The 72,089-nt window shown below is 46.1% G+C and overlaps 1 protein-coding gene, 1 non-coding gene and 1 pseudogene across 3 annotated transcripts; 2 read left to right on the top strand and 1 right to left on the bottom strand.

Annotated features, from left to right (window-relative positions):
• The first annotated feature begins 46,988 nt into the window (after window positions 1-46,988).
• Window positions 46,989-53,570, top strand: LOC127335364 (receptor-like protein EIX2; annotated as a pseudogene).
• TRNAV-AAC (transfer RNA valine (anticodon AAC)) lies at window positions 53,360-53,433 on the top strand. The gene has a single exon. It is a non-coding gene; the product is annotated as a tRNA-Val (tRNA).
• Window positions 53,571-54,255: 685 nt separating the features above from the next.
• On the bottom strand, window positions 54,256-60,395 carry LOC127335365 (transcription factor bHLH153). Of its 2 annotated transcripts, none has more exons than XM_051362008.2 (6): window positions 60,089-60,395; window positions 55,296-55,519; window positions 55,142-55,207; window positions 54,945-55,010; window positions 54,803-54,856; window positions 54,256-54,643 (listed from the first exon to the last, which is right to left on the bottom strand). In XM_051362008.2, the coding sequence occupies exons 2-6, from the start codon at window positions 55,464-55,466 to the stop codon at window positions 54,518-54,520; spliced, it is 483 nt and encodes a 160-aa protein (XP_051217968.1). In that variant the 5' UTR covers window positions 55,467-55,519; window positions 60,089-60,395; the 3' UTR covers window positions 54,256-54,517. The 2 variants fall into 2 exon arrangements, with proteins under 2 accessions (XP_051217968.1, XP_051217967.1); XM_051362007.2 differs by having other exon boundaries at window positions 55,296-55,522; window positions 60,089-60,392.
• Between the last annotated feature and the right edge of the window lie 11,694 nt (window positions 60,396-72,089).

Raw genomic sequence — 72,089 nt, 5'->3', positions numbered from 1 at the left:
AGGTTTTCCGTATCGTGGCTCTCGGTACTGGGGGTTTTGCGACGGAGGCTTTAAGTAGGCGGAAGGGCAACGCAGGGGGCCACACGAGGGCCCCACACGCCAGGGCCGCGCGGCCAAGGGCCAGGCCGTGCCGCCCTGTTGTGTCGGCGCCTCGTGGCCCCACTTCCTTTCCCCCTCGGTCTTCTGGAAGCTTCGTGCAAAAATAGGACCCTGGGCGTTGATTTCGTCCAATTCCGAGAATATTTCTTTACTAGGATTTCTGAAACCAAAAACAGCAGAAAACAACAACTGGCTCTTCGGCATCTCGTTAATAGGTTAGTGCCGGAAAATGCATAAATATGACATATAATGTGTATAAAACATGTAAATATCATCAATAATGTGGCATGGAACATAAGAAATTATCGATACGTCGGAGACGTATCAGCATCCCCAAGCTTATTAGTTCCTGCTCGTCCCGAGCAGGTAAACGATAACAAAGATAATTTCTGGAGTGACATGCCATCATAACCTTGATCATACTATTGTAAGCATATGTAATGAATGCAGCGATCAAAACAATGGTAATGACATGAGTAAACAAATGAATCATAAAGCAAAGACTTTTCATGAATAGTACTTCAAGACAAGCATCAATAAGTCTTGCATAAGAGTTAACTCATAAAGCAATAAATCAAAGTAAAGGTATTGAAGCAACACAAAGGAAGATTAAGTTTCAGCGGTTGCTTTCAACTTATAACATGTATATCTCATGGATATTGTCAATGTAAAGTAATATAACAAGTGCAATATGCAAGTATGTAGGAATCAATGCACAGTTCACACAAGTGTTTGCTTCTTGAGGTGGAGAGAGATAGGTGAACTGACTCAACATAAAAGTAAAAGAAAGGTCCTTCAAAGAGGAAAGCATCGATTGCTATATTTGTGCTAGAGCTTTTATTTTGAAAACATGAAACAATTTTGTCAACGGTAGTAATAAAGCATATGTATTATGTAAGTTATATCTTACAAGTTGCAAGCCTCATGCATAGTATACTAATAGTGCCCGCACCTTGTCCTAATTAGCTTGGACTACCGGGATCATCGCAATACACATGTTTTAACCAAGTGTCACAAAGGGGTACCTCCATGCCGCCTGTACAAAGGTCTAAGGAGAAAGCTCGCATTTTGGATTTCTCGCTTTTGATTATTCTCAACTTAGACATCCATACCGGGACAACATGGACAACAGATAATGGACTCCTCTTTAATGCATAAGCATGTAGCAACAATTAGTGTTCTCATATGAGATTGATGATATATGTCCAAAACTGAAACTTCCACCATGATTCATGGCTTTAGTTAGCGGCCCAATGTTCTTCTCTAACAATATGCATGCTCTAACCATTAAAGTGGTAGATCTCTCTTACTTCAGACAAGGCGGACATGCATAGCAACTCACATGATATTCAACAAAGAGTTGATGGCGTCCCCAGAAGCATGGTTATCGCACAACAAGCAACTTAATAAGAGATAAAGTGCATAAGTACATATTCAATACCACAATAGTTTTTAAGGCTATTTTGTCCCATGAGCTATATATTGCAAAGGCGAATGATGGAAATTTAAAGGTAGCACTCAAGCAATTTACTTTGGAATGGCGTAGAAATACCATGTAGTAGGTAGGTATGGTGGACACAAATGGCATAGTGGTTGGCTCAAGGATTTGGATGCATGAGAAGTATTCCCTCTCGATACAAGGTTTAGGCTAGCAAGGTTATTTGAAACAAACACAAGGATGAACCGGTGCAGCAAAACTCACATAAAAGACATATTGTAAACATTATAAGACTCTACACCGTCTTCCTTGTTGTTCAAAACTCAATACTAGAAATTATCTAGACTTTAGAGAGACCAAATATGCAAACCAAATTTTAGCAAGCTCTATGTATTTCTTCATTAATGGGTGCAAAGTATATGATGCAAGAGCTTAAACATTAGCACAACAATTGCCAAGTATCAAATTATTTAAGACATTTTAGAATTACTACATGTAGCATTTCCCGATTCCAACCATATAACAATTTAACGAAGAAGATTCAACCTTCACCATGAATACTATGAGTAAAGCCTAAGGACATATTTGTCCATATGCAACAGCGGAGCGTGTCTCTCTCCCACACAATGAATGCTAGGATCCATTTTATTCAAACAAAAACAAAAAACAAAAACAAACAGACGCTCCAAGCAAAGCACATAAGATGTGACTGAATAAAAATATAGTTTCAGGGGAGGAACCTGATGATGTTGTCGATGAAGAAGGGGATGCCTTGGGCATCCCCAAGCTTAGACGCTTGAGTCTTCTTAGAATATGCAGGGGTGAACCACCGGGGCATCCCCAAGCTTAGAGCTTTCACTCTCCTTGATCATATTGCATCATTTCCCTCTCTTGATCCTTGAAAACTTCCTCCACACCAAACTCGAAACAACTCATTAGAGGGTTAGTGCATAATAAAAATTAACATGTTCAGAGGTGACATAATCATTCTTAACACTTCTGGACATTGCATAAAGCTACTGGACATTAATGGATCAAAGAAATTCATCCAACATAGCAAAAGAGGCAATGCGAAATAAAAGGCAGAATCTGTCAAAACAGAACAGTTCGTAAAGACGAATTTTAAAATGGCACCAGACTTGCTCAAATAAAAATGCTCAAATTTAATGAAAGTTGCGTACATATCTGAGGATCACGCACGTAAATTGGCATATTTTTCTGAGCTACGTACATAGAGGCAGGTCGAAATTCGTGACAGAAAAGAAATCTGTAACTGCGCAGTAATCCAAATCTAGTATGAATCTTACTATCAAAGACTTTACTTGGCACAACAAAACACAAAACTAAGATAAGGAGAGGTTGCTACAGTAGTAAACAACTTCCAAGATTCAAATATAAAACAAAGTACTGTAGTAAAAACATGGGTTGTCTCCCATAAGCTCTTTTCTTTAACGCCTTTCAGCTAGGCGCAGAAAGTGTATATCAAGTGTTATCAAGAGATGAAGCATCGACATTACCTTGGGCTTTACCCTTACCTTTCTTGTTCTTTTTCTTACTCTTTGATTTAGGGAATATATGTATACCCCCAGGTGTAGAGGTGAATTTTAGGGTTCCTTCTCCCATATCTATGACTACTCCCAATAGTTTCAGCAGGGATCTTCCGAGTGTGATTTGTCCTGTTCCTGCACATTCAATAACAAGATAATCAATGGATATTGTTCTCCCAAGAATGGTTGTATGCACACCTGCAGCTATTCCTTTAGGAATTATAACAGAGTTATCAATAAGAGTTATTCCTTCTCCCCCTTCAACAAATTCCCAAAGTTGCAAAGATTCATGAATACTCCTAGGCATTAAGTAAAATTCAGACATAATATCACAATTGGCATGAAGAGTTTGGTCACCGATAACAATTTTAATAGTAGGATCCCATAATGAAGGTTCAGAGTTCACTAAAACTTGATCAAGACGGTTACGAACATATCTATAATTTTCATTCAAGCGAGATGCTCTTGTCTCAAGAGTGTTTAATCTATTATAAATGCTAATAAGGGCTGAATCAAAGTTATTAGCTGAATCATGTGATGCAACCAACTTTTTTATGGCATTAAAAACTTGATCCCCATTGCAATGAAGGAAATCTCCTCCCACTACAGCATCCAAGGCATATCTATAGCAAATCATAAGGCCAAAATAAAAATTACTAAGGAGCAAACTTAGCGTCATTTGAGGTTCAGCTTTACGATAAGAAGTAAAAATTCTCGACCAAGCATCTTTAAAACTCTCCTCATCCCCTTGTTTAAAAGTAAAAACTAATTCCTCAGGTGAAGAAGTAACAGGTGCAGAGCTAGACATGATAACAAAAGTAAACTAGATGCAAGTAACTAATTTTTTTTTGTGTTTTTGATATAGAGAACAAGACAAGTAAATAAAGTAAAGCTAGCAACTAATTTTTGTGTGTTTTGTTTAAGTGCAGCAAACAAAAAAGTAAATAAAATAAAGCAAGACAAAAACAAAGTAAAGAGATTGGATTGTGGAGACTCCCCTTGCAGCGTGTCTTGATCTCCCCGGCAACGGCGCCAGAAAAAGTGCTTGATGGCGTGTAACTCACACGTTCGTTGGGAACCCCAAGAGGAAGGTATGATGCGCACAGCAGCAAGTTTTCCCTCAGAAAGAAACCAAGGTTTATCGAACCAGGAGGAGCCAAGAAGCACGTTGAAGGTTGATAGCGGCAGGATGTAGTGCGGCGCAACACCAGGGATTCCGGCGCCAACGTGAAACCTGCACAACACAACCAAAGTACTTTGCCCCAACGAAACAGTGAGGTTGTCAATCTCACCGGCTTGCTGTAACAAAGGATTAACCGTATTGTGTGGAAGATGATTGTTTGCAGAAAACAGTAGAACAAGTATTACAGTAGATTGTATGCGATGTAAAAGAATAGGACCGGGGTCCACAGTTCACTAGAGGTGTCTCTCCCATAAGATAAATAGCATGTTGGGTGAACAAATTACAGTTGGGCAATTGACAAATAGAGAGGGCATGACAATGCACATACATGATATGATGAGTATTGTGAGGATTAATTGGGCATTACGACAAAGTACATAGACCGCTATCCAGCATGCATCTATGCCTAAAAAGTCCACCTTCAGGTTATCATCCGAACCCCTTCCAGTATTAAGTTGCAAAACAACAGACAATTGCATTAAGTATGGTGCGTAATGTAATCAATAACTACATCCTCGGACATAGCATCAATGTTTTATCCCTAGTGGCAACAGCACATCCACAACCTTAGAACTTTCTGTCACTGTCCCAGATTTAATGGAGGCATGAACCCACTATCGAGCATAAATACTCCCTCTTGGAGTTAAGAGTAAAAACTTGGCCAGAGCCTCTACTAATAACAGAGAGCATGCAAGATCATAAACAACACATAGGTAATAGATTGATAATCAACATAACATAGTATTCTCTATCCATCGGATCACGACAAACACATCATATAGAATTACAGATAGATGATCTTGATCATGTTAGGCAGCTCACAAGATCCGACAATGAAGCACATAAGGAGAAGACGACCATCTAGCTACTGCTATGGACCCATAGTCCAGGGGTGAACTACTCACTCATCACTCCGGAGGCGATCATGGCGGTGAAGAGTCCTCCGGGAGATGATTCCCCTCTCCGGCAGGGTGCCGGAGGCGATCTCCAGAATCCCCCGAGATGGGATTGGCGGCGGCGGTGTCTCAGTAAGGTTTTCCGTATCGTGGCTCTCGGTACTGGGGGTTTCGCGACGGAGGCTTTAAGTAGGCGGAAGGGCAACGCAGGGGGCCACACGAGGGCCCCACACGCCAGGGCCGCGCGGCCAAGGGCCAGGCCGCGCCGCCCTGTTGTGTCGGTGCCTCGTGGCCCCACTTCCTTTCCCCCTCGGTCTTCTGGAAGCTTCGTGCAAAAATAGGACCCTGGGCGTTGATTTCGTCCAATTCCGAGAATATTTCTTTACTAGGATTTCTGAAACTAAAAACAGCAGAAAACAGCAACTAGCTCTTCGGCATCTCGTTAATAGGTTAGTGCCGGAAAATGCATAAATACGACATATAATGTGTATAAAACATGTAGATATCATCAATAATGTGGCATGGAACATAAGAAATTATCGATACGTCGGAGACGTATCAGAGATCGCCTCCGGCACCCTGCCGGAGAGGGGAATCATCTCCCGGAGGTCTCTTCATCGCCATGATCGCCTCCGGATCGATGTGTGAGTAGTTCACCCCTGGACTATGGGTCCATAGCAGTAGCTAGATGGTTGTCTTCTCCTCATTGTGCTATCATGTTAGATCTTGTGAGCTGCCTATCATGATCAAGATCATCTATTTTTAATGCTACATGTTGTGTTTGTTGGGATCCGATGAATATTGAATACTATGTCAAGTTGATTATCAATCTATCATATATGTTATTTATGTTCTTGCATGCTCTCCGTTGCTAGTAGAGGCTCTGGCCAAGTTGATACTTGTGACTCCAAGAGGGAGTATTTATGCTCGATAGTGGGTTCATGCCTCCATTAAATCTGGGACAGTGACAGAAAGTTCTAAGGTTGTGGATGTGCTGTTGCCACTAGGGATAAAACATCGATGCTTTGTCTAAGGATATTTGTGTTGATTACATTACGCACCATACTTAATGCAATTGTCTGTTGCTTGCAACTTAATACCGGAAGGGGTTCGGATGATAACCTGAAAGTGGACTTTTTAGGCATAGATGCATGCTGGATAGCGGTCTATGTACTTTGTCGTAATGCCCTGATTAAATCTCATAGTACTCATCATGATATATGTATGTGCATTGTTATGCCTTCTTTATTTGTCAATTGCCCAACTGTAATTTGTTCACCCAACATCTGTTTATCTTATGGGAGAGACACCGCTAGTGAACTGTGGACCCCGGTCCTATTCTTTACATCTGAAATACAATCTACTGCCATTGTTCTTTACTGTTCTTCGCAAACAAACATCATCTTCCACACTATACAACTAATCCTTTGTTACAGCAAGCCGGTGAGATTGATAACCTCACTGTTACGTTGGGGCAAAGTACTTTGATTGTGTTGTGCAGGTTCCGGCCACGTTGGCGCCGGAATCCTTGGTGTTGCGCCGCACTACACTTCGTCGCCATCAACCTTCAACGTGCTTCTTGGCTCCTACTGGTTCGATAAACCTTGGTTTCTTACTGAGGGAAAAATTGCTACTGTACGCATCACACCTTCCTCTTGGGGTTCCCAACGGACGTGTGTTAACTGCACGCATCAAGCTCTTTTTCTGGCGCCGTTGCCGGGGAGATCAAGACACGCTGCAAGGGGAGTCTCCACTTCCAATCTCTTTACTTTGTTTTTGTCTTGCTTTACTTTATTTTATTTACTAGTTTGTTTGCTGCACTAAAACAAAACACAAAAAATTAGTTGCTAGTTTTACTTTATTTATTATCTTGTTTGCGTTCTCTATATTAAAAATACAAAAAAATTAGTTACTTGCATTTACTTTATTTACCTATTGTTTATTTCATCATGTTTCCTCCTAAGTACACTCTGAAAGACATACCGGTAGGCCGAGGATCTATAATTGGAAGAGATAGTATAGAAGATTTTTTCACTCATGTTAGTATAGCTGAAGATTTTGAAGATAGACACTTGGTAGAACTTGCTCCTACTTATGAAATTGCTGTTTCTTCTTTAGTACACATGTTAGAAACTAAGTTTGTTAATCTCAATCCTATAATTCAACATATGTTTCTTACACTCGGTGATATGGAAGAAGGAGAAAAGAAAGATTTTGTTTTAGAAACCCTTCTTAAAGAATTTGGTGGTGTAGCAAGAGAGGCTAGAAAGGTCTTTATTAAATATAAGATGCTTGGCTCTTATACCAACTTTGCTAGTACCCTTGAAAAGATGGACATTGATAGAATAAAGTACACTAATAATGTTAATGATGGTGGGAAAATTAAGACAACAATACCTTGCAAGCTCGTAGGAATGTTCGAGGCACTATAAAAGAATTATGGTTGGCTTGTTCCTGAAAATTTGTTTGATGAGAATAGCAAGCCTAAGAGTAATGAAAAAGGAGCCTCTGAAACTTACATAGATAAGATAACATGTATAGTTGAGAAAACTCCAAACCCCCCTGTCAATGCTTCATCTCTTGACAACTCTTGATTCACACTTTCTGCGCCTAGCTGAAAGGCGTTAAAGAAAAGCGCTTATGGGAGACAACCCATGATTTTACTACAATACTTTGTTTTATATTTGAGTCTTGGAAGTTGTTACTACTGTAGCAACCTCTCCTTATCTTTATTTTATTGCATTGTTGTGCCAAGTAAAGTCTTTGATAGTAAAGTCAATACTAGATTTGGATTACTGCGCAGAAACAGATTTCTTACTGTCACGAATTTGGGTATGGTTCTCTGTAGGTAACTCAGAAAAATCTGCCAATTTACGTGCGTGATCCTCAGATATGTACGCAACTTTCATTCAATTTGGGCATTTTCATCTGAGCAAGTCTGGTGCCTCTAAAAAATTCGTCTTTACGGACTGTTCTGTTTTGACAGATTCTGCCTTTTATTTCGCATTGCCTGTTTTGCTATGTTTGATGGATTTCTTTGTTCCATTAACTTTCAGTAGCTTTGTGCAATGTCCAGAAGTGTTAAGAATGATTATGCCACCTCTGAATATATGAATTATGCACTGACCCTCTAATGAGTTTGTTTTAAGTCTGGTGTGGAGGAAGTTTTCAAGGGTCAAGAGAGGAGGATGATACAATATGATCAAGAAGAGTGAAGAGTTTAAGCTTGGGGATGCCCCCGTGGTTCATCCCTGCATATTTTAAGAAGACTCAAGCGTCTAAGCTTGGGGATGCCCAAGGCATCCCTTCTTCATCGACAACTTATCAGGTCACCTCTAGTGAAACTATATTTTTATTCCGTCACATCTTATGTGCTTTACTTGGAGCGTCTGTTTGTTTTTATTTTCGTTTTGTTTGAATAAGATCGGATCCTAGCATTCTTTGTTTGGGAGAGAGACACGCTCCGCTGTTTCGTATGAACACATGTGTTCTTAGCTTCATCTTTAATGTTCATTGCGAAAGTTGGACTATTTCATTCATTGTTATATGGTTGGAAACGGAAAATGCCGCATGTGGTAAATGGTATAATGTCTTGAATAATGTGATACTTGGCAATTGTTGTGCTCATATAGATCATGTTTAAGCTCTTGAATCGTGTACCTTGTACCCATTAATGAATAACTACATAGAGCTTGTTAAAATTTGGTTTGCATGATTGATCTCTAGAGTCTAGATATTTTCTGGTTAAGGTGTTTGAACAACAAGGAGACAATGTAAAGTCTTATAATACCTACAATATGTTCATATGTGAGCTTTTCTGCACCTTTTATACTTGAGTTTGCTTCAAACAACCTTGCTAGCCTAGCCTTGTATTGAGAGGAATTCTTCTCGTGCATCCCAATCCTTGAGCCAAAAACTACGCCATTTGTGTCCACCATACCTACCTACCACATGGTATTTCCCCGCCATTCCAAAGTACATTACTTGAGTGCTACCTTTAAATTTCTATTCTTTACCTTTACAATATATAGCTCATGGGATAAATAGCCTTAAAAACTATTGTGGTGAAGAATATGTACTTATGTGTCTTATTTCTTAATAAGTTGCTTGTTGAGCGGTAACCATGTTTCTGGGGACGCCATCAACTTTTACCTTTGTTGAATATCATGTGAGTTGCTATGCATGTTCGTCTTGTCTGAAGTAAGGGCGATTTTCATGATCAAATGGTTTGAGTATGCATACTGTTAGAGAAGAACATTGGGCCGCTAACTAAAGCCATGAATCATGGTGGAAGTTTCAGTTTGGACACAAAACCTCAATCTCTTGTGAGAATATTACCTGTTGTTGAATGCTTTAGCATTAAAAGAAGAGTCCATTATCTGTTGTCTATGTTGTCCCGGTATGGGTGTCTAAGTTGAGAATGATCAAAAGCGAGAAATCCAATGCGAACCTTCTCCTTAGACCCTTGTACAGGCGGCATAGAGGTACCCCTTTGTGACACTTGGTTGAAACATATGCTATGCAATGATAATCCGTGTTAATCCAAGCTAATTAGGACAAGGTGCGAGCACTATTAGTATACTATGCATGAGGCTTGCAACTTATAAGATGTCTTATACATAACACATATGCTTTATTACTACCGTTGACAAAATTGTTTCTTGTTTTCAAAATGAAAAGCTCTAGCACAAAAATAGTAATCCATGCTTCCCTCTGCGAAGGGCCATTCTTTTACTTCATTGTTGAGTCAGTTTACCTACTTCCTTCTATCTTAGAAGCAAACACTTGTATCAACTGTGTGCATTGATTCTTACATGTTTACCTATTGCACTTGTTATATTACTTTGTGTTGACAATTATCCATGAGATAAATATGTTGAAGTTGAAAGCAACCGCTGAAACTTATATCTTCCTTTGTGTTGCTTCAATGCCTTTACTTTGAATTTATTGCTTTATGAGTAACTCAATTGCCCAACTGTAATTTGTTCACCCAACATCTGTTTATATTATGGGAGAGACACCGCTAGTGAACTGTGGACCCCGGTCCTATTCTTTACATCTGAAATACAATCTACTGCCATTGTTCTTTACTGTTCTTCGCAAACAAACATCATCTTCCACACTATACATCTAATCCTTTGTTACAGCAAGCCGGTGAGATTGACAACCTCACTATTACGTTGGGGCAAAGTACTTTGATTGTGTTGTGCAGGTTCCGGCCACGTTGGCGCCGGAATCCCTGGTGTTGCGCCGCACTACACTTCGCCGCCATCAACCTTCAACGTGCTTCTTGGCTCCTACTTGTTCGATAAACCTTGGTTTCTTACTGAGGGAAAACTTGCTACTGTACGCATCACACCTTCCTCTTGGGGTTCCCAACGGACGTGTGTTAACTGCACGCATCAGCGCCGTTGCCGGGGAACTGAAGAAAAGTTACACCACAAAGATTTCTATCTCCCACGTCAACTGCACGCCAGCAGTCTTTTTCTAGTGCCGTTGTCGGGGAGGAAAGGTAAAAGGCACTCACACTCCGGTCCCGGGTAACTAAGTTATTTTCTGGTGCCGTTGTGAGTGCTCGAAGCTATTTCCTTTAGATCATGCAATTGCATCTTTTTGTTTCTTTTTTACACTAGTTAGGCATAATGGAAAACAACTGTGAGCTTTTTATTCTATTTCCTGAGTTAAGACATGGATTGTTTGCTGCGAAAATTAAAAAACCTATGGAATCTTATTTGCATGCTAGTAGCAATGATATTAGTATGAACGCTTTGAACACCATTGTTGCTAATGATGTGGAAAATTCTAAGCTTGGGGAAGCTGGTTTTGATGAGCATGACATTTTTAGTCCCCCAAGCATTGAGGAGAAAATTTTCTTTGATGATACTTTGCCTCCTATTTATGATGATTATAATGATAGTGGTCTTTTGGTGCCGCCTACTATGGAGAGTAAATTTTATTATGATTATACTATGCCTCCTACACTTGATGAGAATAATAATGATAGCTACTTTGTTGAATTTGCTCCCACTACAACTAATAAAATTGATTATGCTTATGTGGAGAGTAATGATACTTTTATGCATGTGAATAAGAATTCTTTATGTGATAGTTATATTGTTGAATTTGTTCATGATGCTACTGAAAGTTATTATGAGAGAGGAAAATATGATTGTAGAAATTTTCATGTTACTAAAACACCTCTCTATATGCTGAAATTTTTGAAGTTACACTGGTTTTATCCTCCTATGCTTGTTGCATTATGCTTCATGAATTTGTTTATTTACAAGATTCCTTTTCATAGGAAGTGGGTTAGACTTAAATGTGTTTTGAATTTGCTTCTTGATGCTCTCTTTTGCTTCAACTACTATTTCTTGAGAGTGTATCATTAAAATTGCTGAGCCCATCTTAATGGCTATAAAGAAAGAACTTCTTGGGAGATAACCCATATCTTTATTTTGCTACTGTTTTGTTGTGTCTTGGAAGTTGTTACTACTGTAGCAACGTCTCCTTATCTTTATTTCATTGCATTGTTGTGCCAAGTAAAGTCTTTGATAGTAAGGTTGATACTAGATTTGGATTACTGCGCAGAAACAGATTTCTATCTGTCACGAATTTGGGCAGGGTTCTCTGTAGGTAACTCAGAAAAATCTGCCAATTTACATGCGTGATCCTCAGATATGTACGCAACTTTCATTCAATTTGAGCATTTTCATCTGAGCAAGTCCAGTGCCTCTAAAAAAATCGTCTTTACGGACTGTTCTGTTTTGACAGATTCTGCCTTTTATTTCGCATTGCCTCTTTTGCTGTGTTGGATGGATTTCTTTGTTCCATTGACTTCCAGTAGCTTTGGGCAATGTACAGAAGTGTTAAGAATGATTGTTTCACCTCTGAGCATGTGAATTTTTGATTATGCACTAGCCCTCTAATGAGTTTGTTTTAAGTTTGGTGTGGAGGAAGTTTTCAAGGGTCAAGAGAGGAGGATGATATACTATGATCAAGAAGAGTGAAAAGTCTAAGCTTGGGGATGCCCCGGTGGTTCATCCCTGCATATTTCAAGAAGACTCAAGCATCTAAGCTTGAGGATGCCCAAGGCATCCCCTTCTTCATCGACAACTTATCAGGTCACCTCTAGTGAAACTATATTTTTATTCAGTCACATCTTATGTACTTTACTTGGAGCGTCTGTTTGCTTTTATTTTTGTTTATGTTTGAATAAATTCATGTGTTGGGGGGATGACCCCCGGTATGCCAAAGGCATGCCAAACCGGATGGTTTGAGCCATCGGGATACCGGTTAGATGTTCATGCCGGAGTCTAAGATAGGCGTTTGGCTGAACAGGCTAAGCCGGTATCCTCATAAGAGGGATACCGGAACCGGATAGAAAAGGTACCGGGCCACCGGAAGGAAGGGCTTGTCGGCAATGCTGGTCAAAGATCCTCTCCAGAGCTAGAAGACAAGGATGAGCTAAGCAAAGTAGCTTTAAACGAAGGGCTGACGATAAAGAAGAAGATGACGGAGAAAGAAGCCGGAGGACGTCAGCCTCCCTGATTAAAGAAGACCCCGGTGTCATCTATGATTAAAGTAGCTTTGTACAGTAGCCTTGTAAAGTAGTTTGTCCGGTCAAAGATGCCATTAGGGTTTCTTGCACTGTAAGCCGCCCTCTCCCATATATAAGGAGAGGGGGTAGCCCTTCTTCACGGGCATGCATGTATGTAGGCAGAACCTGTAACTTGTGTGAATCAATGAACATGGTGATCTAGAGCGAGTTCTTCCTTGTGTCTTTCTTCTTCAACCTCTGGCCCTGGCCAAGTTCTTGAGGAAACCATCCGGAAGTTCATCCCACCTGATCACAAACCCTCCCCCGAATCCTCTTGCGTCCATTCGGCCCCAATCTAAGCCATCCTATGGCATCTGCTCGTTCACCACGACGACAGTTGGCGCCCACCGTGGGGCCTGAAGTGGCGCTTGATGGAGTTCACATTCGGGCGGGCGTCCTCGAGATCTCCGGTGAGCGTACGGTGTCCGCGTTGGTGCAGCGCATCTACGCCATGGACTTTATCAACGACAACGCGGGCTGCTTCGCCAACGGCGGCGTCTTCCCCAAGAACGGCCGCATCATCGAGTTTGGCAGCCACCGCGTCTACCTCGGCACCGTCCCCGTGCGCCAGCGCCTCTCGCCGGTGCTGGTGGCACCGGACCCGCCAAGATGGCTCTGTGCTGGTCGCGCCGCCGGCAGCGTCGAGGTAATGATGACCGGTGTGGCTGGTGCAGGAAAGGAGGTTGCGGCTGAAGGCGCTGGTCGCGCGGTTTCGACCCGTGCGGCTAAGCCACCGCTGGAGCGCGGCGCAGGTGCAGCGGGAGCATCATCTGCGCCACCGGAGACACCGCTGCAGGCGGCGATGAACGTCCTCGCCACCCCCATCGCGCAGAACATCGACCCGGCAGCGGCTCAGGCGGAGCTGGAGGCGCGGCGCCAGAAGATGCTCGAGAGCGGCAAAGACATCGTCAGGGCGCAGCGCGAGCTGAACCTAACTGTACGTGAGTATAATGCTGCCCATGGCTTTGCTTCTGTTAGCGCGCATGCTGCTAGGATGCCGGAAAACCGGCTAAAAGCTCGCAACCTAGATCAAGATTTGCGCAAAGAGATTCATGCCGGCAAAAGTACCTCTGCATCTGTTAGCATCGTGGAAAAGCCTAAGTATAGTAGCCCGGATAAAACTATAAAAGCTGCTAAAGCTGCGGTAGAGCTATGCGAGTCGCTATCCGGAGATGCTTTGGCAAAACAGCAAGAGCGTGTTAGAGAGCTGCTGGAAACCATCGAGCAGCAAAATGCTGAGCAGCTGGCTAAGCTGAACAAGGCCGCGGCCTCAAAATCCGCGCGTTCAACAAAGAATGCCGGTAGAAAATCCCATGGGCAGGCTTCGTCCCCCCATCCGGACAGAAGAAGAGAAAAAGAAGTGAATGCGCAGCAGATGACTGTGTATGATCCGGTTCTTGCCGGAAAGCAACAAGCCGGGTAGCATGATGCCGGTAGAAAAAGCCAAGGGGCAGAGCGAGGCTACGCCAAGGGAGGATATGCCGGAAACAATCATGCCGGTAGATATGAGACCGGGCAAAATTATCGAGCTGCAAGGGCAGCGTACGATGAGGAGGAAATAGATCCCCCGAGGTACCGGCAGGCAAGGGCCGCGGTACCGGAATGTTATGATGAAGCTGATTCTACAAGACCGGCAGCATACCGGAACCCATTGGGAGAACGCTTGGGAGAGAGATACTTACCGGAACGGGATGCGAGGCACCGTCTGGATAGAGTGTACTTGTCGGAAATGATCGGGGAGGAAGGTCCTCCAGGTCCAAAGTGCTTCGGCCCAAGGATCATGAAAGAAAAACCACCAGTTCGCAACTTTATGTTGCCCCGTGACACAAAGACATACGATGGCACCACGAAGCCGGAAGATTGGCTCGCGGATTACGTGATTGCGGTATAAGTTGCAGGCGGTGGAGGAACCGTAGCAGGAGGAGGAAACAGGCGTTGGGCCGTGAGGATCATACCATCGTTTTTGGTTGGACCGGCAAGAATCTGGCTAAACAACTTGCCGGCAGGAAGCATAAATGGCTGGCTGGATTTTGAGGAGACTTTTGTGAGCAATTTCAGCAGCACCTATCAGAGGCCAAACAGGCCGCAGCAACTTGCTCTGTGCGTGCAGCGCCCGAACGAAACAGACCGGGATTATCTGGCCCGGTGGAACACTACAAGGAACTCCTGTGAAGGGGTAATCGAGGCACATGCCATTGCTTGGTTTAGCAGTGGATGCAGAAGAGGTTCACCGTTGTGGCAAAAGTTGCAGCGGAACATGCCGACAACGTTGGCAGAGATGATACGTGTGGCGGATAGCTATGCGTTGGGAGACCCAACGCAGCCGGCAGTGCAACCTGAGCCGGAACAGCTGCGCCACGAACAACACCGGGATAACCGGAATAACAAAAGAAGGGAAGATTTTCCGGATCGAAGGTATGGTCCGCAGCAAGTTGCTGCTGTGCAGGAAAACTCTGAGGCCAGCGGCAGTCAGAGGCAAAAAACCGGATCGCAGCCATGGGCAGGTCCTAAGAAACAATGGGTGGAAAAGAAACCCTGGGTCCAGAAAAGAAACTGGCAAGAACCCGCAAAATACACCATGGAAGCTGCCATGGATCAACCTTGCCGGTGGCACACACCGAATCCGGCACACCCGTCAAACCATCTGACGAAGGATTGTACCTGGACCAAGTACTTGATGCAAAAGGGAATGGTAAAAGATGCGCAGCCACCACAAGACATGCCGCGGCAGCAACAGCTACCGCCACCACCGCCACTTACCGGGGCAAACGCCTTACCGGTGCAGCCAAACCGGCAGCAGTACCAGCAAGTTAACCGGGTGGAGCAAGATGATCAACCACCTCCACCGGCACCTTTAGGCCGGAATGTTTACGAAGACCCGCATCTGTGCTGTGTTGTCTTTGTCACTGAGCCAACAGACCGGCAAAGTGTACACCGGCGCTCCATGGAGGTCAATGCTGTGATGCCGGCAGTTCCCAAATACATGATGTGGTCCAATCAGGAAATTACCTGGTCATCCAAGGATCACCCTAAGATCATGCCGAATCCGGGTGGATATGCTCTTGTTGTGGACCCAATCATGAAAGGGCCACAAACTCGAGTAAAGTTCAGCAAGGTGCTGATAGATAACGGCAGCAGCATCAACATCATGTACAAGCATACCATGCATACGCTGGGCATAACAGAAAACATGCTTCAGCCCACGCGTACGACGTTCCACGGAATCGTTCCGGGCTTGTCCTGCGCCCCGATAGGAAAAGTTCGGGTGGACGTAGCATTTGGAGGACGTGACAATTGCCGGGTTGAAAATCTTGAGTTTGAGGTGGTGGATCTAGATAGTCCCTACCATGCATTGCTGGGGAGACCGGCATTGGCAGCCTTCATGGCCACAACTCATACGGCGTACCTCAAGATGAAGATGCCGGCACCTCGTGGACCATTGACTGTGGTGGGAAACTATAAGGTCTCACTGGAAACCGCATCTGCCGGATCGAACCTAGCGGAATCGCTGGTGATCGCGGAGGAAAAGAAAAGAATGCAGACAGCTGTTGCGCTGGCTCAGTCCTCACAATTGAGCTTAGCGGCAATGAGTGAAAACATGGGCTCACCGGCATTCAAGCCAACCAATGAAACAAAGGACATCGTGCTGGATCCGGCTTACCCAGAGCGCACCGTTCGTATCGGTGCCGGGCTTGATCAAGCATAGGAAAGCGCGCTCGTCAGCTTCCTCCGTGAGAATCGGAATATCTTTGCCTGGTCAACTGATGATTTGGTAGGTGTTCCGAGGGAGCTGGCTGAGCACTCCTTGAACGTCCGGAAAGATGCCAAGCCGGTGCGGCAACCACTGCGCCGGTTCGCGGAAGATAGAAGGAAAATCATAGGAGAAGAGGTGACAAAGCTGCTCGTTGCCGGATTCATTGTGGAGGTCACGCACACAGAGTGGCTGGCCAATCCGGTAATGGTTGAAAAGAAGAAAGAAGAGAACCTGGAGGCAAAAGCTCCGAAGGTGTGGCGCATGTGCATCGACTACACCAACCTAAACAAGGCTTGCCCAAGAGACCCTTTTCCTTTGCCATGAATTGATCAAGTGATTGATTCAACTGCTGGGTGTGAGTTGTTGTCCTTCCTGGATGCCTATTCCGGTTTCCACCAGATTCCTTTGAAAAAGGAAGATCAAATAAAAACTGCGTTCATTACCCCGCACGGGGCTTACTGCTATGTTACTATGCCTTTTGGTTTGCGCAACGCTGGTGCAACGTACCAGCGCTGTATGCAAAAATGCTTGTTTGATCAAATTGGAAAGAATGTGCAAGTTTATGTGGATGACATTGTGATAAAAACTAAGGTAAAGAACACCTTAATCGATGACATCCGGCAAACATTCGATAACCTAAGATGGTTCCGGATGAAACTTAATCCGGCAAAATGTACCTTCGGTGTCCCTGCCGGCAAGCTGCTCAGTTTCCTGGTATCAAGCCGGGGCATAGAAGTCAATCCGGTAAAAATCCGGGCGATAGAAAGAATGGCTATCCCTCGAGAGTTAAAAGATGTGCAAAAGTTTACCGGAAGCTTGGCATCGCTAAGCCGGTTCGTAAGCAGGTTGGGAGAAAAAGCTCTACCACTCTATGCTCTCATGAAAAAATCTGACACGTTCGTCTGGACCCCTCAGGCAGACGCAGCGTTTAAAGAGCTAAAAACAATGCTAGCCACAGCACCTATACTGGCTTCACCTCTAGAGAGAGAGCCTATGCTGTTATACATAGCGGCAACAAACCGGGTGGTGAGTGTAGTGGTTGTAGTTGAAAGAGAAGAGGAAGGAAAAACCGTCCAGAGGCCGGTATACTACCTGAGCGAGGTGCTCTCCCTCTCAAAACAAAACTATCCTCACTTCCAAAAAATGACCTATGGCGTATACATGGCCGCCACAAAACTCAAGCATTACTTTGAGGAGCACCCCATGAAGGTGGTCAGTGAAGCACCAATCTCCGACATAATGTGCAACAAGGATGCTAGCGGAAGGATTGCAAAATGGGCAATCCAGATATCACCATACGTACCGGTGTATGAAAGAAGAGATGCCATAAAATCACAGGCTTTGGCTGATTTCCTCGTTGATTGGGCGGAAATGCAATACAAACCGCCGGATCAGAGGATAGAGTACTGGAAGATGCACTTTGATGGATCCAAGCTCAAGGAGGGTCTAGGTGCCGGTGTGGTGCTTACTTCACCAAAAGGAGACCACCTCCGGTATGTTTTGCAAGTGCATTTCAGGGCATCGAATAATGTCGCTGAATATGAAGCTCTGATCCATGGGCTTAAGGTCGCAAAAGAAATCGGTGCACACCGGATCATTTGCTATGGAGATTCAGATCTTGTGGTACAGCAGTGTTCCGGAGATTGGGATGCAAAAGATGCCAACATGGCCTCGTACCGGTTTCACGTGCAAAAGATTGCCGGATTCTTCGAAGGATGTGAGTTCCACCATGTGCCACGCGCAGAAAATGAAGCCGCGGATGCTTTGTCCAAGCTGGGCTCATCTAGGCAAGAAATTCCTCCCGGAATAGCTTTGGCTCACTTAAGAGTACCATCGATCAAACCGAGCCCGGAATCGGAATCAATTTTTGTACCGGAGTCACATGTAGTACCCATGGATATCGATGAAGGGAACCCGGGGACTGCTCCGGCAAGCTCGGGAACTGCTCCGGCAAGCTCGGGGACTGCTCCGGTAAGCTCGGGGACTGCTGTACCCATACCGGAAGAAATGATGCTGGTGGATAGCATGGAAATAGATGCACCAGTGTTCCTGGTTCGAGAGATACCGTCATGGGTTAAACCTATTAAGGAATTCCTGATCAACGGCACCCTGCCGGCTGACGAAAATGAGTCAAGGAGGATACAGAGAAGGTCCAAAGCTTACACATTCATCAATGGTGAAGTGTACAAGAGAAGCGTTACCGGTGTCCTTCAAAGATGTGTGGAACCGGAGGAAGGGAAAGAAATGCTTGAGGAAATTCACCAAGGAGAATGTGGGCATCATGCTTCATCAAGGGCGCTAGTAGCAAAAGTATTCCGGCATGGGTTCTATTGGCCCACTGCTTTGGAGAATGCTGAGGATTTGGTAAGAAAATGCAACGGCTGCCAGAGGTACGCCAAGCAAAATCATACCCCAGCATCCGGTTTAAAGACAATACCGTTAACATGGCCATTCGCCGTTTGGTGCCTTGACATGGTTGGCCCATTCAAAACTGCAAGAAGCAGCATGACTCACATCTTGGTCATGGTGGATAAGTTCACCAAATGGCTAGAAGTAAAACCTATCGCAAAGTGTGATGGGCATACAGCGGTGAAATTCCTAAAAGATGTCATTTTGCGGTATGGATACCCGCACAGCATCATCACTGATAATGGAACCAACTTTGCTCAAGGTGAGTTCAAAAGGTTCTGTGAGGACAACAACATCCGGTTGGATTTGTGCTCAGTGGCACACCCACAAGGCAATGGCCAAGTGGAAAGAATGAATGCTTTGGTGCTTTCCGGTATCAAGCCTAGGCTCATTGATGCAGTGGAGAAGTCACCGGGATGTTGGCTCGATGAGCTACCATCAGTTCTGTGGAGTATAAGAACGACTCCAAACCGGTCTACCGGATACACTCCCTTCTTCATGGTTTATGGAGCAGAAGCGGTCATACCAACCGACATCATTCATGATTCACCAAGGGTACAGCTCTATACTGAGCAAGAGGTCAAAGAAGCCAGAGAAAATGATGTAGACTTGCTAGAAGAAGCAAGAGAGCTGGCTTTGGCAAGAACAGCCATTTACCAGCAAAACCTAAGACGCTATCATAACCGGAAGGTTAACCCAAGAGTTTTCCGGGAAGGAGATCTTGTGCTACGCCTAGTGCAGCGCACTGAAGGCCGGCATAAGCTTTTGCCACCATGGGAAGGTCCCTTCATTGTAAGCAAGGTGCTTCACAATGATGCATACTACTTAATCGATGCGCAGGAGTGGAAGAAAGGAAAGGCGGACAGGTCCGGAGAGGAGAGCAAACGTCCATGGAACATAGCTCTGTTGCGTCCTTTCTACTCTTGAAGTGGTGGTGTAAGAAGTTCCTTTTTGTACCTTATATGCTATGAATAAAAGATGCCGGAACCTTGAATGAATCTCGGGGACTACCCCAATAAGGTTGCATGTAACTTGTTTATTTTTTCAGTTTACCGGTTGCTTATTGAATGTTTTTTCTTTCCGGTTTAGTAGTGTGCTAAACCCTACCGGAGTCTTCGACTCTGCTGCTGTCCGCAAACCGGCTTCATGGCAAGCAAGATAAACCGGTAGGGGATAAGCACATGAACTGCGAAAAGGGAGAGCAGGAAAGAACAATCCGGAAAATTTAACTAACCCCGGTTAAACCGGTTTTTTGCAAAATTTCAAAGTTATTTCTAAGTTCAAGAAGATGCTTGTTTGGTGAAAGAACCTTGTGCTCATACGCCAAAGAACGCCCAGAGAAGGCAGGCAGAGCCAAGGCAAAAGAACCAAGTATGCATCAAATTGGATGCGGAAACAATTGGGAAATCTTTGCAGTGCAGGATAAAAGCAGAACCGAAAGCAAATATGCTAAGGAAAACTTAGAAATACTTAGCTACCGGTATAACTTACCGGCATAAAATGTTGTACCACAACCAAAAGCAGATTTAAAGTTTTACATCATAAGCCCCGGCATACCGGGGCAGAATTTAACAAACATTGTTTCGAGGCAAACAGGGCCAACAGACAGATCACAAGCAAACATTTGACAGAAGGTCATCAAGCAGCAGGAGCATCAGGCGGAGCGGCACCGGCCTCAGCGTCTTCAGGGGGAGCAGCCCCGGCCTCGGGAGCTTCCGGCGGCACGTCCTCGGCAGCCTCATCTTCATCTCCCTCGTCTTCTTCTTCCTCATCGCTGAGGTAGTCCTTGACACCAGGAGGGGGAGGGATGAAGGTGCGGACCTCGGCATACTCAGCAAGCCGGTATGCCCGGTCCCGCCGCTTCGCGGCGAGCGCCGGATCCGTGTCCGTGGGAGCATCTGCGCGTACACCTTGAAGAGCATCCAGGTTCAGGTCAGGGTACCAGGAGCATGCGGAGCGCAGCGCCGTGTCAGCTCCGGCACGAGCAGTGGAGCATTGCCACTCGCGAATCCGGTGCCCGGCATCATTGAGCCGCGCGGCAGTCAGCGTGATGTTCCCCGGCAGCTCCTCCTCAGGCCACAGCACCTTGAAGACTTGGATGGCGGCGGCTGGCAGGTCGGCAAGAAGCCGGTCGACGGAGCGCATATGTTGGACTCGCGCGGAGAGGGCGACAAGATAGTCGTACCCATCCCAGTGCGCATCCAGATTGGGAAATTCCCGCGCAATCCGATCCTCCCTCACCTTCTTCAAGGCATAGACCTGGGATTCCGGGAAATGCTCTACAGGGAGAAGGAAAAAGCATAAACACGAGACACCGGAAAAGGTATGTCAGAAAAGCAAGGAACAAAAATACATCTTCAAAAGGAAAAAGCTTATAAGCAAAAGAAGGGACAAGGCAAGGACTTACGGAGAGCCAGCGCGTCTATCTTCATAACCAAGCGATCGTATTCCCGGTGATCGGTGGTCATGGTGTCAATGAGGCGCTCCGCTGCCTTCCGCGATTTCCTCTCCTCCTCCAGTTCTGCCGTCAAGACGGTGTTGGAGTTCGTGGAGTCCTCCACGACCTCCGCCAGCCTGGCCTCCGCTGCAACCCGGGCGTCCTTCAAGGCTTGCTCATGCCGGAGCGCGGCTTGTATAGCCTGTTCCTTAAGCTCCCCCAAGGCGGTCTTCTGGGCCTCCAGTGCCTCGTTGTGCTCCTTGAGGAGCTGCTCCTTCTCGCCTAAGTACCGGAAAGAAAGGTTTTAGCAAGCAACAGTAGATGAAATGAGCAAAGGAACAAGTTAGCAGAAAAAGAAAGGATGGTACCTTGAAGCTTGGTAACCTGGGCCTTCAGGGCCTCAATGGTAGCTTCCGGAACAACTGTTAAGCAAAAGAATGCGTAAGTATCAAAGAAGGAAACATTCCGGTGAAAAGATGCCGGAGGGAAAAGAAACAAACCTTGGCAGTGGCTGTGGGCCTCAGCAAGGTCCCGATGCTCCCACAGAAGCTCCTCAAAGAGTTGCTTCCGGGCGTCAGCAGTGCTCTGTTCAAAGGAAGATGGGTGTGAGAAAGAAAGAAACAAGGTTTCAACCCGAAACTCGGGGACTGGCTATGCCGGTTTCACATGCCTCTAGTTAAAGTTTCGCGCTGAAAACTGCGTTTTCACCACGAAACTCGGGGACTGGGAGAATAGATAAGATCCGGAAAGAAAAGAAACCGGCATCAACAAAAATACAAGAGGTTTAGCAGAACTTACCACCACGTTGTTGGTAGCATCGTACCAAGCACTGTCGAACTCTTTCACGGCGCGTTTAAGCCACGTGAAATGTTCTTCAGTGGACCGAGCCCCGGCGGGATCTGGTGCCGGAAGGCGATCCTTCCCCAGGCCGCGGGTAGAAGCGGAGATATCCGCCTCATTCCACTTCTGGGCATAGGGGAGAAGGTGCCCCAGGTCCTTGCCCGCGCGCTTCAGATCAACAATCCGGCCCAGGAGGCCGGTAGGCTTGTCCTGTGCAGCGATGGCAGCGGGGCCGACGTGCAGCACCACGTCCCCCGAGCCGCTTGAGGCGGCGCCCTCCACAGCCTTGCCGCGGGAAGCCCCGGGCTTGAGGAACTTGGTAATCTTGGGGGTCTCGGACGGCGCCGGTTGCTTGGCCGCGGAAGGTCCTTGGCTGGGCGGCGGTGTCGGTGTGGCCTCGGGAGGAGGAGAAGATACCGGCGTGGAAGTATCCGGCGCGGTAGGGGAAGAGCTTGGCTGCTTCTTCTTTTTCTTCGGGGGAGGAGGAACCAGAGGTTCCGCCTGCCCGGCATCTGTCTGGCCGGCGCCGATGTTGCTGGCGCCGGTGTCTTGGGTCTCTGGAGGGGAGGTGAAGTCCTCCTCCGCGCGGTGATCAGGAGGTGTTGGGGCCGCGCGCCCCGAACTTGTAGTGCCTCCCGAAGGGGAGGCAGAGCTGTTGCCGGCACCAGATGGTACCGGACTTGAGTGAGGAGGAGGAGTTGAGGTCCTCGCGGAGCCGGCAGAGCCAAGCTCAAGCGCAGGGCTGAAAGAAAGGAAAAAGAGAGCGAATTGGAAAAAAGCAACCGGAAAAGAACTCGGTGGAAACAAAGAGAGCATAAAAAGAGATAAAACTTACCCGGAAGACATCGGCATCCGCTTCTGCTTGTAGCGCTTGGTGCTAACCTGCTTCCCTCCAATGACCTCAGTCCGAGGGCGTTTGGCAGAGGGAGCATGGCTGGGGCCGGCGCCAGCAGCAGGAGGATCGCTCTTCTGGCCCTCGGCCATGAGCTTATCCAGAAACTCGTCGCCAACCTCGGCCTGCAGGGGGGGCTCGTGCTCATGGACCTGTGGGTTGTTGCTGGCTGAGGGAATGTCTACAGAATAGCAGTAACAAAAAGAATATGAGAAAACGAACAGAAAGGCTACCTCGAGCAAGGTCAAGTCATCAGACGAACCAGCTGGTTCCGGCGGAGACTTGCCGAGGCGGGAAGATGGAGTCCGGCCCATCCTTAGATCCAGCCAATGAATGACAGGATCCGGATCGTACTTGTCCAGGGGCCTCTTCCGGCAAGGGCCTCGCCGGTCTGAATCGATCCGGGGGAAGCGGGCCTTGGCCTGGAAACAAAGGAAAAAAGAAAGATTAGACACAAGTACAAAAGTTACCGGTAATACGACCTGAGCCGCATATCTTCTTACATCTTTGGACGGAGGATTCCTGGCGCTGAGAGGGCAAAGGCCCCACTCCCAGTCATCCGGCATGTCCGTTTGGCAGATTTGGCTTGCCTTTAGGACCACATCCTCTTTGCTCAAGGCCAAGCCGGTGATCTTGGTGGGATCACCGGGGCCGTACATCTCACTAATCTTGTGAGCGCGCAGCTGGAGGGGAAGCACCCGGCGGCTGATGAAGGCGCGGATGATATCGTCGGAGCAGATGTTGGTGTCCTTCATCAACCTTAGCATGAAGCGCACCACCCGGTTCGTCTCGGCATGATCCGTTCCGGGGTTGTACTGCCAATTAGTCTTGGCGGGCGGCGCCGGGTTGAACGCCGGCAAGTTGATGAGGTCGTCGTCGCCCGCGTTCTTCACATAGAAGAACGTCGTCTGCCACAACCGGCAGGACTCGAGGCCGTTGAACTTAAAGAAGGGGCTCCCTTGGCGGGAGCCGATGATACAAGACCCGCATTGAACGGGGGGTTTGGGCTTAGGAATGTCCTTGCCCTGGACCGAATTGATCCGAAGGGAGAAAAAGCGAGCAAACGTCTCGCGAGCGGGACGGATGCCAATGTAGCCCTCCATGAAGGCCACAAAACAAGAGAGGTAAAAAACGGCATTGCCGGGAAGGTGGTGAGGTTGGAGACGATAGAAGTTGAGGAATTGGCGAAAGAAATCAGAAGCAGGAAGGCCGAAGCCACGCTCAAAGTGAGCAAGAAAAACAACGACCTCACCGGGTTCGAGCACCGGTTGGATCTCGTCGCCTGGAAGCCGGCAGATGACTCCTTCCGGAATCCTCCTAGACCGGTAGAGCCAGTCGATCTCAAACTGGGTCACGTCGGAACCTCTCCAGGCTCCGCGTGTCTTGTCCTTTCCGGAGGCCCGGCTAGATGTGCCGGCCTCTTGTTTCCGGCTAGATGCCAGATCCATCCGGGCGAGGTCTTCGGTTAACCCGTCGGAAGTGCTACTATCTTGGTTGCTAGAGGTGGCAGCGGGGAGAGACCCTTCGCTAGACATAAGGATCTAGGAGACGCCGGAATCTACCAAGAAACAGTTTCCCCCAAATGGACCCTCGCGCGAAGATCTACGAGTAAGAGGAAAAGCAAAACAAAGAACGGATAAATACTCTACCGCCCCCAAGATCCGAAGTGCAAGAAAGAGAGGGGTAAAGGCGCATCGAGCCTAACCTGAGGCGGCGGAGTCGCGGAGGAAAAAGTTCACCGGAGAAACGGCGAGCCTGCGGCCGGCGAGGAAGTCCATCGATGGCGAGGCGAGGAAGTGCTTGAGGAAACGCGAATGCAGCGGACGTGGTGAGCGCGCTGCAGAGGGTTCCCGCACGAGGAGGTCCGGCGGAACGGCGGCGTGAGTTCGCCGGGCGACGGGCTCGAGCGAGCGGCGGCGGACGGAGAACGGTGAAGGCACGGAGGCGAAGAGCACTGTGCGCGAGGAAGTGGAGAATGCGAGAAGAGGAAGAAGGGGCGGCGGTTGCGCTTATAAAGAAGAAGGGGAGTGGGCTGAAAACCGCTGGGCCGTGGCGGTTCGCCTCGCGGCCCGCGGCGGTTCGCACCATGGGCCGCCATGTGTCGGCGAGATACACGCGAAAAAACAGGAGGCCACACGGGGGCACACAGGAGATCTGGAACGGCTAGTGGGATCCGCAGCGGTGCATTAAATGGGCGCGCGGGAGTCGAAGCGAAATGACAACTGACACTGGTGCGTCAGTCACAGTGCGCATGTCTCTGTCAGGCGCGGGGCCCGAGATATTCTCGACTTCGCCGAGGAGGTGTTTAATGGTTAAGATACCGGAAGACAAGATACCGGGGAATGACTTACGAAGAAAAGATAAGGAAGATCCGGGCAAAGATGCCGGATCCGAGCCTAGCGCCGGATGGATCAAACCGGTATCCAAAGACGTAAGAACCTGGCATGGTCTGTTGGATAGGATCCGCCAGACTATACCAGCTTCGGGGACTAATGTTGGGGGGATGACCCCCGGTATGCCAAAGGCATGCCAAACCGGATGGTTTGAGCCATCGGGATACCGGTTAGATGTTCATGCCGGAGTCTAAGATAGGCGTTTGGCTGAACAGGCTAAGCCGGTATCCTCATAAGAGGGATACCGGAACCGGATAGAAAAGGTACCGGGCCACCGGAAGGAAGGGCTTGTCGGCAACGCTGGTCAAAGATCCTCTCCAGAGCTAGAAGACAAGGATGAGCTAAGCAAAGTAGCTTTAAACGAAGGGCTGACGATAAAGAAGAAGATGACGGAGAAAGAAGCCGGAGGACGTCAGCCTCCCTGATTAAAGAAGACCCCGGTGTCATCTATGATTAAAGTAGCTTTGTACAGTAGCCTTGTAAAGTAGTTTGTCCGGTCAAAGATGCCATTAGGGTTTCTTGCACTGTAAGCCGCCCTCTCCCATATATAAGGAGAGGGGGTAGCCCTTCTTCACGGGCATGCATGTATGTAGGCAGAACCTGTAACTTGTGTGAATCAATGAACATGGTGATCTAGAGCGAGTTCTTCCTTGTGTCTTTCTTCTTCAACCTCTGGCCCTGGCCAAGTTCTTGAGGAAACCATCCGGAAGTTCATCCCACCTGATCACAAACCCTCCCCCGAATCCTCTTGCGTCCATTCGGCCCCAATCTAAGCCATCCTATGGCATCTGCTCGTTCACCACGACGACATCATGCTTATGTGGGAGAGAGACACGCTCCGCTTTTTCATATGAACACTGGTGTTCTTAGTTCTATCTTTAATGTTCATGGCGGAGTTGAAAACCGCTTCGTTAATTGCTATTTGGTTGGAAACAGGAAATGCTTCATGTAGTAATTGGTATATGGTCTTGAATAATTTGATACTTGGCAATTGTTGTGCTCATATAGATCATGTTTAAGCTCTTTCATCATGTACTTTGTACCCATTAATGAAGAACTACATAGAGCTTGTTAAAATTTGGTTTGCATGATTGGTCTCTAGAGTCTAGATATTTTCTGGTTAAGGTGTTTGAACAACAAGGAAGACGATGTAAAGTCTTATAATGCTTGCAATATGTTCATATGTGAGTCTTGCTGCACCGTTTTATACTTGAGTTTGCTTCAGACAACCTTGCTAGCCTAGCCATGTATTGAGAGGAATTCTTCTCGTGCATCCAAATCCTTGAGCCAAAAACTATGCCATTTGCGTCCACCATATCTACCTACTACATGGTATTTCTCTGCCATTCCAAGCAAATACTTCATGTGCTACCTTTAAACAATTCAAAAGCTATTATCTCTTATTTGTGTCAATGTTTTATAGCTCATGAGGAAGTATGTGGTGTTTATCTTTCGATCTTATCATTTACTTCGGACAGACTTTCACCAATGGACTAGTGGCATATCCGCTTATCCAATAATTTTGCAAAAAGAGCTGGCAATGGGGTTCCCAGCCCTAATTAATTAACTTGCATTAATAATTTTCTTCACATGCTTTGCCCTAATCTATCAGTAAGCAACTTAATTTTGCAAATAGACACTCCTCCATGGTATGTGAATGTTGGAAGGCACCCGAGGATTCGGTTAGCCATGGCTTGTGTAAGCAAAAGGTTGGGAGGAGTGTCATCCATAAATAATGAAACTAAAGTACATGTGTAAACAAAAGAGAAGAGGGATGATCTACCTTGCTGGTAGAGATAACGTCCTTCATGGGAGCCGCTCTTGAAAGTCTGGTTGATGAGGTAGTTAGAGTGCCCACTACCATTCGTTGACAACAACAAACACCTCTCAAAACTTTACTTTTATACTCTCTATATGATTTCAAAACTTAAAAAGCTCTAGCACATGATTTAATCCCTGCTTCCCTCTGCGAAGAGCCTTTCTTTTACTTTATGTTGAGTCAGTTTACCCACTTCTTTCTATCTTAGAAGCAAACACTTGTGTCAACTGTGTGCATTGATTCTTACATGTTTACCTATTGCACTTGTTATATTGCTTTATGTTGACAACTATCTATGAGATATACATGTTACAAGTTGAAAGCAATTGCTGAAACTTAATCATCCTTTGTGTTGCTTCAATGCCTTCTACTTTGAATCTATTGCTTTATGAGTTAACTCTTATGCAAGACTTATTGATGCTTGTCTTGAAAGTACTATTCATGAAAAGTCTTTGCTATATGATTCAGTTGTTTATTCATTATCTTTACCATTGCTTTGAATCACTTCATTCATCTCATATGTTTTACAATAGTATTGATCAAGATCATGTTGGTAGCATGTCACTTAAGAAATTATCATTGTTATCGTTTACCTACTCGAGGGCGAGCAGGAACTAAGCTTGGGGATGCTTGATACGTCTCCAACGTATCTATAATTTCTTATGTTTCATGCTAGTTTTATGACAATACCTACATGTTTTGTTCACACTTTATATCGTTTTGATGCATTTTCCGGAACTAACCTATTGACGAGATGCCGAAGTGCAAGTTCCTGTTTTCTGCTGTTTTTGGTTTCAGAAATCCTAGTAAGGAAATATTCTCCGAATTGGACGAAATCAACGCCCAGAACCTTATTTTTCCACAAAGCTTCCAATACACTGGAGAGAGACCAGAGGGGAGCCAGGGGGCCCCACATGCCAGGGCGGCACGGCCAAGGGGTGGGGCGCCCCCCTAGTGTGTGGTCCCACCAGGGCCCCTCCGAGGCTGCCCTTCCGCCTACTTAAGGACTGTCGCGAAAACCCTAAATGGAAAAACCACGGTACGAGAAACCTTCCAGAGCCGCCGCCATCGCGAAGCCAAGATCTGGGGGACAGAAGTCTCTGTTCCGGCACGCCTCCGGGACGGGGAAGTGCCCCCGGAAGGCTTCTCCATCGACACCACCGCCATCTTCATCAACGCTGCTGTCTCCCATGAGGAGGGAGTAGTTCTCCCTCGAGGCTAAGGGCTGTACCGGTAGCTATGTGGTTAATCTCTCTCCTATGTACTTCAATACAATGATCTCATGAGCTGCCTTACATGATTGAGATTCATATGAGCTTTGTATCACTACTCATCTATGTGTTACTCTGGTGATGTTATTAAAGTACTCTATTCCTCCTTCATGATGTAATGGTGAGAGTGTGTGCATCATGTAGTTCTTGGCGTAGGTTATGATTGTAATCTCTTGTAGATTATGGAGTTAACTATTACTATGATAGTATTGATGCGATCTATTCCTCCTTTCATAGTGTGATGGTGACAGTGTGCATGCTATGTTAGTACTTGGTATAATTGCAATGATCTATTATGCACTCTAAGGTTATTTAAATATGAACATCGAATGTTGTGGAGCTTGTTAACTCCGGCATTGAGGTGCTCTTGTAGCCCTACACAATTAATGGTGTTTGTCAACCAACAAGAGAGTGTAGAGTGGTTTTATTATGTGATCAATGTTGAGAGTGTCCACTAGTGAAAGTATGATCCCTAGGCCTTGTTTCCAAACATCGAATCTCCGTTTATTTACTGTTCTGTTGCATGTTTACTCGTTGCCATATTTTATTCAGATTGCTATTACCACTCATATGCATCCATACTACTTGTATTTCACTATCTCTTCGCCGAACTAGTGCACCTATACATCTGACAAGTGTATTAGGTGTGTTGGGGACACAAGAGACTTCTTGTATCGTGATTGCAGGGTTGCTTGAGAGGAATATCTTTGACCTCTTCCTCCCTGAGTTCGATAAACCTTGGGTGATCCACTTAAGGGAAAACTTGCTGGTGTTCTACAAACCTCTGCTCTTGGAGGCCCAACACTGTCTACAGGAAAAGAAGCGTGAGTAGACATCAGAGAGCTAAGAAGAACAGAATTCGGAAACTAAAGAAGTCGGACGGATCTGAAACCACTAATGAGGTTGACTTTATGGAGATGGCAAGCAAATTCTTCACAGAACTTTACTCTGACGACCCTGATGTTGAACCTTCGCACCTACTAGAGATGATTCAGCCCAGAATTTCGAACCAGATTAATCAAGATCTTCTAAAAGAGCTCACTGACGATGAGATTGGAAATGCCCTCTTCCAAATCGGGCCTTTAAAAGCCCCCGGGCCTGACGGACTGCCGGCGCAGTTCTTCCAAAGAAACTGGGGTTTACTCAAAAAAGAAGTTTGTGAAGCCATCAAACATTTCTTCCGCGATGGCACCTTCCCTGTAGACTTCAACATGACCAAAATTGTTCTCATACCCAAATCAAATGATGCCACTGACCTCAAGGATTTCAGACCCATATCTTTGTGCAATGTAATCTACAAGATCGTGGCCAAATGCCTAGTCAACAGGCTCAGACCACACCTTAATGGACTGATCTCGGAAAACCAAAGTGCCTTCCTTCCAGGTAGACTAATTTCTGATAGTGCACTTATCGCTTTTGAATGCTTCCACGCAATACAAAAGTCCAGGAAAGGAGATGATTCTTACTGTGCCTACAAGCTAGACCTGTCAAAAGCTTATGACAGAGTAGACCGGGATTTCTTGGAAGGAGCTCTAACCAAAATGGGCTTCGACAAAAAATGGGTGGGCTGGGTTATGTGCTGCGTCAGATCTGTCAAGCTCACAGTCCAGGTGAATGACCACCGCACCGAAACCATCACTCCAACGAGAGGACTAAGGCAAGGAGATCCGCTATCCCCTTACCTTTTCCTCTTTGTTGCTGAAAGCCTCACTTTGGTGATCAACAATGCCATGCAGTCCAATAAATTACAGGAGTTCAAAATTTGTAGAAGTTCTCCCGGTATCTCACATCTGATGTTTGCTGATGATTGTCTGTTATCCTTTCGCGCAAACCCAGAACAAGCAGGTGTGATAAAAGAAGTCCTGGCTGTTTTTAAAAAGGGGTCAGGACAACTGCTGAGTGTTAATAAATGCTCCATTTTATTCAGTGAGAACTGCCCAGAACCCAACCAGCAACTTGTGAGACATATCCTGGAGGTGTCCCGTGATACCTTTGAAGACAAATACCTGGGCTATCCAACGCCCGAGGGGCGGATGAACAAAGATAAATTTGAACCTTCCAAGGAAAGACTCTCCAAAAAGTTAAACAACTGGGCGGAGAAGCTCATGTCGATGGGAGCGAAAGATGAACTCATCAAGTCGGTGGCACAGGCCATTCCAACCCATGTCATGAGCATTTTCAAACTGCCTACTGGGTTCCATGAAGATTATATGAAGCTTGTTCGCAACTTTTGGTGGGGAGAAGATGAGGAGAAGAGGAAGGTGCACTGGGCTGCGTGGGACATCCTCGCGAGCCCTAAGGATTTGGGAGGAGTCGGGTTCAGAGATAAAAAGCTAATGAACCAGGCTTTGCTGGCCAGACAGTGTTGGAGAATCATCAAAAACCCGAATGGCCTCTGTGCCAGATTGTTGAAATCCATTTACTACCCACGTGGGAACTTCCTAGACACTGTCTTCAGACAGGATGCATCACCATCGTGGCACGGCATCAAATATGGTCTTGAGTTGATTAAGGAGGGGTTAGTTGCGAGAATTGGCAATGACAAAAGTGTCAAAATCTGGAGAGACAACTGGATTCCCAGAGACTACAACCTTAAGGTAACTCCAGGCAAGTCAAATACTAGAATCCGACGTGTTAATCAACTTATTAGATCTGATACCAATTCCTGGAATGAACAAGTTGTCAGGAAGGTTTGCCATGATTATGACGCGGATTGGATCCTAAACCTGAAATTACCCAATATAGTGTGTGATGATTTCATTGCTTGGCATTATGATCCGTCTGGAGTTTTCTCTGTTAGAAGTGCATACAGATTGGCTTATAATCTAAACCATGGCGTTAGATGGTATGCAGGTAACAAAGGAAAACATGACAATAGCAGAGATATCTGGAAGATTATATGGAAAGAAAACGTTCCAAAGAAGGTTAAAAAATTTGGCTGGCGAGTAGCCTGTGACAACCTTCATACCAAAAGGAACAAAAAGAAGAGAACTCTAGAAATAGACAGTACCTGCTTTATCTGTGGCAGAGATGAGGAAGATAGCTACCATGCCACGGTGAGTTGCACTAAATCAAGAGCACTAAGACTTGAAATGAGAAGATACTGGCAGCTGCCACCGGAACGTGAGTTCAAATATTCAGGCCCAGATTGGCTACAGAACCTGCTATTCAACATACAAAAACCTCAAAGAAGCAAAGTTCTGATGCTTCTTTGGAGGGCATGGCACCTCAGATGCGATATCTGCCATGACAAGGGTGAGGAGACCATTGCTAGATCAGTAGCCTTTCTCATAGGTTACAATAATTTTCTCCAGGAACCAAACAACAGGCGCCACTCTAATACAGGATGTACTAATGATGCTCCCCTGACAACTAACGACTCTATGTGCTCAAAAGATGTTTCTTACAGGAAAGAGCATTACAAGATGGTGAAATGGGCTAAATCAGACAATGGCAGCATCAAGATCAATGTAGATGCTGGGTTTTGCCCCAAATCGAAAGAGTCCACGGATGGAGTCGTTGTTCGCGACCACCTGGGTTCCGCCATTCTGGCGGCTAGCATGGTTGGCAACAATTGCTTTGGTGCTGAAGAAGCGGAAGCAAAAGCGATCTGCGAAGGACTGAAGCTGGCCGTCGAACACAACCTGAGCCCGAAAACTCTGGAATCCGACTGTCTCGATGCGGTAACTACGATCAATAGCAGTACCCAAAGCTCATCAAGAATCTGGCATATCTACAAGGACATTAGTATGTGGAGAAATGTGTTACCAAACTGTGATATCACGTATGTTGGAAGAAACTGTAATGGGGTCGCCCATGATTTAGCTAGACTAGCTAGAAAGAATGGTTGCAGCAATGTTTGGCTGTCTCCCGTTCCTGCTTCAATCAGGGAAATGTGTAATCAAGATTCTGTAACTGATATTCTGAGAGCTGATTAAATGTTTTTCCCCTCAAAAAAAATAATGGGGCCTGGCTTCCCTCTTCGATGCAGAACAGGCCGCCTAGGATACCAAATGATCCACGTTTCATGGCCCATGGCCCGTTCGCTATGCGCAAGTGAGCTCATCTCAGTGGCACAGTGGTGCACGATTTAAGTCCAGACAACCAAACGCGCTCCAACTGAAATCTCGAAACGATTTTATGTTTATTCTATGATGGGGTTGATGGGTCCACCTGACATGTCTCCTGTCTTGCTGCATTGATAAACACAATTTGACGCGGATTAGCTACAGCCACAGCCTCGCAAAATATCACTGCCTTACCGGACATTGAAAAATTTACTATCTTAATAACTAGGAGTGTTACATGCTGACCATTTCACATCGATGATGTTATATATTAGACTAAATTGATGTGACACAAGAAAAATGAAAGCGAATGTTGGCCGTGACGGCGAGATTTGTTGTCGTCAACCATCTCATGTGTGGGCTGAATTCCTCAACCAGACTTGTCTCAAGCCACATATAACATCTTGTTTCCATCCATTTAAATTCAGTGCGTTTATATTTATAAGCATACTTGCTTATCGTTGACTTCTTTGATTGATGCATAGAGTCGTGAGGATCTGCAATATTGGATGATCTTAGCATAACATTTTCCTTCGTGGCTAGATCCTTCTCTATGTAAGAATTCAGTATTTTTCCAACCTTTTAACAAGGCAGTGATATTTTTCATTTGCATTGTAGGTATAGTGAGATGATACAAGGCAATGAAAATGAGACATTTCCTTTGCATCATAGGTTTAGTGAGATGACACAAGACAATGAGAAAAACATAACTAATGAAATAACCCTTAAGAAAACGGGGTAAGGTGGAACACCTTAACAGAATAGTGGACTTGTCAACGGAGGTTTAGTGAGATGACACGAGACAATGAGAAAAAACGTAACTAATGAGATAACCCTTAAGAAAACGGGGCAAGGTGGAACACCTTTACTAATGAGATATTGCTTCCGTGGCCAAAGGGCCCTTCACATGAGTTAGAGGAGCCGGTCAACGGATCTTTTATCCACTGTCAAAGGATTTTTTGACCCGTATCCATATAGTCACTATGTAATAGTGAGCCTTGTTGGAGATGCTTTAATAAAATCAAATCTATAAACAAATGTTCTGTTTAGTCCAAGTCTCCACATTTACCAACTTTCTTCATCCAACATGCACACTCACGCAACTCAACCACGCAAAAAATTCATCAACCACTCTAATTAAGAAAGTTTATAGGCCGCAAGAACAAGAGGCAATCCGACCTCACTCATATCCGTTTAACCAGGTGCTCGCCAAATATCAGCTTGAAGCTTTTGCAGTCATCAACTTCACTAGATTTTGGGCACATATCTTCAGCATATGTTGATCAACGATATGTAAGTCTAGCCTAGTAGTTTAGCTAATGACTTAGAATACCACATTAGAGAGTTCCTTCATTTTAACATCATGAAACTAACATTGTTTCTACTTTTCCAAATGATCCAACACAAAGTCACTACTCCAACTGCCACACGAGATCAATAATTTCCTTACACGATGTAATCCACACAGCTCATCAAATGATTGGGGGGGGGCGAAAGTGCATCACACTACACTCTTGTAAAACTTAGCATGAATATAAGAAAATGACAGGTTATTTATAACTTCTTCCATGAGTCGCATGTTATATCTCCAACATACGCTCTTTTTACCAAATTATCCATTTTAGGCCTTTCAAGAATAGCGTCATCGGTTCCAATCTTGTCTAGATGCCTATGGGTTCATATCTAATTTATTTTATGTTTGTTATTGAGTCTTATTAGTTTGATTTATTATCCCTCAAAAGAATTAATTTGTCAAACGGTTATCCTAATTGATTGACTTTACGTATGGGATGTTTAATTTTGAAGACATATATTGTTCACATTAGACATTTATATTGTGCATGTTTGTGCGATATCAATAAATACAAAAGACCGTTTTTACAATTTTATAACATCCTTTTGACACTTTACTAGGGATAAAAGGAGAAAATGATTCGTGGTCTCTTGGTAAAGTAATAAATCCGTCGAATTAAACAAAGCTGATATTTATTCTTTATGGTATACGGAATACTGACATCGCCTTTTTTTATCTGATATGCGCACGTCCTGTTGATGGTTCACCATTGTCCCTTAGGTTTATTTCCAAATGATTTTCACATAGATGTAGCATTATTGAATGAAAAAAATGGTCACATCCCCCTATAATAACTTTTTTTACTTTGATCATTGCATTCACGTTATCAACTTAATGCATAATCATTATTGGACTGGACTACGCGGCGACGCCGCATGGGGAGTTGTTTCGTGCGGCAGTTTCCAGCTTGGCGTTTCGTGCACTCGTGAACGCACCGGGCGATTTGCACAAAAATAACCCAAAACTGAAAGAAAAGCACAGACTGACCCTCCGGTGAAACTATTTCACCAATCTAACCCTTTTGTGTGGCGCCCCTCCAACGGGCGCCACACATGCCCATGTGGCTCCCCTCCTGCCGGCGCCACTATCCCAGCCGACGTGGCCCCCTCGCCGCTAAGCTGGTGCGCCCATCCGACGTGGCAGCACGGCGCCACACATGCATTTGGAATTGCCCAAAACATACTGTGAGATAAATCCTCTGGGACTTAGCCGTTTTGCGAGACTCGATGTGTGGTGCCGATGCCACGGGCGTCACACTAGCCTGTGTGGCGCCAATGCCACGGGCGCCACACATCCACTTAAGTGTGGCGCCCGCGCCCGCGCCCAGCCCGACCCTCTCTTTCTTCTTTCTCTTCCTCTCTGCTTCTCCTCCCCAACCGCCGCCGCCGCCCGCCTCCCCTTCGCCCCCCCCCCCCCACCAAATCGACCAAGGAATCGTCAGATCTATCCGGCCAAGTCCTTCCTCCTCCATTCCTCAAGGTATTCCCCTTCGATTCCCTCTGATTCGTCCACTATTGTTGGTGGATTTGGTGGATTTGGATATGAACCCTAGATTTGGCTATGTAGATATAAAATGGCTATGTATGTGTTCAAATTCTATGTATGTATGTCTTGAAATGTCTACTATTTGTGATGGAATAACTCATATTTGAACCAAATATTTGTTGGAACCCTAGATATGAATGTATGTGTGTATGTATGGAACTCTCATGTATTTGGATATGAACTCTCATGTATGTGTTGCTCATTTTTGTTAGTGGAATGACTCATAATATGGTTGTGTAAACATGTAGGATGGTGTGGCTTCTCGGAGATGACAAGCGATCCAATGGTCATGTACAGGCAGTACACTGCGGAGTTGGACACTCTTACCGCTGAGCAGGTAACCGATCACTCTTTTGCAATCCTAGTTTTCATTGATTGTACTGGCATGTTCTAAATTCTGAAATATTTGTATGGTGCAGGTGGAATGGGAGCCATATGGTAACTACTACCGTATTGGCGCGGGGATGGCTGACCTCAACCACAAGTGCACGGAGGAGGCGCGGTTCTGGCGTATGCGCTGCCCACTCATATGCATGTGGCTTGTTGAACACCACCAGCCGCAAAGAGTGATGAGACAGTTTGGGCTGTATCAGGAGTGCCCACCACTGTGGCAAGACACGGACAAGGCGCTTCATAGGTAAACTTGTGGAATCATGCGATGGAAGATTCTTGATAGAAGAGGTACAAACTAACTTGTTGATTCTTGCAGGCTTGATAGACAGCGGCAGAGGAAGATCACAAATTGGCCAGTCCATCATACCGGCCACATCGCAGCGTTCCAACACTGTTTGGAAGCGGCACGGAATGCTGGCCCTAAGCAGATTGTGCCTCACGACTTCACCGCTTTCAACAACTACCTCGAGTGGTTCCATGAGAACACGCGTATCGAGTTAGTTAAGCACGCGTATCCTGAGGAGATCTTGGACGACCCCATCCAGTTCGATGAGGTTGGACAAAGCCAGCACGACACCTTTGCTCGCAGAGGGAGATCGACTTCTATTGCTTCCGAGCTGAACTTCGTGGTAACGGATTCTCTCACTAACTAGTACATCATCTAGATTGCCATGTGCTCGCTTCAATTGTGTATGCTATGTTTGTCACAGCGGGAGGAGATCCAAAAAACAGCTGAGGAGTGCGAGGTTATGTGGGAGCAGAGCGGGAGAGATGAAAAGCCTGTCGGACCGTTGCGGTATTTCATTAAGGTATGATCACCAACTTTGAATGTACGGTACTATGATGTGGTGGCTTTGTAACCATTAACGGCATGACGCAGAACATTGCACGAAAGATGCGGCGGTTAGCCAGCTTGCTAGGTTGCCGGGAAGGCGAAATCGCTACATCTTCCTCTTCAGAAGAGCGGGAGGTATGGACTATTTTGTTGCTGTCAAACATGTTCTTACTAATTTCAACTTTTGTAATCTCATGTGTTCATGTTTGTGAAGATTCCTGAGGACGACCTAATTCTGAGTCAAGGCATACTTCCAAAGCATACCTCCAAGCAAGCCCCACGGTCAGCTTACCAGTTTAAGCCAAGGGGCAAGGCACCAAACCGGTACACTCCGGAAGATTATGTCAACCGAGGAAAGAAGGTTGTCACTGAGGAGGATGACGGGCCGCCGCGGAGATCAGCTTTGTCGAGGATGAGGAACGACGAGCCGTTCTCTTCAGATGAGGAGGAGGAGGAGGAGCAGGAGGAGCAGGAGGAGGAGCAGGAGCAGTAGGAGCAGCAGCAACAACAGCCACGGCAGCGGACGAAGAGGATGGCCGTCCGGAAGCAGCCCGCGAGGACGGCACGTCGAGGACGCTACTAGGATGTGCTACGTGTTGTTGTAAACTCTATATTCATAAGTATCGATTTGTGAACCCTATGTCATTTCGAACCATGGTCTGTAATGCTACTTGTTGTTTGAATCTACGTGCTACAATGTGACCTATGAAGTGTTATATGTGTATGTCATGAAATTGCTACTTGTTGTGTCCAATGTTGTACTCGTAACTGTTGGAGTTTGGTAGGATTTTTCATGTTTTTAACACAAGTCAATGTGTGGCGCCCTTTCCACTGGCGCCACAAATGCTAGTGTGGCGCCCGTGGCATCGGCGCCACACATGCCAACTTATATGAACTATTGGGTCGAAAACATCCAGCGGCTCCGGACGATAAGTCCTTAGCCGTTTTCGCGAACCTCTATGTGTGGCGCCCGTGGCATCGGCGCCACACATCGAGCCTCACAAAACGGCTAAGTCCCAGAGGATTTGTCTCACGGTATGTTTTGAGCAATTCCAAGTGCATGTGTGGCGCCGTTGGGAGGGGCGCCACACATGCTGCCACGTCGGATGGGCGCACCAGCTCAGCGGCGAGGGGGCCACGTCGGCTGGGACAGTGGCGCCGGCAGGAGGGGAGCCACATGGGCATGTGTGGCGTCCGTGGGAGGGGCGCCACATAAAAGGGTTAGATTGGTGAAATAGTTTCGCCGGAGGGTTAGTCTGTGCTTTTCTTTCACTTTTGGGTTATTTTTGTGTAAATCACCAACGCACCGGGCGTGTTCTGTTGGGCCCGAGCACCTCAGTTTTTTTTTTTTGACTTGGCAAGTCAGTTTTCAACTCGACCAAGTTACTCCTGACCACCCAAATTAGTGCCTAACTGCCTGGTTTATTTCACTTAGTTGCCTAATTTGTACTGCATGATTATCAAGTTAATTAATTTTGGTTGCCAAATTGCCCGGTTAAATTCACCCAATTGCCAAAATTACAGTGTATGATTCCCAAAATTATCACAGACTAGTTAGACAATCTAGTATGTTTTGCCAAATTCTAGCGGCGTGGCTGCCAAATTCCCAACGCGTGGCTGCCAAATTCGAATGCCCAATTGCCAACAGATTCTCTATTGAAATTGAGATGAATCGATTGACCTCGAATTCTTCTTAGAGACACATGCAACTGCCAACTAGGGGATACTCACAGAATAGTTCATATGCAAAAAAGATCCACAATCTCAACAGATAAATCAGCAAAAACTAGATGTAGTAGGAGGGAAAAAATTCGTGCTCGTCCATGAGAATCTGGCCGACATGCTCGTCCTCAGTGTCGTGCTGGTCCACCTCCTCCCGACGCTCCTCGGCGCTGGCCTAGCTCGCGCCCGCCGACGGCGGACTGGCGGAGCCCTCCTCACGTCGCGCTCGTCGGTGGCGGCGGAGCCTTCATCGCGACGTGCCACCTCCTTGTGCTCATCGGCAGCCGCAAGCAGAGCCCCCTATGGCGCGCCTCCTCCCTGTGCTCCCGGCGCCTCTCCGGCGCGGCGCTCCGGCGACTCTCAGTGCGATGGTCTTGCACGGCGCGCACGGCCCGGCTCTCTCCGATGCGGTGTGTGGTGGGAGAAAGAATGGTGTGAGGAAGGTCCTGGTGCGGTTTGTGGTGTGAGAGAGAAAGTCAAATACGAGTGGAGTGATTCCCTATAATGACGCGATGCAGTTTTGTACGTATCTTAACGCGTCGCACCAAAGGGTTGTGTATGCGGCGCTTTTCCTTAGATTTTCCCAACATTATTTGTAAGATCAACTTTTTCAACCAACGTTTTCCTTAACTTTTTGAAATACCCTTCATAGTTCAAATTCCACCTTTCCAGAGCAAGCTATCCCCCTAGCGGGGGTACAACACTTGTTGGACCAAGTAACTCTGGCTTGCGATTTCTCACACTGTTTATATAATAGCACTATTTATATAATAGACACCTCAGTTTTTTTAAAGTTTTGTTTCTCTTAGTAGATTTATTTAATCATGTTGAAATCAGCCCCAACACAAACACGGGATGTAGCATTCCGCTATAAACTTAGTTTCACTTCTGTTGTTTGGAGCTCCATGTATATATGTACATTAATCAGACTCCATATAAAACCAGTATATCTATCAGCATGCGTCTAATTGTAGACACATTTTTCGATAAAGGGAATATATATTAAGAAGATACTAATTACATCCAGCCTCTGCAACAACGCACCACCCTAATGGCACTACGGATGCACACATCCAAAAAAGGAAAAGAAAACTAAGAAACAAAAGTCTCGCTACAGTATCTCGGGCCTAACAACAACAATACATCCACCGCCAAGACAACACCTGAATTACAGACTCTCCCAAAAACGACGCCTCCAAGAAGGGAACAGTGCTCAAACACCGTCGTCGCCGATCAAAGATCTTAGGTTTTCACCCTGAAGATAGTCTCCTCTCAAAACAATGCCTCCACCAAGACCATTGCCAGGCACAACCAGTTAAGGCCAGACCTTGGGTTTTCACCCTGAAAGGTAGGACTCTGCACTTCACCTGTGTTGTCTCCCCCCCCCCCCCCCCCACACACACACACTTTCATACCGCTGCTGTGAAGCCCGGAACACCAAGCAAGTCTCTCAACAGGGCGGAGACTTGAACATCCCTTAGCTAGTCCTCCCCTCCGGCCTTCATGAAATTCTCTTCTTCCGACTTTCATCATGGATCCATAGTTACTTGATATCAACACAGAAAAAGAGCTTCGCGCCGCTCCCTCCAGAACCAATCGGTCGGAATAAAAACATGGGTGCGCACGACCGAATACCTCCGACCTAGCAAACTCCAGGTGTGGCGCTCTTCTCCAATCGACTACCTCAGTAAGGTAGGCTAAGTTTCCCCACCGTCTTGTTTGAAAGTAGCCTTTACCTCCCCTATTTCTTTCCCTATAAACAATGTAGAAACGGTTAGAAAGAGCCCATCTTTCGATCCCTGTTTGCTCGACCCGATCCTTTTCCAATGGAACAAAGTGACAAAAAAAATGTTTAGTCCATTTGGAAAGAAACAAAACTGTTACATTCGCCAGCGGAGCCTTCCGGAACTCAACCCACCGGCCAGATCACGAGTCCAGGCCTTCGGTAGGTCCTCCTCTCCACACAAGAGAGGCCCTAGGACCACCGCCTTTATACAGGTCGGACCCCCACGTCAACGACCATCCCGGGCTGACCAATCCAACCCTCCACCGGTGATACCATCGCACATACCACTATGCAACAATATCCAGATTCCAGAACTCACTAGAGACGAGGGGCGCGTGACGGAGCACGCTGATATTTGCCAGCGGATAGCGGTTTGGAGTCGCGACATGTTTCTCGAACTCTTTGCGTGTACATGAGCTGCATACGGCCAGAGTTGCACCACAGCCACACTTTATCTAATATTTTGACTCCCACGAATACGAGATGAGATATGTCTCTGCTACATAGATGACACTCCGCACCAAACACGCGCTGAACCTTCACGTTGAGTTCTTGGTGCGTCGCAAATTCTTTTTGACGTTCTCTTCGACGCTACCAAGTGCGGAATGCAGCAAGAGAGTATGGCTACAACTACGAAACGGATAAATTAGATTTATGAATATCGTCGCGCAGAATGGCGGATTCACATGAAGGCCCGGTCCATGGTCGACCGGCGAGTCCCTCTCAACCATTCATGGTTCATGGTCGTCATTTTTACATGGAGGATCGAGCACTTTTTCCATCGATTTTTTGGAGACGCTTGGGCCATGGAGCTACAAACTGAGTCGTCAGCTGAATTCTCGAACAGATTTTATGGGGATTTTGCGGTGGAATTGAGGGGTCCACTGACTCAACATGTCCCCTGTCTCGCCGCATTGATGAACAGAAGTTGATCGTAGCTTCAGCCACGGCCTCGGAGATGAGATGTCCGCTCGAACAAGCTGTAGGATGGGTCCTACAAGAAGCCAAGAAGCTTCTGCTTCCGGTGCGTTAAATCTCGTTGGAGAAGATAACCATGCGACGCGCAGAATTCGCTGCTGATCTCGGGCGAAGCTGATATCATAGCCACTGTCTCTATTCAGCCTTTTTCGAGATTCGTGCCAATGGTTCCCACGTGAAAAAGGAATCTGCAGTTGTCATATGTACAAAAATAGAAGTACTTTTCACAAATACTACATGTACCATTCAAATAAATTTGGAAGGACTTTATAAAATCAGTACTATATTTCGCAGGACTACATGGACGTAGTGTCCGGACTGTATGCCCAAGTAATAGAGAACTCTATAGATGCAGTTTACAAAATAACTTTTAAAATATTGAATATTAGACTCATTTTGAAGAGCTCGTCGCGAGGAAGTCGAATATGAAAATAAAAATTCATTTGAATTTATTACGTGAAAGTTGTGCTAGTTTTTCAATTGGTAGTGTATTTAGAGAAGGGAATCTTGTAAAGTGGGTGGACAAAAACGTGGGACCCATAGATGGATATCTCTATGCCATGCAAGGGACCAGATATCCACAACGCCCGAGATCAGCTGCGGGAACGCATTTTCGATAACCATGAGTCACGTTGTGCCACGGTAGAACTAAATTCTCGACCTCTCATTTCAAAGTATCAGCCACTGTTGAGATTCGAGAGACAGAAAAAAAAATACTTGATAAAATTCAATGCCCTTCTGCAGAGTTTCCCAGCTTTGAATTTGTAAGCAGTCAGTGCTTTTCCATTTTGACGTCTAAAATAGTCGCTGTCGAGGGTGCATGCCGACACAGTTTGTGACTTCCATGACTTCGCACACCCTGCACAAAGCGAGATGCAAACACAGTACACAGAGAGAGAAATTTGCAATCGTTCATCTACTGCTGCAGTTTGGATTTCTTTCTGTAGAGTTTCCTATATGTACAATTTCTCCATGTTTTGATGAGTTTTTTTCTATTCTTCTAATTAAATGCAAGTAAATTAGGCTTAATCGTTGTAAAACAAATAATACATGTTTAAAATTTAAACTCAGGGAAATGAATAGAACTCAATTTCAGCCTCCGATACTCCATCCGCTCATAAATGCAAGGCTAATGTATTTTTCGTGCCAAACTTTGACTAATAATTTAGTAATCAAATAGAAACTACAACTCATCCGGAAGTATATCATTGAAAAGTTTTTTCGAAATGTGCGTCCGGTCATATATTTATAAATGGCGTGCAACTCATAATTAGTTGATTCAATTAGTAGTCAAACTTTATCTCTAAAAATGAAGTGGTCTTGTATTCCCGTATGGAGAAAGTATTGTTTTCTGCTCAAATTAAAACTTGACAAACTAATTGATAGCTATTCCATATTAAGAATTTTGCAAATATAACAACTTATAAACCGTATCTTTTTCCGGAAGGTGTTATATATGAAAATTGCTCAAATATGTGCAACCAACTACAACCTCTGTTTTGCATCTTTGGAAAACTAAAATCTATAAAATAATTAAAAAAAAAAATATTAAAACTTGTACCATGCATATCTCAACTTCTATAACTCCAATCGCGTTGGTTTTTATATCCCACTTACGATTAGAAAAATGCGAGCAACTCGAATATTAAATGTTTATGCATCATAGAACACTTCTCTGTCTCGGTCAAACTGATTTACTAAATGTTATGTGAGGGCATTTTTTATATTCTTGCTATCTAAATGCCACCACTTAATTTAGATAAGCATGGACCATATTGCATATCACATTCCAAGCATCATATCATTGCATTGCACTATCTTGTATTTATTGCGTACTTTCCTTTCTTGTGTGTGTGTTTGCTTCTTCCTGATAGACACCAGTTTCGAGGAGAGCGGGGCGGAGTACTAGTCCTACCATCCTTCAGAGGATCATGTCTTTGCTTCTATTGCTTCTCTGACAAGCGAGCATTTCTCCCCGGCTACCTATTTTTTTTTGCTGCTTTGCCTTTCTCTTATATTCTGGCCTTGTGTTAAGCTCTTGTCAAGTGTCATATCACATGTTACCTTCGCAAGCCAAACGACTACCACCTCCCACCAATAACTGTTGTTTGGTTTATCGGGTCAGCCTTTGGAGTCCTAATGCATGTTTTGTATCATTATTACATCTGGTTACTGTTATCTCTATCGTCAGTGTTATGTTATCAGGTTATCTGTTGGGAGATCAAGATACATGTTTTATGGTTATACATTTGGAGAGTTTTACAGGTTACTTTATCTATTCGTTCTTCTCAACGATGTTGTTGTGGGTTGTCGAACACATAATATTTACATAAGGGGCGTTCGTTAAAATCATCATTGCATATGGTTGGTGGTACATGGGCTTACATGTGACAAAGTCCACCGCCTCTGTCAATCATGTGTAATGAGGATAACTAGGACCAGTAGCTATGACCATGACCATGGGAAGACCCATAATTACTGTACACATGCACGGCTTGCGATGGAATAAGGTAGTGGCCATGACAGATGTGATCCTTGCCACACCCATCCATATCTAAAAGACAAACTCAATATTTCTAATCACCATACCTAGGCTAGTGGCCGATCCACAACTCCCTGAAAATGCTTTACCCCCATCGAGTTTTATTACTTTACCATCATTCTCTGTAGGGATTCGTAACATAGAAAACAAAAAATTCCTACCGCAAGAATGAATAACAAGCCAAGATCTAATCTAGTAGATGATAGCAACGAGATAAGATCAACATACCCTCGAAGATCGCTAAGCGCTAACGAGATAAATCTCGTGGATGATGTAGTCGATCACTTGCCGCTCTCAGGAGCAAGTAGAAGATCTTGACGGTGCCGCAACCGGGCAGCACCTCCGCACTCGATCACACGTACGATGTTGATAAATACGTTCTTATCCCCGTTCCAGCGGGCAGCGGAAGTAGTAGATCCTCCTCGGAATCCTGGTAGCACGACGTCGTGGTAGCGGTGGTGGTGGAAAAATCCTGCAGGGCTTCGCCGTAGCCGTGCAAGAGGGAGGAGGAGGAAGGGTGCGGCTAGGATTTGGGGAGAGGGGCAGGGGCTGCGACTTGTGCACCTCTTGGGGCTCCCCTTGCCCTCCTTTTATAGGTGGAAAAGGCCCTTGGGTGGTCCAAGACCTTCCCCCAAAGTTTGGGAGAGTTCTGGTAGGTTTCTGTCAGCCGAAACCTACTAAAACTAGGACTCTTTTGCCAAATCCGATGATACCGGCATGAAGGCCACGGTGAAGCCCAATTTCAGGACTCCACGTAGCTAGTTATCTTATTTATAGTATTTTATGTCTATGGTCATATGTGGACCAATTAGGGATTTTTATTGAGCGAGTTAGTTTGGTTTGGGCATGTCCAAACCAAGGTAGAGAGGCCCACTAGGGGCTGGCCGGCCACCCCCTCATATAAGGGTGGGTGCGGCTACGGTTTAAGGTTAGAATTTTTAGGTTAAAACCATTGCGTGTGTTCACGTGCATCATCCCTCCGGGGGTACGGCGCTGCCGTTTATCTAGTTCATAATATATCCGCTGCGAAGGTTCTTGTGTTCATCAAGGATTATCTAGCTCGGGTTTGAGGCGTATCGTTCATCGATCCGTTGCTTGCTAGATTCGTCCCTCTTCTCCAGGCTGCGTTCATCGCGTTGTTGGGAGTATCTACTACTCGGGTGGCTGGCCAGCCCTAGTGGGCCTCTCTACCTTGATTTGGACAGGCCCAAACCAAACTGACTGAACTCAATAAAATCCCTATTTGGCCCACATATGACCATAGATATAAAATACGATAACTAAAATAACTAGCTAGGTGGAGTCCTTAAATTGGGCTTCACCTTGGCCTTCATGCCCTTATCAAGTTGGTAGACCGACAGTGGAGAAGGAAGGGGGCCATCAGTGGAGGACGAAGGGGAGCCTGCGGTGACGGCGGCCACGGATCCTATTCCGGGGATGGAGCAGGAGAGGGCACACACGCATGGGTGTGTGTCGGCGTGGCCGCAGGAGTCACCAACGTCCACTGCGCCAGCCAGGATTCACGAAGCTAGATGCCGAGGCCGTCCCACATAGTGAGCTGGTTGAGCTCGCTATTGGCCATTGCGATGACAATGGCCTCCTCCTTGCTGATGTCCGACGGCTGGTCTCCAGATCCTAGGCCAGGCCACCGTCATCGTTGTCGGTGGCTCCGACGATGTGGACGTCATCCTCGTCCTCGATCACGGCGTCATCCTCGAACTCGTCCTCGCCCTCCTCGTCGTAGTCCTCGTACTCGTCCTCCTTGTTGTACTCGTCGTCCTCGAGCTCGCGGTTGAAGAAGTCGACATTATCGAGGTATCTCGCTCGACGGCGCGTGTCGAACTCACGCGTCGCGGACGAGATCTAGTTGTACGAGGTTACTGCGAACGCTGGATCGTCGCGTAGTTTCGGCGGCAAGATGGATCGGCGGCGCTGGACCTCGTGGCGGTGCTCTCGTCCCTCCGTGGCACAGGAGGGACTGGCACGCGGCTGGAATTCAGGTACCACCCTCCTCCCGGCAGGCCCGCATCCGTCAATGGCACCGGCTGGTTCTCCTCCCTTGTACCGCTTGTGCCACGGCTTCTCGCCGGAACCCGAGCCGCCAACCTCGTGGTTGTTCTTCCCCTTGCGCTACATCCAGCCCTTTCCCATTGCGTCGGTCGGGTGGATGCGCGGTGAGGTGGAGGGCTCTCGCAATAGCGTGGGCGGGAATATGGGCTTCGCTAATGGCCCTTAAAAAGGCTTGGATGCCACCTAGCCTTTAATGCCCTGTCATTGAAGCCGCTGCAACGCCGTTCACCAGCGCAGGCGCGCGGAAGGAGAGACGTGCCATTAACGCGGCACAGAAAGGTGCGATATGCCGTCCATCAGTTCTGCCGCGAGGTCACTGACGAGGGGGCCCGTGCGGGACACCGACGCGCGCTGACCGCGCAGATGCATTCGCGGACCATATTCGAGGGCAATCCCTATTCCCCGCTCAGTGCGGGAGCGATTCGCTCCCGCCTGAAGCGGCGGCCGCAGTGGGCCGGCCCATTAGCGTCGAGTATGTATTGGGGTTTTCTTAATTTTCCGGTTCCCCCCCGGTTTTCTTAGGTTTTTTTTGCGGTTTTCGTTGTTTTCTGTGGTTTTGGCTGACTTTGAATTTTGTTCAGATTTTTTTGGTTCTGATTAAAAAAAATGTCAAATTATAAATTTGTTTAAATTTGAAAATTGTTCAAATTTGAAAATTGTTCAGATTTAAAAATTGTTCAAATTTGGAAATTGTTCAAATTTGAAAAATGTTCAAATTTGGATTTTGTTCAGTTTGAAAATTGTTCTTTTTGAAAATTGTTCTGTTTTGAGTTTTGCTCGATTTTGAATTTTGTTCTGTTTTAAATTTTGTTCAGATTTTAGAAAACTGGAGAAACAGCGTGTCTGTCACGCACAAGCGACCGGATAAATGGGCCTGGCCCAGCGGAGCTTCTTTCAGGCGGGACCGAGTCCATCCCGCTTAAGGCGTGAAATAGGAGCACCCATATTCGAGCTGTGTTGAGTACGGACGGACATGCTGGTCAGTATATGCCAGGCCGGCTGGGCTTGATGTAACCGTATTTTATTTTTTAACGCCCGTTGGATCGGCCCGTTTGAGGTGCCCTACCTAAAAAAAAAGAGGAGACCGCACACCATTTCCATGGTGTTTTCTTGCCGAATATTCCACTTGGTTGCCTGCTCTGCTCATTCCGACGTGCCCGGAGATGCCAGGCGGGAGGTGGGCGGCGGCGGCGAGGAGGGGGAGGGGTGCGGAGCGGCTGAAAAGTAAGTTGGAAGGAGGCGGTGGGGTCGTGGGATAAGGAGTCCCTCTTCCAGCGGATCGCCGCCAGCTACCTTGCTCGACGGCGTGTCCGGCGCCATCAGCCTCGAGATCTCAAGGTCGTCTCCTTCTACCCTATACGTGTTGCCCTTCTGGCCATCGGGACTGGGTTGGCCCTCTGAATATTGGAACTTAATTTGGACACTAGGTGGGATCTATTATCAATTGATTCACCATTTATGCTATAAGGGCATCTCCAGCGGCGCGGCGCATTTTAGCGTCCGCGCGCCTCCGTTTGCGTCGACCCTTTTGGTCGAAATCGACCGCGCGTCCGTTTGCGTCGGGGGTGGCTCCAGCGGCACGATGCATTTTTTAGGACGAATCTTTTTTTTAAATATGAAACATAGTTTTACATACTTAAAAAATAAACCTAAAATGCCTACTGCTCCTCGCCGCTGTGCTGCTCCTCGCCGTTGTGCTGCTCCTCGTCGCTGTCGAGCACGATGAGCTCCGGTACGACCCAAGGCCAGTTGGCATCCGGGGGAGCGTACGCCGGGTGCGCCGCCGCCGGTGCTCGAGGTTGAGGAGGCTGTGGCGGCGGTGGAGGGGCCCAGTACTGCGGCTGTGGCGGCGGTGGAGGCGCCCGATCGCGGCTGTGGCGCCCGTGCTCGCGGGCGTGGCGGCGGTTGAGGCGCCTGCCGCGCCGTGGCGGCGGTTGAGGCGCCCGGTGCTGCGGCGATGGCGCAGCGGGCGGAGGCGCCGCCGACTCCAGAGCGCCGTCGAAGTGCTTCATCCGCCGACAGTGCCCGGCGGCATGACGGCGGTGGCGTAGCGGGGCAGCCGGCGGCCGCACAGCGCCCGTGCTCGGAGACGAGGACGGCGACCTTTGCCATCTCGTCGTCCGTCATGTTGTCCGGAAGTCGGTTCCGGCCCTCCGCCAAGGCCTGCTGCCATTCGTGGAAGACGTCGTCGCTGTCGTCCTTCACCTCCTCGCTATGGTACGCGAGCACCTCGACGTAGTCGTCGTCGTCATCGTACACGGCGTAGGCTTCGTCGTCGTCGGCGGCGTCGTTGTGCTGCGTCTGCTGACGTCGCGTCCGCGCCTGCTGACGACGCGTCGGCGCCTGCTGACGACGAGCCGGCGGTGCAGGACCGAAGGGGTAATCCCTGTCGCCCATGAAGCCTGCCCTTCGTCTCATGCCCGTCTCCGTGGACAGGTACGTACGCCAAAGCTCCGAGTCGATGGCCAACGCCGGATCGTCGCGGAGGTCCGCCGGCAGATACCGCCTCCTGCGCCGGATCTCCGCGGTCCGATCAGGCTCGCGCGCAGGTACTGGAGGGATAGACACCCGGCGGCAGCTGAGCCGCCAGCCGCCAGGCAACTGCACGCCGGACCAGGCGTCGTCGCACGGCATCCATTGGCCGTGCATGAGCCTCCCCACCGAGACGGGGAGCGGGATCTTCTTGCTGCTGCTGCCGGAGGCCTCGAAGTCATTCTTCTTCCCCATGGCGCTGCGGTGGTGGTGGTGGTTGTGGAGGTGTGGGCGAAGGAGCGACGCGGCCGGTGGACTTTTATGGGCGGGCGCGCGCGGGATACGATGCCATTGAAGGCGCCGCAGAAGCCCAGCCGCCGGCCGCCAGTGCGCGCGCAGAACAGACAGCCGCGCCATTGATGGCGAAGGCTGCGGCGCAGACGCGGAAGCGCTGACCGCCTGAATCGATGCCCTCGATGCAGACTCGCTGCTAGGCGGGCCCGGTGGGGAAGCGAGCGGACACTTTGCGCGTCCGCTGAGCGTCTGCCGAGACGCAAACCTGGTGCATATTTGGGCCAGGTTTGCGTCTCCGCGGACGGCCCGGTCACTTTGCGTCGCCCCGTTGGAACAGGCCCAGACGCATTTCCGGTCACGCCGGACGCAAACGGTCGCTGAGCGTCCGTTTGCGTCGCGCCGCTGGAGATGCCCTAAGTAAACACATACATGAACATTATATAGATACCATCACTTCATTATCAAGGATTTCTAACCAAACATTAACATTAGATTGTTGTGGAGCTTTGCCATTGTCGTTTGTCGATGCTCCACTCTCCACATACTTTAATAAGTTAGGGGGGCTAACAGCGAACTCTGCCAACACTTGAGAGACCAAAAACATATATATATATACAGAGGAAGCTGCCGAATTCTGCCTGCTGTTTTGTGAAGATTCTATTAATACTTTTGCTTAGAGAAGGGATGAAGGCGTCGATATGAAGTTTTCATGGGTAGAATCTGCTGCATTTTCTAACGCCACTTGCAATTTGTTTCTCCAGGATGATAGACAGGGAGACAGCTGCGACTTGTCTTGACTCTTATGTACTCATTCTCAACTTGGCTCTTGCCGTTAACAGTTATCACAAAAAAAGAGTTCATCTTTTTCAAAAGGTCATTCTCTGAATTCTAGTAGCTAAACACCAAGCTTACAACTAACACAATTGCAGCCAGAGTGCCACATGTCGTCCTCCTGCGGCTGCTGATCTCCCCTCACACACCAGCTGCGGGAATCGCCTTTACACCACCATTAAACTAATTAGCCAATCTCCTGTTCCAGTGCGATCCGAAAAAAGATGACAAAACAGAAAACAATACTAGGCTTGGTATATCATGCATACCATGGAGTGTCCTACACCAAGATGAACACATACCCATTGAAAAAGCACCCATGTACACCCTTCAGCTCTCCTGCATCCAAATAGCCATAGCCTTGCTCTTGTTCACTCATGCCAAGAGCACCACAGAGGAGAGATCTTCCCATTCAAATGGTACAATCAGCTGTATAGCCGGTGAGAGGTCTGCCCTTCTCACTTTCAGGGCAGGTCTTTCGGACCCTGAAAATCCATCAGACCCTACCAACCTCCTTTCATCATGGAAGGGTGATGACTGTTGCCAATGGCAGGGCGTCTATTGTGGCAACAGAACTGGCCATGTTGCCAAGCTCGATCTCCGAGGCCCGTTTTGTGATATTGATGGTGGGAGTAGGCAGATGCTAGCAGGAAATATAAGCTCCTCACTGCTTGGTTTACAGCATCTATGGTATCTCGACCTCAGCTGCAATGTATTCGACAACATACAGATACCGGAGTTCATGGGTTCTCTCCATAAGTTGAGATATCTCGACCTATCAATGTCAAACTTCATTGGAAATATACCACCACAACTAGGTAATCTCTCCAACTTACGATACTTCAATCTTGAGACCAATTCATACCAGGGTCCTGATTATTCTTTTTTCTCACGTGGTTGTCGCGGTTAACTTCTCTTGAGCACCTGGATATGACCTCTGTAAACCTCAGTACAATTGTCGACTGGCTTCCAAGGGTGAACATGCTTCTAACTCTAAAAGTTCTCCGTCTTCCCTTTTGCCAGCTTAGAAGTAGCCCTGGGTCTCTTCAGCTCTCAAATCTGACATCTCTTGAAATACTAGACCTCCGGTGCAACCAGTTCCATAAGCGTATCATGCCCAACTGGTTTTGGGATTTAACTAGCCTCAAGTATTTAGATATCTCCGGCAATGGTTTCCATGGGCCGTTTCCAGATGGGATAGGTAATATGACCTCCATTGTGGAGTTGCATTTATCAGATAATAACTTTGTGGGCATGATACCTCCCAGTATGAAGAAGCTATGTAATTTAAAGAGACTAGATTCTTACAAGAACAATATTAATGGGAGTGTAACAGAATTATTCCATCGGTTACCAAGTTGTTCAGGAAATAAACTACAAGCTTTGGTTCTACCGGACAACAATCTGACTGGAAGCCTGCCAACTGCACTAGTAAAATCCTTGAGCAATCTGAGCTGGCTGGATCTCTCTAATAACAAACTGACTGGTCATGTGCCACCGTGGATAGGAGAATCCTTGAGTAACCTGAGCTGGCTGGACCTCTCTAATAATGAACTTACCGGTCATGTGCCACTGAGTATAGGAGAGCTCACAAAGCTAAGACAGTTGGTCCTTGACTCCAACAACCTGGATGGGATCATGCATGAAGGCCATTTTTCAGGTCTCGATATGTTAGAACAGTTGATATTGTCAGACAACTCAATAGCCATTACAGTGAGTCCAACATGGGTTCCTCCTTTCAGTCTAGCATTGATTCACCTTCGGTCCTGCCAGCTAGGGCCTAACTTTCCAACATGGCTTAGATGGCAAACACAGGTAGTGAGTCTTGATGTGTCAAACACAAGCATACATGACATGTTGCCAGATTGGTTTTGGATAGCAGCTTCCTCAGTAGAGTATCTCAATATTCGAAATAATCAGATTACAGGAGTCCTCCCATCAACAATGGAATTTATGAGAGGAATAGAAATGGATTTCAGTTCTAACCAGCTTGGTGGTCCAATACCTAAGCTTCCCATCGGCCTAATCAGCTTAGATCTCAGTCGGAACTATGTAGTTGGGCCACTACCATTGGACTTTGGGGCGCCAAGGCTTAGAACACTTCTTCTATATGACAATATGATCTCTGGTGCCATTCCATATTCGTTGTGCAAGCTGCAATCATTGCAGTTGTTAGATCTATCAAGAAATAATCTCAATGGATCAATTACCGATTGCCTAGGCAATCAATCCAGCACCAACATTACAGGTCTGAGTATCGTTAATCTAAGCTTAAGCAACAACAACTTCTCTGGTGAATTTCCATTGCTTGTTCAGAAATGCCCAGGGCTCATCCTTCTTGATCTGGGACATAATCAATTCTCTGGGACCTTGCCAGCATGGATTGGGGAGAACCTATCGTCTTTGTCATTCTTACGACTGAGATCCAATATGTTTTATGGTCACATTCCAGATGAGCTTACGAAGCTTGTTAATCTTCAATACTTGGACCTATCTGGTAACAATATATCAGGAACCATACCGAGATCTATCGTTAATTGTACAGGCATGATACAAACAAGAGACTACTCTTATGATCTTCAGTACGCATTCACTTCTAAAAAATTTTATGGTGAAAATAAACTAGTTGATTATACTGAGAATTTGCCGGTACTGACAAAAGGTCAAGAGAGATTATATACCGGAGAAATCGTATATATGGTGAATCTTGACCTATCCTGTAACAGCCTGACCGGAGAGATTCCTGCAGAAATAAGCACTCTTTTCACACTGAAGAGCTTGAACTTATCATGGAACAACTTCAACAGAAAAATACCTGAGCATATTGGCGCCTTAATGCAAGTCGAGTCACTTGACTTATCACACAATGATTTGTATGGTGAAATCCCTTCAAGCTTATCAGCTCTCACTTCATTGAGTCGCTTGAACCTGTCCTACAACAATCTGAGTGGAAGGATTCCTTCTGGAAATCAACTGCAAACACTTGAAGATCAGGAATCTATTTATATTGGCAACCCGGGCCTGTGCGGTCCTCCTCTCTCGTGGAAGTGTTCGTCACAAACCGAGCCAACTCCAGAACACCATGAATATGCAAGCGATGATGCGATTTCGTTTTTCTTCGGCACGGGTTTTGGATATGTGATGGGCCTCTGGGTGGTCTTCTGCACCTTCTTGTTCAAGAGGGAATGGAGAGTTCTGTGGTACGCGCTCTGGGACCGGTTATATGACCGGGCTTTTGTGCAAGTGGCTGTTACCTGGACTTCCTTGAGAGATAAAATTATTGGATAGAAGCTGCGATCAGCAGCAGTGATTCTCTGTTTGCTCTCATGTTATGCTCTGGAGATTTATCATGTATCAATCGATGTTCAAATGTATTGTACGAGAACTAGTCACCGATGTGAGATATGTATTCAAGGTGCATGCCATCGTCTGAGCTATGCATTGGTGTTTTGTATTCGTAACTTGTTGGTATGATGGCATACCAGTTTGATCAGTAATGTGCAATTTGAGGCGACCAGATCAACAACAGCGAGCACCAGAGGATATGTCCATTGTGCCGGAACAAGTCAAGGTTGTATTCAAGGTGCATGCCATCGGCCGGAATTGGTATGAGTTTTCTGTATTGTGCTGGAATTGGTATGGTGTTTTCTGGAACCAGCAATGGTTCCTGGTTTGCTTTGGACGTGCAGTACTCTGAGTCTGTGTGGAGATCTATCATGAATGCATGATGTAGTACTGTCTATTGACATCAACAGTAATAGTAATAGTTTCTGATGTGAGATCACTTCCGGTTCGATTGAATCTCCAGTGTAGTTTATGTATTTGCTTTGTAAGCGACTCAGCAGAATTAATCATCTATCTATAAAATAACTGCAATACAAATCATGTCATCAGTGGTTTCGTGGTGTAGTTGGTTATCACGTCAGTCTAACACACTGAAGGTCTCCGGTTCGAACCCGGGCGAAGCCATAATTTTTTCCTCTTTTTTCCCACACGCAAAGATGTAGCAGGCCCTTTCACGAAAACGAGCCTGTCACCGCCACCGGTTCGAACCATCACCCTGGATGCTATCGCTTCTGCCAATGCCACACCACTTCTGCGGTTCTACCCGGGCAGCCCGGCCACTGGCTGAAGACATCATGCTCTTCTTTAAGAAATCATCTCTTCTCTACGTGTCCTTTTGCTTATGTGTTGGAAGTATTTATACCCAAACTGGCCTGCACCAAATTCAGCAGTTTTCCGCATTCAGGATGCCATTGCTAGATTAAGAGCAGCAATTTCTTAGCCATTCTCCATGGACATTGTTATGCTTGTTTGCTGGGCTACCTAGACTAAAAGAAATGATTTCATTTTCAAGAGCATTCCACCTAGCATTTACAGATGCAGAAAGAAGTGTGAGATGACTGCTAGTTTGCAAGGCCAAGAGGAAAAATGATGCTGGATAGCAACTTGGGTGCAAGCTTTCATTTAACTTGGGAGTAGTGGCCTGAGTCTTGTATTAGCTGGTAGCTCTAACCCTGTACTTTGATGTTTTATAAATAAAAATATACTCAGTATGGAAACCTACTGTATATAGCTTAAAAAATTGTTTGGTATTCGGCTCGGTTTGGTCATTCTATCCGTGCTACTTGGGTGTTTGGTAGATTCAGAAACCAACCGACCGCCGACAAAGGGCATGTAGGTAGGCTACCAGAAGTGAAGAACGCTGTGCAGGTTCTCAGTTTTCCGCCCACCGACAGAGATGCAGAGGACTGCGCACCTGGATTCAAGGCCCAGCATTCGCCGAGAGTCTGCATCGAACTGCTGATTTTAATTAGTCAGCGACAGCAACAGGTCGCTACCATGTTAAACCACAGAGTTTACACAGACACACACAGGTCGATCGATCGATCGTTCGGCGGTGCGTCGTTTCGCTATATACTTACGATTACACATTACCACCGATGATAGGACAGGGTACGTTCAGGTTCAGAGAAACGATTGTTGCGGCCGTCGTCGTCCAGGCTCTTTCTTGGCCGGTTTGCGAAGATAGAAGCGCGCGAGCTTCTTCGGTTTATCTGCGCTTGGTGGTGTTGGCCGGCGCCCAAAGGTCGGCGCCGTTGCTCTGGGTCAGCTGCAGCGTCTCTTCCACCGGCACCAGGCACAGCCCGCGGTTCCGCAGGCTGTAGTGGTCTGGGTCCTGCATCAAGCATCGCAAATCGGTTACACGACGCGTTCACTGAGTGCAGAAGAATTGGGGTATGCACTTGCAGTTTATACTTCTCTCAGAGTATGCAATGTTCAGATTTTTTTCAGTAGATTTTCAGAATAGTGTGAAACAATGAGCTACTGATCTCACCTCAGGCTCGGCGCCGGGCGCCGGCGGAGCGCGCATGTACGGGGAGCTAAGAACCTGCAGAGCATTGCGATCGACAGAATATAAGGATTAGCAAACGCAGGATCAAAATTGATGCGACGTGCCACGAATGAGGGTAACTAACCTCCAGCTGCTGGTGCAAGAACTTGATGTAGCCTGACGCCTCCTGAAGAACAGAAGCAGTGTCCGTCTGCCAAACATGCCAAAGAGGGTTAGGAACACAATTTCGTAGAGCCAAAAATGCTCAATCTTTCATCTCGAATGAGGTGCTACTCTGCAGAGACGAGAAGTGAGCAAGACATTGCGGAGCCAAATCAATACCTTCCCGAACGGCGACACCAGCTGCTGCAGCGCCGCAACTCTCTCGCCGACCTTGTCCTTCTTCTCCTGCTCAGTCAGCCATAGCAAAATCGCTTCAGCACAGCACACAATCCAACTCACAGGCAAAGAGCTCGATGTGCAAAGCTAACAATACCTTTGGCGATATGGGACCGCCGCCGCCCCTGGGGCTCGCGTTCCTCGGCTTCTTCGACCCCATGCCCACGAACTCCTCCGAGCCGCTGCTGGTGGCGACGGCCTGCTTCCCACTGAAGTAGCTGTCGGTGTGGTTCCTTTTGCTGTGGTTGGCCACTTCGGTCATCATCATCTTCCTCTTCTCCTCCTGCGACCACTGCTCCCAATCCCCTTGCCCTTTTTTCCCTGCTGAAAATCGGGAGAGTTGATGTGTGAGCTAGCTAGCTAGCATTCGGCCCCGAGTAAAAGGCGACTTTTACAGCTGTGGTCGTCGGTTCACAAGTCGGTTTCATGGAAAATCACTCTCGCCTCTTCTATTCAAATCAGAAGGCTGGTCTCAGACAAACAAACATATGGAGTGGTTTTCTGAGCTTCTACTCAACTGCTACGGATGTACCAATAATGGAACGGTTGTGACAAGACACAGTCAAAGGTATCATGAGCACCAAGAACACTTATTTTTTTCCGGCCGAAAGCCAGAAATTTTCTTTTTCTGGCCTTCTGAGGAAGTATTATTATATCCAAAAACTGACAAGAAAAATGGAATCTGTTGATTAGTAGCTGCCTCCAGATTTTGCTCTCAATTGTTCTTTGGCTGAAATGTTTTCTCTCCCATGCAGCCGCGTGCAAAATCTTTCGTCAATTGACAACTTTGTCCGTTCCTAGTGCTGCCAGTTGGGCCTTATCCGAAGGTTCTTCTTTATGAGATAGAATAATAGTTAGACGCCATCGTATTGAGTTTGAGTCATACAGGGTAGGACAAAGATCTATACATTGCAGAGAAAACAATGGTACCTATCTTGAGGTTACGCGACCTTGTCTTCCAGTTGAGCTAAGAAATGGTACGTACAGTCTACATAGCAGATTGGGTCAAAGCAAATTTATAATTTACTGTAACCCTTATCTATGAGCATTCGAAACGTGTTGGTTACAAACACTTGCAGGGACATCACGAGCCTTTTTTGGTTTCACATAGTACTCGTATGCAGTATTGTGATGTGCGATTTCAACAGTACATGTCATTAAAGCCCAGGAAACCGAGCGCGACGATATGGAACATGAGCTTTAGGGAGGATATTTCCTTCGATTTAAATTAATTAACTCAATTTTACCTAGTCCCTCTGCATCGGTTTAACAGGCACGCAAGTAGTTCAAGAAAACACTTTGACCATTAATTTGATCAATAAAATATGAAAAATATGTCATAAAAATTATGTCATTTGGAAACTTTGTTTAAATATGAATCTAATGATATAAATTTTATAGACATATAATTTATATTTTGTTGACCAAATTAATGGTCAAACATTACCTTAAATTGTGTTCGCGCCTGTTAAACCGATACGGAGGAAGTAGATACGAATGTATGTAGATATTTTTATTGACTAGATACATGTATATCTAGACAAAGTTAAGTCAATTCATATGAGTCGAAGGGAGTATTTAAAAGTATCAAAAAAATCAGAATTATTGTCTCGATACATACAAATGTTTTCTACAATTTTTTAATTTTAAATAATACTTTGTAATTTATGCTAAACATAAATCATAAAATGTGGTTCTAAAAAGGCAAAAAATACTCGAGTCTCGCGTTCATGTTTATCTTTTTTTGTGCAAGTCACATCTGAAAAGATAATTCTACCAAACTTAAATTGTACATACCAGATATCTACGTGTACTTAAATAATCTTTTATAGAGTTTTTTGAAATGTAAAAAATGAAATATTGACTTAAAACTGTCTCATTGTAGTGAAGATTCTGCCGGGACCCACCTTATTAGAATAGTCCTAAGAAACAAGAAAGAGTTCCATCTATGACACAAAGAACTTGAGCAGATGGTCATCACCATTTGTAATTTCCAGCTTTCGAATAGACCAGAAATATCTTGCACGAAAGTAATATAAAATGTTTGGAGAAGGATGCCACAATCTGGACACCCTCTTTTCATGAACCGCTACACCATCATGTTCAAGAATCGGCACCGCATCTTCTCTACAAATCCCGGTAAACGATCCTTGTTTTGAATGCTATACTATCTTGGTTTCAGGCCAAGATATAGCATTAGGAAGGCCATGGCCCCAATGCTCATTCTTGTGTCTTGGGAAGTTTGGAAAGAGATAAATGCTAGGGTCTCCCGCAACCACGCTTCACCGACAACGACAATTATCATTAAGATCGAAGACGAGGCTACCTTGTGGATATAAACATGGCAATTTTTGTGTGTAATGCTTCACCGGGAGAGCAGTCCCTAGGTGAAGTCTTAGGCTTTTCTCCCTAGGCATTTGTTTGAAACATCTAAACTTGTTCTTAATTAATAAAGATGGCAAATCTCTTGCCTTGCTTCAAAAAAAAAGTCCAGCATGAAAAAGATGCAAAGTTTCGGCAGCATGTACCATCTTATTCAGGGTAGCATGGCTGACAAGTTTTAATGGTTGTACACGATAAATGCCGTCAACTGGCTGTAGTGGTTAATTTGTTCCCGGTGCACATTTTATGTGGTACACTCTACTTGGAAGCTGAAAAAATAAATTGGTAGGAGTACACACTAATGCTGTATGCAATGAACTAGTACGACCAATCTCCACCGATCGTGTATACGGCACAGGCAAACCCGGTGTCCTTTGCGTGTGTATCGTCGCTTGTGATGATCAACAACTAGCTAGTACCACATAGGATGGGAGTACGCTTTGTCATCACATCCTGCATAGTTGCAGGGTCCCATCCTTTTTCTGTTGGGAAGACAACAAGGCGCCAGCTATATCGTTCAGAGTGGTCGCTAGTGACATTGGCGTGCCCGATTTCTTCCATTTGTGAGCCGTTCCGGAGATTCTGTGTACAGGCCCATTGACTAAGTACAGGACCAAAGGGCTTTGTTTGGATCCTGTCAAAGTTAAAGTTAACTCTAGTTGCTAGGCCGGCGCAGCTCTCTTTGGTGCTAATCATTCCATTTGGAGAGGAGTCTGGCAACCCTAGTATATATACTGTCTATGCACCTGCGTTGAAATTTCTTCTACCGTACTAGCAGCTTTGTTTTGTTTCACATCACTTTTTTGGTGGGAAAAGAAATTCCGGTTCTATGATATGCGTGGGTGACTTGACCTGACCTGGGCATGTATGCATGCATGCATGAACCATGGTGCAGATACTCTTTGCTCAAAAGAAAGAAAAAAATGCATCGACTTGTACTTGTGGTACTATTGCACTCCAAGCTTTCATTTTAGCTTGGCAAAAGTAAAAGAGCCAGGTAGGGTGTGGAGCGAAGCTAGGGAAAGGAGAAAGGACAAGACGCTTTGTCCCGTCGATGATGATGATGCGATGTTGGTAACAGAAACCATGATTGATGAGTTTGTCAACTACTCCACTCCGTAGCATGCATGCGCCCATCGCAGCAGGCGGTTTCCAAGCAAAGCCACTCATTTTTCCATAGTCCATACTGCTCCATTCGTCTCAAAAGGTTGCATGAGATTTATTTAAATTTAGATGTGTCTAGAAAATAAATAGTATCTCGATACGTTTAAATTTTAGCAAATTTCATATAAGTTTCATGGGACGAAGGGAGTACTCGGGATGCGAATTTTTGGTACATTGCACCCCATAAACCATAAAATTTATATTGAGAAAAACGAATCCTTCTAAAATTAAAAGATCATCAATTTTTCTACTTGTATAAAAATATTTAGTCTTGAAATGATTTCCATGGTATTCTAGGAAAAAAGTTAAATTTATGACGAACATAGCGTGAATAGTACATGGACATGGAGCTTTTCGATTTTGTCTGTTTACCCATGATACAATGATAGTAATTCTCTTGCAATTTTTTTATACAAGTATAATAATTTGATCATCTTGGTTCCAAAAGGATTCAGATTATTTGCTTTTTTGAATTACTGTTTTATTATGTATGGAGTGCTTAGCACCCATGAGAATGAATGCATTTTCCATACACGCTAGTCCATCCACAGTACTCCTGTTACTCTTGGTAACAGTTATTTTACCTGTACTACAGGGGTTACTGTGGGTAAGAGTACATTTTTTGTCAGCTAATTACTGTTCACCTAATAAATTCCCTCCACGTTAACCAGCCATAACCAATATATACTCGACCGAGTACCCTCGCGGCGACGCAATCGCATGCTAACCGTTCTTGGGCATGCATAATTAAGCAAACAGACGTCTGGTCAGGTGTGGTCGGGTCATGTCAGACTAATAAATCCGGTCGCCGACGTAGCTAGACATCCAGCCAGAATCCAGCTGTAGAGGAAGCGAGGACGGACGCGCGCCAACCGAGCCTCGCCGTCGCTCGCGCGCGCGCGCGGCGCCTACTGACACGTACGTACAATACGTATACGCGTCTGTACCTGGCGCCATACGCACGCCACCACCTCCTCGTCGCCTTCTCTGTCTATCTCTACAAGCGCTTTCTCTCTCAAAAAGTAGGGAGGCGAATTGAAGAAGACGACCATGGCTTCCGCCGGTCGCCGTCGCCATGGTCGGGTTTAAGACAAAAGGAAGGAGAAGAAGGAAAGCGGTAAGTATGGCTAGCTCGAGCTAGCCTAGCGTTGGGCTTACTAGGTCTTGGAAGGAAATACTAGTATTTGTACTCGTATTAGTAGTATTTTCTTGTAGACTAGTAGATGAAATTAGAGTAGAGAGAGGAGTAGCTATGAAGCTATCCAACTCGTATTATAAGTATAACTGCATGCATGGTGACTGCTGAGACGACGAAACATACATGGATGGGAAGGGGTTTCTTACCAGGGAAACCTTGAGCGATAGAGGTCGAGTCGTAGCGGCAGGCAGAAGCTATCTTCCTCCGGCTTCGATCGACGCTCGGCTCCAATGGCAGAATCCCGGCGCCGCGGCAGCTGCGCGCCCGCGCGCGTCTCTCGCCTCCCGTAGCCGGAGACGGAGGAGAGGCCGGAGCAGTTAGAAAGGAAGAGAAGGAGACGAAGGCTTATGGGAGGTTTAAGGATGTATCAGGGGCCGGGGACAGGCATTTGGGGATCAGGGAGGCCCTCCCCTGACCATTTATATATACACAGAGCTGGTGCCGGTGGTGGCCGCGTACGCTAGCGCGCTGCAGATAGATCGCTATTTTTTTTCTAAGAAAGAAAAGGAAACGCGCGCGGCCGGGGGATACTGTCTAGTATCTTCCTGCTCTAGAACAGCGGCGCTCTACCTGTCCGAGCGCGACGACGCGAGAGAAATGGTTAGCCGCACGTCGAGTACACACCAAAAATACACCGAGCGTACGGGAAGAGGCCGCGGATGGGTGACGTGGAAATGTACGTATTGAGCGGCGGAAGTTTGGTTGCGTACGCCTGCGTGCGCGTAGCCGTTTGCTGGGTCGCTCACTTTCCGTGCCAGCTAATATCCAGAGCGGAGAGGACAGGGCTCGCTCAGGAGCAGGAGGTGACGCCATATGCGCAGCCCACAGGGATGGACGGCGACAAACGGCTCCGTCTCCGTCTACTTCCTCCATCCATCTACCGGGCTTTGGCGCTTCCTTTGCTTGGTCGCGGTGCGGTGCCGTGCGGCCGCGCGCGCGGCGCGGCGGGGAGCGGAGCGGAGCGGAGGAGCGGTGGCGTCGTGCGCGCGACATTTGGGCGGACGGGCGGGGCTGCATGCGCCGAAAGGGACCGGCGCCGATCGACCTGACGATATCCGGCCGGGGTCGACATGTCTACGACCTGTCCACGTCCCTCCAGGCCAGGGGAAATACAGGGCTGGAATACGCGATGCAATACAGCGATGTATGTACAGGGATGGGATGGCAGTGTCTGTCAGACATCATTACTGACACTGCCTGCAGGCGTACGTTGCGTGCCGCTCTTGACAAAGCTGCGGCGCCTTCGGGCATGTCTCAGGGCAAACAAATTCAAGTACGGAGTAATGGCTTTTGGTCGAGTGGAAAAGAGATCGTAAGAGCATCCCCACTCGTCTCCCGACGAAACCCTCGAGCGACGATTTTTCCATCCGAACGGTATAATTCGGTCCAGTAGCGATCCCGGTTCCTTAATTTCGTCCGGATTTGGCCCTTAATCCATGCGGCGATCCCACGCCATCCCCAGTTCCCCGAGGCGCGCTCGGGGACTCCGGACGAAAGAATTTGGCGCCAAACATCGTGTGGACCCTCGTAGTCGGTGACTGGACCGCCAAATCCTGTCGATTTCCCTCCAATTTGCTTGCATATCAACTTTCTCTCCCGCCGAATCTGTGTAGCCATCTCCATTCTCCTCCTCCTCTGTCTCGTCCACCACCATGCCGCCGAAGCCGAGCAAGTCGCGGCTGAAGAAGGAGCGGCCGCCGAGTGTGTCCAACGCAGAGTGGGCAGCGGACGAGCTTCGGCGCCAGATCGAAACAAGCGGCAGGGCGGGGAGTGAAGGAGATATGCCCTAGAGGCAATAATAAAGTGGTTATTATTTATATCTTTATGTTTATGATAAATGTTTATATATCATGCTAGAATTGTATTAACCGAAACATTAGTACATGTGTGATATGTAGACAAACAAGAAGTCCCTAGTATGCCTCTTAAACTAGCTTGTTGATTAATGGATGATTAGTTTCATAATCATGAACATTGGATATTATTAATAACAAGGTTATGTCATTATATGAATGATGTAATGGACACACCCAATTAAGCGTAGCATAAGATCTCGTCATTAAGTTATTTGCTATAAGCTTTCGATACATAGTTACCTAGTCCTTATGACCATGAGATCATGTAAATCACTTATACCGGAAAGGTACTTTGATTACACCAAACACCACTGCGTAAATGGGTGGCTATAAAGGTGGGATTAAGTATCCGGAAAGTATGAGTTGAGGCATATGGATCAACAGTGGGATTTGTCCATCCCGATGACGGATAGATATACTCTGGGCCCTCTCGGTGGAATGTCGTCTAATGTCTTGCAAGCATATGAATGAGTTCATAAGAGACCACATACCACGGTACGAGTAAAGAGTACTTGTCAGGAGACGAGGTTGAACAAGGTATAGAGTGATACCGAAGATCAAACCTCGGACAAGTAAAATATCGCGAGACAAAGGGAATTGGTATTATATGTGAATGGTTCATTCGATCACTAAAGTCATCGTTGAATATGTGGGAGCCATTATGGATCTCCAGATCCCGCTATTGGTTATTGGTCGGAGTGAGTACTCAACCATGTCCGCATAGTTCACGAACCGTAGGGTGACACACTTAAAGTTGGATGTTGAAATGGTAGTACTTGAATATGGAATGTAGTTCGAATATTTGTTCGGAGTCCCGGATGAGATCCCGGACATCACGAGGAGTTCCGGAATGGTCCGGAGAATAAGATTCATATATAGGATGTCATTTTATGTGAATTAAAATGTCGCGAAAGGTTCTATGGAAGGTTCTAGAAGGTTCTAGAAAAGTCCGGAAGAAACCACCAAGGAAGGTGGAGTCCACATGGGACTCCACCTCCATGGCCGGCCAACCCTAGTGGGGGAGGAGTCCCAAGTGGACTCCCCCTTAGGGGGCCGGCCACCCCCCCACATGGGAGGTGGAACTCCCACCTTTGGTGGGAGTCCTAGTTGGGCTAGGTTTCCCCCTCTTATGGAAGGTTTTTGGTTCGGGTCTTATTCGAAGACTTGGACACCAACACTTGGGGATCCACCTATATAATGAGGGGCCAAGGGAGGGGCCGGCCACCCCAAGACCACAAGCTGGCCGCCCCCCTTGAAGTGGCCGGCCACCCCTCCCAAACCCTAGCCGCCCCCCTCTCCTCCATATCTCCCGCGTAGCTTAGCGAAGCTCCGCCGGACTTCTCCACCGCCACCGACACCACGCCGTCGTGCTGTCGGATTCAAGAGGAGCTACTACTTCCGCTGCCCGCTGGAACGGGGAGGTGGACGTCGTCTTCATCAACAACCGAACGTGTGACCGAGTACGGAGGTGCTGCCCGTTCGTGGCGCCGGAACCGATCGTGATCAAGATCTTCTACGCGCTTTTGCAAGCGGCAAGTGATCGTCTACCGTAGCAACAAGAGCCTCCTCTTGTAGGCTTTGGAATCTCTTCAAGGGTGAGACTCGATACCCCCTCATTGCTACCGTCTTCTAGATTGCATCTTGGCTTGGATTGCGTGTTCGCGATAGGAAAATTTTTGTTTTCTATGCAACGGTATCCTACAGTGGTATCAGAGCAGTGTCTATGCATAGATGGTTGCACGAGTAGAACACAATGGTTTGTGGGCGTTGATGCTCTTGTTATCTTTAGTTTGAGTACTTTGCATCTTTGTGGCATAGTGGGATGAAGCGGCTCGGACTAATTTTACATGACCGCGTTCATGAGACTTGTTCCTCGTTCGACATGCAACTTGTATTGCATAAGAGGCTTTGCGGGTGTCTGTCTCTCCTACTATAGTGAAGATTCAATTTACTCTTCTATTGAAAACATTAGTATCAACGTTGTGGTTCTGAAGGAGATATGCCCTAGAGGCAATAATAAAGTGGTTATTATTTATATCTTTATGTTTATGATAAATGTTTATATATCATGCTAGAATTGTATTAACCGAAACATTAGTACATGTGTGATATGTAGACAAACAAGAAGTCCCTAGTATGCCTCTTAAACTAGCTTGTTGATTAATGGATGATTAGTTTCATAATCATGAACATTGGATGTTATTAATAACAAGGTTATGTCATTGTGTGAATGATATAATGGACACACCCAATTAAGCGTAGCATAAGATCTCGTCATTAAGTTATTTGCTATAAGCTTTCGATACATAGTTACCTAGTCCTTATGACCATGAGATCATGTAAATCACTTATACCGGAAAGGTACTTTGATTACACCAAACACCACTGCGTAAATGGGTGGCTATAAAGGTGGGATTAAGTATCCGGAAAGTATGAGTTGAGGCATATGGATCAACAGTGGGATTTGTCCATCCCGATGACGGATAGATATACTCTGGGCCCTCTCGGTGGAATGTCGTCTAATGTCTTGCAAGCATATGAATGAGTTCATAAGAGACCACATACCACGGTACGAGTAAAGAGTACTTGTCAGGAGACGAGGTTGAACAAGGTATAGAGTGATACCGAAGATCAAACCTCGGACAAGTAAAATATCGCGAGACAAAGGGAATTGGTAATATATGTGTATGGTTCATTCGATCACTAAAGTCATCGTTGAATATGTGGGAGCCATTATGGATCTCCAGATCCCGCTATTGGTTATTGGTCGGAGTGAGTACTCAACCATGTCCGCATAGTTCTCGAACCGTAGGGTGACACACTTAAAGTTGGATGTTGAAATGGTAGCACTTGAATTATGGAATGGAGTTCGAATATTTGTTCGGAGTCCCGGATGAGATCCCGGACATCACGAGGAGTTCCGAATGGTCCGGAGAATAAGATTCATATATAGGATGTCATTTTATGTGAAATAAAATGTCGCGGAAGGTTCTATGGAAGGTTCTAGAAGGTTCTAGAAAAGTCCGGAAGAAACCACCAAGGAAGGTGGAGTCCACAAGGGACTCCACCTCCATGGCCGGCCAGCCCTAGATGGAGTGGAGTCCCAAGTGGACTCCACCATAGGGGGCCGGCCACCCCCACATGGGAGGTGGGAATCCCACCTTTGGGTGGGAGTCCTAGTTGGGCTAGGTTTCCTCCTATGGAAGGTTTTGGTTTCGGGTCTTATTCGAAGACTTGGACACCAACACTTGGGATCCACCTATATAATGAGGGGCCAAGGGAGGGGCCGGCCACCCCAAGACCACAAGCTGGCCGCCCCCATAGAGTGGCCGGCCACCCTCCCAAACCCTAGCCAAGCTCCTCCACTCCATATTGCCCGCATAGCTTAGCGAAGCTCCGCCGGACTTCTACACCGCCACCGACACCACGCCGTCGTGCCGTCGGATTCAAGAGGAGCTACTACTTCCGCTGCCCGCTGGAACGGGAGGTGGACGTCGTCTTCATCAACAACCGAACGTGTGACCGAGTACGGAGGTGCTGCCCGTTCGTGGCGCCGGAACCGATCGTGATCAAGATCTTCTACGCGCTTTTGCAAGCGGCAAGTGATCGTCTACCGCAGCAACAAGAGCCTCCTCTTGTAGGCTTTGGAATCTCTTCAAGGGTGAGACTCGATACCCCCTCGTTGCTACCGTCTTATAGATTGCATCTTGGCTTGGATTGCGTGTTCGCGGTAGGAAAATTTTTGTTTTCTATGCAACGTTATCCTACAGTGGTATCAGAGCCGTGTCTATGCATAGATGGTTGCACGAGTAGAACACAATGGTTTGTGGGCGTTGATGCTCTTGTTATCTTTAGTTTGAGTACTTTGCATCTTTATGGCATAGTGGGATGAAGCGGCTCGGACTAACTTTACATGACCGCGTTCATGAGACTTGTTCCTCGTTCGACATGCAACTTGTATTGCATAAGAGGCTTTGCGGGTGTCTGTCTCTCCTACTATAGTAAAGATTCAATTTACTCTTCTATTGAAAACATTAGTATCAACGTTGTGGTTCATGTTCGTAGGTAGATTAGATCTCTCTCGAAAACCCTAAACCACGTAAAATATGCAAACCAAATTAGAGACGTCTAACTTGTTTTTGCAGGGTTTGGTGATGTGATATGGCCATAATGTGATGATGAATATGTATGAGATGATCATTATTGTATTGTGGCAACCGGCAGGAGCCTTATGGTTGTCTTTAAATTTCATGTTGAGTAGTATTTCAAAGTAGTTGTAATAGTTGCTACATGGAGGACAATCATGAAGACGGTGCCATTGACCTTGATGCTACGCCGACGATGATGGAGATCATGCCCGAAGATGATGGAGATCATATCCGTGCTTTGGAGATGAAGATCAAAGGCGCAAGAACAGAAGGGCCATATCATATCACATATGAACTGCATGTGATGTTAATCCTTTTTATGCATCTTATTTTGCTTAGATCGCGACGGTAGCATTATAAGATGATCCCTCACTAAAATCTCAAGATAATAAAGTGTTCATCCTTAGTAGCACCGTTGCCAAGTCTTGTCGTTTCGAAGCACCTCGTGATGATCGGGTGTGATAGATTCAATAAGTACATATGACGGGTGCAAGACAGTTTTGCACATGCGGATACTAAGGTGGCCTTGACGAGCCTAGCATGTACAGACATGGTCTCGGAACACGTGATACCGAAAGGTAGAGCATGAATCATATGGTTGATATGATGAACACTTTGAGTGTTCGCCATTGAAATCACACCTTTTCTCGTGATGATCGGGTTTAGGTGCGGTGGATTTGGTTCGTGTGATCACTAAGACAATGCGAGGGATATTGTTTTGAGTGGGAGTTCACTTAGGTTTTTAATTATGTTGAATTAAAATTTGAACTCAATTTGTCATAAACGTAGTCTAAACTATTGCAAATATATGTTGTAGAGATGGCGTCCCCAATCAATTTTAATCAGTTCCTAGAGAAAGAGAAACTTAAGAGCAACGGTAGCAACTTCACCGTCTGGTTCCGTCATGTGAGGATTTTCCTCTCTGGCGGAAATCTGCAATTTGTGCTTGATGCACCGCTAGGTGACCCTCCTGCAGAAGATGAATCCGATGAAGTAAAAGCTGTTTACGCGACTCGGAAAACTCGGTACTCTCAAGTTCAGTGTGCCATCCTGTGCAGTCTGGAATCCGATCTTCAAAAACGTTTTGAGCACCATGATCCTCATGAGTTGATGAATGAGCTGAAAGCTATATTCGAGACTCATGCGGCAGTGGAATGCTATGAAGCATCGAAACATTTCTTCAGCTGTATGATGGAAGAAGGCAGCTCCGTTAGTGAGCACATGCTCGCCATGACCGGGCATGCGAAGAAACTCGTTGACTTGGGAATAGTGATTCCTAACAGATCGGGATTAATCGTGTCCTTCAATCACTGCCACCAAGTTACAAGAACTTTGTGATGAACTACAATATGCAGAACATGAACAAGGAGTTACCTGAACTTTTTGGCATGCTAAAAGCTGCTGAGATTGAGATCAAGAAAGAGCACCAAGTGTTGATGGTCAACAAGACCACCAGTTTCAAGAAACAGGGCAAGTCTAAGGGAAAATTCAAGAAGGGTGGCAAGAAAGCTGCCACGCCTCCTATGAAACCTAAGAACGGCCCTAAGCCCGATGCTGAGTGCTATTATCGCAAGGAGAAGGGACACTGGAAGCGTAATTGCTCCAAGTATCCGGCTGATCTGAAGAGCGGCCTTGTCAAGAAGAAGAAAGAAGGTATATTTGATATACATGTTATAGATGTTCATTTCACGGTTCTCGCTTCTAGTACACAGGTATTTGATACTGGTTCGGTTGCTCATATTTGTAACTCGAAACAGAACTAAAAAATAAACGACAATCTGAAAGATGAAGTGACGATGCGCGTTGGAAACGGATCCAAGGTCAATGTGATCGCAATCGGCACACTTCCTCTACATCTACCTTCGGATTAGTTTTAAGCCTAAATAATTGCTATTATGTACTGCGTTGAGCATGAACATTATATCTGGATCTTGTTTAATGCAAGACGGTTATTCATTCAAGTCTGAGAATAATGGTTGTTCTATTTTTATGAATAATATCTTTTATGGTCGAGCACCACAAAAGAATGGCTTATTTCTATTAGATCTCGATAGTAGTGATACGCATATACATAACATTGATGCTAAGCGAATTAAACTTAATGATAATTCTACTTATATGTGGCACTCGTCGTCTTGGTCATATTGGAGTGAAACGCATGAAGAAACTCCATACCGATGGATTACTTGAATCACTTGACTTTGAGTCACTTGATAGATGCGAAGCATGTCTAATGGGTAAAATGACAAAGACTCCATTTTACGGTATGATGGAGCGAGCTAATGACTTATTGGAAATCATACATACAGATGTATGTGGACCAATGAGCGTAGCATCGCGCGGTGGTTATCGTTATGTTCTAACCTTCACGGATGATCTGAGTAGATATGGGTATATCTATTTCATGAACCATAAATCCGAAACTTTCGAGAAGTTTAAGGAATTTCAAAGTGAAGTAGAAAATCAACGTAACAAGAAGATCAAATTTCTACGATCTGATCGTGGAGGTGAATATCTGAGTTATGAGTTTGGCATGCATTTAAAGAAATGCGGAATACTTTCACAATTGACACCGCCGGGAACACCTCAACGAAACGGTGTGTTCGAACGTCGTAATCGAACTCTCTTAGATATGGTTCGTAGTATGATGTCTCTTACTGATTTGCCGTTATCATTTTGGAGTTATGCATTAGAGACAGCCGCATTCACTTTAAATAGAGCACCATCAAAATCCGTAGAAACGACACCGTATGAATTATGGTTTAATAAGAAACCTAAGTCATTGCTCCCGAAAGTTTGGGGTTGCGAAGCCTATGTAAAGAAGTTACAACCGGACAAGCTAGAACCCAAAGCGGAGAAATGCGTCTTCATAGGATACCCTAAGGAAACTATAGGGTACACTTTCTATCACAGATCCGAAGGCAAAATCTTTGTTGCTAAGAACGGAACCTTTCTTGAGAAAGAATTTCTCACTAAAGAAGTGACTCGGAAGAAAAGTAGAACTCGATGAGATTGATGAATCTATACTCGTTGATCGAGTAGCGCAGATCGGAAGTTGTACCTGCATCGCCTACACCGGCAACAGAGGAAGCTAATGATAATGATCATGAAACTTCGAACGAGGAAACTATCGAACCTCGCAGATCGACAAGGGAACGTGCCACTCCTGATTGGTATGATCCTTGTCTAAATGTCATGATTGTGGATAACAATGATGAGGACCTGCGACGTATGAAGAAGCGATGATGAGCCCAGATTCCAACAAATGGCAAGAAGCCATGAAATCCGAAATGGGATCCATGTATGATAACAAAGTATGGACTTTGGTAGACTTACACGATAGCCGTAAGGCTGTCGAGAATAAATGGATCTTCAAGAGAAAAACAGATGCTGATGGTAATATTACTGTCTATAAAGCTCGACTTGTCGCAAAGGGTTTCCGACAAATTCAAGGAGTTGACTACGATGAGACATTCTCACCTGTAGCGAAGCTAAAATCTGTGAGGATTTTGTTAGCAATAGCTGCATTTTTCGATTATGAGATTTGGCGAGATGGATGTCAAAACGGCGTTCCTTAATGGAGACATTGAGGAAGAGTTGTATATGGTACAACCCAAAGGTTTTGTCGATCCTAAAAATGCCGACAAAGTATGCAAACTTCAGCGTTCAATCTATGGACCTGAAGCAAGCATCAAGAAGTTGGAACCGACGCTTTGATAAGGTGATCAAAGACTTCGGGTTTATACAAGGTCATGGAGAGGCCTGTATTTACAAGAAAGTGAGTGGGAGCTCTGTAGCATTCCTGATATTATATGTAGATGACCTATTATTGATCGGGAATGATATAGAACTATTAAGCAGTGTTAAGGGTTATTTGAATAATAGTTTTTCAATGAAAGACCTTGGTGAAGCATCGTATATATTAGGCATCAAGATTTATAGAGATAGATCAAGACGCCTAATAGGGCTATCACAGAGTACATATCTGGACAAGATTCTAAAGAAGTTTAGAATGGACGAAAGTAAGAAAGGGTTCTTACCTATGTTACTGTGCAATGTATTGAGTAAAACTCAAGGACCGGCTACGCAGAAGAAAGAGAAAGGATGAGTAACATCCCCTATGCCTCGGGCAAAGGATCTATCATGTATGCCATGCTATGTACTAGACCGGATATAGCACATGTCGTTAGTTTGACTAGCAGATATCAAAGTGATCCAGAATGGAACACTCGGACATGATCAAGAATATCCTAAAGTACTTGAAAAGAACTAAGGATATGTTTCTTTGTTATGGAGGTGACCAAGAGCTCGTTGTAAACGGTTACACCGATGCAAGTTGGAACACCGATCCCGATGACTCTAAGTCACAATGCAGGTACGTGTTTATATTGAATGGTGCTGCAGAGCTGGGCAAGCTCAAAGCGGTGCACGGTGGCGAAGTCTTCAACAGAATCAGAGTACATAGCGGCTTCGGAGGCTTCATCGAAGCGGTATGGATGAAGAGGTTCATTATAGAGCTCGGTGTGGTTCCTAGTGCATTGGACCCATTAATCATTTACTGTGATAACATGGGTGCCATCGCCAATGCACAAGAGCCAAGGTCACACAAGAGGCTGAAGCATATCAAGCTACGTTACCACTCGATTCGCGAGTACATCGAAGATGGAGAAGTAAAGATTTGCAAAGTACACACTGATCTAAATGTAGCAGATCCGTTGACTAAAGCTCTCCCTAGGGCAAAGCATGACCAACACCAGAATGCCATGGGTGTTAGGTATATTACAATGTAATCTAGATTATTGACTCTAGTGCAAGTGGGAGATCAAGGAGATATGCCCTAGAGGCAATAATAAAGTGGTTATTATTTATATCTTTATGTTTATGATAAATGTTTATATATCATGCTAGAATTGTATTAACCGAAACATTAGTACATGTGTGATATGTAGACAAACAAGAAGTCCCTAGTATGCCTCTTAAACTAGCTTGTTGATTAATGGATGATTAGTTTCATAATCATGAACATTGGATGTTATTAATAACAAGGTTATGTCATTGTGTGAATGATATAATGGACACACCCAATTAAGCGTAGCATAAGATCTCGTCATTAAGTTATTTGCTATAAGCTTTCGATACATAGTTACCTAGTCCTTATGACCATGAGATCATGTAAATCACTTATACCGGAAAGGTACTTTGATTACACCAAACACCACTGCGTAAATGGGTGGCTATAAAGGTGGGATTAAGTATCCGGAAAGTATGAGTTGAGGCATATGGATCAACAAAGTGGGATTTGTCCATCCCGATGACGGATAGATATACTCTGGGCCCTCTCGGTGGAATGTCGTCTAATGTCTTGCAAGCATATGAATGAGTTCATAAGAGACCACATACCACGGTACGAGTAAAGAGTACTTGTCAGGAGACGAGGTTGAACAAGGTATAGAGTGATACCGAAGATCAAACCTCGGACAAGTAAAATATCGCGAGACAAAGGGAATTGGTAATATATGTGTATGGTTCATTCGATCACTAAAGTCATCGTTGAATATGTGGGAGCCATTATGGATCTCCAGATCCCGCTATTGGTTATTGGTCGGAGTGAGTACTCAACCATGTCCGCATAGTTCTCGAACCGTAGGGTGACACACTTAAAGTTGGATGTTGAAATGGTAGCACTTGAATTATGGAATGGAGTTCGAATATTTGTTCGGAGTCCCGGATGAGATCCCGGACATCACGAGGAGTTCCGGAATGGTCCGGAGAATAAGATTCATATATAGGATGTCATTTTATGTGAAATAAAATGTCGCGGAAGGTTCTATGGAAGGTTCTAGAAGGTTCTAGAAAAGTCCGGAAGAAACCACCAAGGAAGGTGGAGTCCACAAGGGACTCCACCTCCATGGCCGGCCAGCCCTAGATGGAGTGGAGTCCCAAGTGGACTCCACCATAGGGGGCCGGCCACCCCCCACATGGGAGGTGGGAATCCCACCTTTGGGTGGGAGTCCTAGTTGGGCTAGGTTTCCCCCTCCTATGGAAGGTTTTGGTTTCGGGTCTTATTCGAAGACTTGGACACCAACACTTGGGATCCACCTATATAATGAGGGGCCAAGGGAGGGGGCCGGCCACCCCAAGAC

The sequence above is a fragment of the Lolium perenne genome, chromosome 2, assembly GCF_019359855.2.
Source record: "Lolium perenne isolate Kyuss_39 chromosome 2, Kyuss_2.0, whole genome shotgun sequence".
In the NCBI taxonomy this organism is placed as follows: Eukaryota; Viridiplantae; Streptophyta; class Magnoliopsida; order Poales; family Poaceae; genus Lolium; species Lolium perenne.
Note: the sequence above shows the minus strand (reverse complement) of the source record. Positions and strands in the feature narration are given on the sequence as shown.

What these genes read in the sequence shown, in the direction of transcription:
- LOC127335365 (XM_051362008.2), bottom strand. Translation starts at nt 55,466, where the DNA reads ATGATGATGACCGAAGTGGCCAACCACAGCAAAAGGAACCACACCGAC. An exon ending in GCGGTCCCATATCGCCAAAG is followed by an intron (nt 55,208 to 55,295) that starts GTATTGTTAGCT and finishes CTGACTGAGCAG; the next exon opens with GAGAAGAAGGACAAGGTCGG. An exon ending in CGCCCGGCGCCGAGCCTGAG is followed by an intron (nt 54,644 to 54,802) that starts GTGAGATCAGTA and finishes TGCTTGATGCAG; the next exon opens with GACCCAGACCACTACAGCCT.